Source organism: Schistocerca gregaria, chromosome X (genome assembly GCF_023897955.1).
Source record: "Schistocerca gregaria isolate iqSchGreg1 chromosome X, iqSchGreg1.2, whole genome shotgun sequence".
Classification (NCBI taxonomy): domain Eukaryota; kingdom Metazoa; phylum Arthropoda; class Insecta; order Orthoptera; family Acrididae; genus Schistocerca; species Schistocerca gregaria.
Genome location: NC_064931.1, coordinates 536,506,315 through 536,578,403, shown reverse-complemented (window position 1 = coordinate 536,578,403; position 72,089 = coordinate 536,506,315). Strand labels below are relative to the sequence as shown.

The window sequence follows — 72,089 nt, the reverse complement described above, 5'->3', positions numbered from 1 at the left end:
CTTTTTTTTCTGGCCAGTCACTTCAATCCACTGTCTCCTCCGCCCACTTGGTTTTTAATTCAGAAACTGTAATAACGGACGAAATTTGTCACACAAGAGAGGGAAAATGCAGTAGTAAGAACAAGGTTTTTGTGTACCAAGCACGTATTGCGTGCTGAGCATAATAGGCTTACAGCAAATTTAGATAAAACTTGGGTTTCACAAAACCTTTCGAACAAATATTTTGCTCGACTTCTGTGAAAATATTGGCTTCAAAATAACTACAATTACTTTTGTGCAGCGTGTATTGGCGTTTTGACTGATGGATGCAATTACGAAGGATATGTATTAGCAGCCAGTAAAATATTTTCGGGAAGTAGGGAATTTTCTCGGTCATATTAAAGCGAGCCGTCCCAACAAAACTCTTGGCGACGGCTTTCAATGACTCAAGCACAGCTGCGCACCGAACATCGCGGAAGTAATTTGCCTCTGTACGTGATACGATACAATAATGATGTCTGAAATATTACCAAAAATAAAATTTTAACAACTTTCTTGCGGGAAGTTTCTTCGCAGTCCTACAGAACTAAAATTCATCAGCGACTACATTTTTCGCCACGCATTCGACACAGTTTCGCATCTTTTATAATATTTTATTTTTTAACTCTGAATACTTTTAAGTTTCCGAAATAAAAGACGCAGCATATGCGTCTGTAAATTTTGAGGATGTTCATTTTTTTCAGTCCAATTACATAAGTGATTCTGTTACTGTCACAGTTTGAAGTAAAAAATTATTTTCCTCCAAAATTTCTTGTAAAGCTAGTCTTCATCTTTTTTCCTAGCAGCTAGTGAAAATTTTCTTTTGGAAAGTACTGTATCATATTCTAGACTAAAAATAGAGTTGCCTAATTTTTTAAAATTTTTATGAACATTTGAAAGTATCACTATAAAAAAACTGGCAATGCCGTAAAACGGCGAGATGACCCTGAAGCCCTATATTCCTGCCGGTCACTATAGCAACCATACGCACTTGTGACTTCCAACTGATGCTAAGATAAACTTCTAGTTTAGATACGTACCTTAAAATTAGCCCAAAGTTTCTGTCTTTATTGAAGTAGAATACTCGGATATAGTCTTCTGCAGCCGGATGAATGTTTTTGAAAGACATTGTAGTTGAAGCGGCGTCTTCTGCCTGCTTTGCAACAGTTCATGCTTCCAGCCACCTGCTTCCCTTGTCTGCCATGCTACTGTGTGATTGTAACGGCAATGAAGCTACTCAGGTGGTGCAATGTGGGCTGTAATTATCATATGGCAGAGAAACTTGGTATATATGATAATGCGTTAAAGTGGAACCGATTTACATTGGAAAGAAGTTAGTTCCAATTTTCACCGCCAGGTGCTAATCTGGCGCTGTACAGCTTCTCGTCGATGTGTCTGGTGCTCATACTGAACAAGCTGTGTAAGCAGCGGTTAATATTGAAGTCAACTTTATGCGTTTCTCATTTGTTTGACCTTCTCTGACCATTTTTCTTCCCTAATCCATTACGTAGGAAAACATTTCTATATGTCTTTCTTGCATTTACAAGTGCTAGACTTTCACCTGGTTGCCAAAATTGGAACCAATGTTTTGCAGTGTAAAAAGGTTCCACATTAACGCGTTAGAATATCTCCCAAGTTTTGCTACCATACGATAATTATAGCCCACATTGAACCTCTGTGAGTAGCTGCACTTTAACCATAACCACCTGGTACATATCCTTGCCCAGAAGTGGATCCAAGTGGGGTCAGGGTTCATGGGATCAATGGGGCTATACCCTCTCCCAAGACAACATTCTGCTAAAAGCGGTTTTCTTACATATATTAATTTCCAATTTTTTTCATCTACTTTTTGGGAAGTGCAGTATAGTGAGATCTAAGTGTCCAGAAAATGGCAGTAAACTCTAAAAAATCAGAAGGTGCATTTAACAGAAAATACTTTCCAGTAACGTTCCTGAGGTTTAGCTCACATAGATTTCTTTGCAAAGCAACTACTGGGCTGTAGAAAAAATCCCAGCCAGGAAAATGCCCATACTCACGTGTTGATATACATTGAGCCACGAAAACCTGGCACAGTTCGTGAGTCTCACATCGAAACGACACACTACAGGTAGATGAGGAAAAGCAAGACAGAAGGAGGAACATGCCCCACTAGTATGAAAATAAGAACTTTTTACCCGAACGTAGGGGGAAACAGCAGAAAGATACAACGTTCCTCCCATTTATATTCTCACATAGCCGTAATGTGCAGCTCTCAGTTCACAACCTTAGATATAAGAGAAGTACTGAAATGCTGACTGCACACTTTATACCGAATAAATAATGAAGCGCTCGAAGTTATGAAAGTTTGGTGCCATTATAGATACATCAAAAAAAGATTTGCATCACCTCGGTTCCGAGAGTGCCGGAACTATACAGAACATTGGAACAGAGATCAACTTAAACATCATTTCTGCCCTTTTTATTGATCAAGAAAACCACACATTGCATGTTGTACCAACATACAGCGAGACCTTCAGAGGTGGTGGTCCAGATTGCTGTATACCCCGGTACCTCTAATACCCAGTAGCACGTCCTCTTGCATTGATGCATGCTTGTGTTCGTCGTGGCATACTACCCACAAGTTCATCAAAGCACTGTTGGTCCAGATTGTCCCACTCCTCAATGGCGATTCGGCGTAGCTCCTTCAAAGTGGTTGGTGGACCACGTCGTCCATAAACAGCCCTTTTCAATCCATCCCAGACGTGTTCGATAGGGTTCATGTCTGCAGAACTTGCTGGCCACTCTAGTCGAGCGATGTCATTATCCTGAAGGAAGTCATTCATTAGATGTGCACGATGGGGGCGCTAACTGTCGTCCATGAAGACGAATTCCTCGCCAATATGTTGCCGATATGGTTGCAATATCTGTCGGAGGATGGCACTCACATATCGTACAGCCGTTACGGCGCCTTCCATGACCACCAGCCCCACTTAATGCCACCCCAAAACAGCAGGGAACATCTACCTTGCTACACTCACTGGACAGTATATCTAAGGCGTTCAGCCTGACCAGGTTGCCTCCAAACACGTCTCGACGATTGTCTGTTTGAAGTCATATGCGGCACTCATCGGTGAAGAAAACATGATGCCAATCCTGAGCGGTCCATTCGCCATGTTGTTGGGCCCATCTATATCGCGCTGCATGGTATCGTGGTTGCAAATATGGACCTTGCCATGGACGTCGGGAGTGAAGTTACGCATCATGCAGCCTATTTCACACAGTTTGAGTTGCAACACGAGGTCCTGTGGCTGCACGAAAAGCATTATTCAAAATGTTGGCGTTGCTGTCAGGGTTCCTCCGAGCCATATTCCGTAGGTAGCGGTCATCCACTGCAGTAGTAGCACTTGGGCGGCCTGAGCGAGGCATGTCATCGACAGTTCCTGTCTCTCTGTCTCTCCCCCATGTCCGAACAACATCGCTTTGGCTCACTCCGAGACGCCTGGACACTTCCCTTGTTGAAAGCCCTTCGGGGCACAAAGTAACAATGCGGACGCGATCGATCCACGATATTGACCGTCTAGGCATGGTTGAACTACAGACAACACGAGCCGTGTACCTCCTTCCTGGTGGAATGACTGGAACTGATCGGCTGTCGGACCCCTTCCGTCTAATACGTGCTGCTCATGCATGGTTGTTTACATCTTTGGGCAGATTTAGTGACGTCTCTGAACGGTCAAAGGGACTGTTTCTGTGATACAATATCCACAGTCAACAGTTCCTGTCTCTCTGTCTCTCCCCCAGGAGTTTTTGGAACCGGAATGATGCAAAACTATTTTATGTGTGTAGGTCTTAAAACAACTGTGCAGCACAGGTACTTCTCAAATTTTTAGACAAAAGCATCTCAGATGATGTTTTTATCTGAACTGTAATTTCTTTGAAGTTGCGCTGAAGCGAAGTACACTCTAAGGCAAAAAAAAAAAAAAAAAGAGAGAGGCACAACGAATGAGATGAGACGAAAATCGGTAGATGCCATGTACATATACGGACAAACAAATGATTACAATTTCAGAAAAACTGGGTGATTTATTCAGGAGAGAGAGCTTTACAAACTGAGCAAGTCAAGAACACATTCGTCCCTCTTGAGCCCTTGTGCAAACAATTATCCCCTTTTGCGTTGATTGAAGAGTTATTGAATGTCCTCCTGAGGGATATCTTGCCAAATTTTGTTCAAAAAAATGGCTCTGAGCACTATGGGACTTAACATCTATGGTCATTAGTCCCCTAGAACTTCGAACTACTTAAACCTAACTAACCTAAGGACATCACACAGATCCATGCCCGAGGCAGGATTCGAACCTGCGACCGTAGCGGTCGCACGGTTCCGGACTGAGCGCCTAGAACCGCTAGACCACCGCGGCCGGCAAATTTTGTTCAATTGATGCGCCAGATTTATTTATTGTCTTTGTTTATTCTTCATTCTTCTTTATGTCCTGGAATTGACGTGTCCAATATTTAACATCCTATCCAGCTGCGCGATGAAATAACACAGCAACTTCACACATTCATCCATCAGCGGCAAAGATTACAATTTTGCATTTTACGTAGATACCTGTGTGAATATTAGTTTGACCAACGTGCATCACTCCTTTATGGTTGTACTAAGGACTTGTGTAAAAAAATTATACAATAAAATGTAATACAATAATAATTATTATTGTTGTGTCCTCCAAAATAGACGAGACACAGCCATACACAGAGAGGGCGCCAACAGCAAGACTAGTTTCCAGATAGGGACAACACAGCCATGGTCGGGTACCACAGAGGGTGCCTTACATGGCACTAAAATTTCCCAAATGAAAATCTATCCACTAAACGCAGATACAAACGGACATACAACTCCGCTTAGACAGCGTTATCAACAGTTGCATCGACAATATCAACACTGTGCCTCAAAACAGCATTAGGACTATCTACAGTTGCAGCCTACAAGAGCCCAATTGGATATTCTCCTACTTGCATCAGTCATCGTTCACTGGATTAAGGACTAGACCAGAGTTCGAAGACTGATCAGTACAAGTGAGCAGTTAACTACGTTGCCACGCATCCTCTTCACTCTTGTTAAGTAATGTATACTATCATTCAATAAATTATGGTAAACTGTTGCTAATCTGTGTTGCCATCGTTTTTGCGTAGATGTTGCCCAAGATTTATGGCCCTGTGACAGGGCTGAACAATTGCTGCGTACTGACTGTGTGTTCAGTCTTGCCTAAAGCCAAAATAAATAATAATTAATTAAAAAATAAAAAGCGAGTTACCTCAGTAACAGCAAATGCTTTCGGTCGTAGGGGGTTCTCTCTCTGCCTCATTTCTGTTTGACGCACAGTGCAACTGGTGATTACAAGTAATACACTCCTGGAAATGGAAAAAAAGAACACATTGACACCGGTGTGTCACACCCACCATACTTGCTCCGGACACTGCGAGAGGGCTGTACAAGCAATGATCACACGCACGGCACAGCGGACACACCAGGAACCGCGGTGTTGGCCGTCGAATGGCCCTAGGTGCGTAGCATTTGTGCACCGCCGCCGTCAGTGTCAGCCAGTTTGCCGTGGCATACGGAGCTCCATCGCAGTCTTTAACACTGGTAGCATGCCGCGACAGCGTGGACGTGAACCGTATGTGCAGTTGACGGACTTTGAGCGAGGGCGTATAGTGGGCATGCGGGAGGCCGGGTGGACGTACCGCCGAATTGCTCAACACGTGGGGCGTGAGGTCTCCACAGTACATCGATGTTGTCGCCAGTGGTCGGCGGAAGGTGCACGTGCCCGTCGACCTGGGACCTGACCGCAGCGACGCACGGATGCACGCCAAGACCGTAGGATCCTACGCAGTGCCGTAGGGGACCGCACCGCCACTTCCCAGCAAATTAGGGACACTGTTGCTCCTGGGGTATCGGCGAGGACCATTCGCAACCGTCTCCATGAAGCTGGGCTACGGTCCCGCACACCGTTAGGCCGTCTTCCGCTCACGCCCCAACATCGTGCAGCCCGCCTCCAGTGGTGTCGCGACAGGCGTGAATGGAGGGACGAATGGAGACGTGTCGTCTTCAGCGATGAGAGTCGCTTCTGCCTTGGTGCCAATGATGGTCGTATGCGTGTTTGGCGCCGTGTAGGTGAGCGCCACAATCAGGACTGCATACGACCGAGGCACACAGGGCCAACAGCCAGCATCATGGTGTGGGGAGCGATCTCCTACACTGGCCGTACACCTCTGGTGATCGTCGAGGGGACACTGAATAGTGCACGGTACATCCAAACCGTCATCGAACCCATCGTTCTACCATTCCTAGACCGGCAAGGGAACTTGCTGTTCCAACAGGACAATGCACGTCCGCATGTATCCCGTGCCACCCAACGTGCTCTAGAAGGTGTAAGTCAACAACCCTGGCCAGCAAGATCTCCGGATCTGTCCCCCATTGAGCATGTTTGGGACTGGATGAAGCGTCGTCTCACGCGGTCTGCACGTCCAGCACGAACGCTGGTCCAACTGAGGCGCCAAGTGGAAATGGCATGGCAAGCCGTTCCACTGGACTACATCCAGCATCTCTATGATCGTCTCCATGGGATAATAGCAGCCTGCATTGCTGCGAAAGGTGGATATACACTGTACTAGTGCCGACATTGTGCATGCTCTGTTGCCTGTGTCTATGTGCCTGTGGTTCTGTCAGTGTGATCATGTGATGTATCTGACCCCAGGAATGTGTCAATAAAGTTTCCCCTTCCTGGGACAATGAATTCAAGGTGTTCTTATTTCAATTTCCAGGAGTGTATATTGTTATTTTATAAATCTTTTACATCGCTCGCTCGTTAAAAGCGAGGGTGATGGCATGCTATACTTGTAAATAATGCAGTAACAAACTGATCCCCCTCACAGCACCCTTTACACTACTTCAAGAGTCACTTAGCATTGACTACAGAAATGTGTGGCTTATGAGGAATTGCTCGACTATTTTACCCCATTCTGTTTAACTCCCTACGCACAGTCACTGTCCTAGCTGGGCTACAGCTAGAATTTTGGCTCTCACGAGTGATTCCTTCCGCTGATTTCATGCGAGTTTGTACGACCACCCTCGACAAAGCTCGATGGTCCCTGGCCGCCAGATTACCACATGAAATCTATCTGATCTGGGTTTAGCTGTCGCTGTTCCTTCGCGTTTCCACTTCGCAGTCACATCAACATCACTCGTCTTGGACAGCTTTAGAAGCGTGGAAATGTTTTAGTGGATTTGTTACTCAGGTGACATCCAGTGACCGCCGTGCCTTTCGTGACATCTAGTGGTCAGTTCCGCATTACAAAATGGTATCCGGATACTTTTCATCAGATGGTGTATAAAAATACGTAGTACTCAGCCTCACACTTACTGCCCCGCTACCATGTTAAGTTAGTCAAACGTCTGTGTAACAGAGACTGCATTTGCTTGTCTGCCAATCAATTAAACGTCGTTCCCTTTCAAAGGGGAGAGACTGACTGTGGCCTTTGTCCTATCAATTGCCGAAAGTGATTTCAGAAAATTACAGAAAGAGTAAATCAGGATGGCCTGACGATTGCTAGTCCTTCCTTAAGCTTTTTTAACTACTTCGAAACATCGCTCAGTCAGTGTTCATGACCTTTTGTCAAAATGGAACACAACTTGCGATGATATGTTTCAAAGAGACATCCATATGTATCACTGTATAAAAAAATTAAAAAAATACATTGATTCTCGTATATCTTTGCCTTTCCAAAAACAAACAATTTGGATCCTTATAACTGTTCGGTTAATTACTTTACATAAAACTTTAGTTGTTAGTCATCCCCACCATCCTGTTTATCTAGGAGCTACGCTAGCTTCACTACGAACCTAACAATCGAGATCGCTATTGACTACATTGATCAGACTATCGGTGACTGGCAAATGAGTGTTCTGCTCTCATTTTAACGAATTCTGAACAGGCTCCATATTTCATACGACCGGAAAGTACCAAGAAGAAAATTACAACACAAAAATATCAAACGCCCTCTTCTCCATCCAAATATGCATGATATTTCAAGCCTATAGGATGAAAATTATGTAGACTATGGAGGACACTAAAACAGGGAATTTTGAGATAAGAAATCATATATAACATTTCACTTCTGGATTCAACACTTGATCAACTTCTTGGTCCTTTAAGACACAAGAACCAACTTGTGGCACCCAGAAGATACATATAGGCTTTGTCCAGCTAGAGCTGATGGGTTGGTCTTCCCACTAATGGGCCGTACAGGGTGTGGTCACGGTTTACTAGGCGCACGTAAAGGCTAGTGACATTCCCAAGAAGGAAATTGACTTGTTGGAAATAAAATTACTAAGTGCCTTGGCAGCAAGCAACACTTTCCACAATAGTCCATTAGCAGAAAAATAATATGACCAATGAGAGCACTGCAGTTTGCTCATAAGAGTGATTAACTGAAAGGTTGCGACTTTTAAAACTTCCCCTGGGTGTTTTGAGGACCTCGCGAAATCGAGGAGTCAGTTAGCAGCCCTCCCATAAACAATCTGATGAAAAGTATCCGGACAGCTCTATATAACTCGGAACTGACCACTAGATGTCAAGAGAGGCGGACCTCCAGAATAAAAGGAGGATTGTCAGTAGAGAAGCAGTTACAGCAGTATGGGTCTGTCAAGAGAGCTCAGTGACTTCGAATGTCGACTAGCCATTGGATATCACATCAGTAACAAATCCATCGGGACATTTCTGCCCTCCTAACGTTGGCAAAGTCGACTGTTGATAATGTTACTGTGAAGTGGAAATGAGATGGAAAACTACAGCTAAACCAAGACCAGGCAGGCCTCGCGTACTGGTGGACAAGTATTATCGAACACTGAAGATGGTGGTTGAAATCAGAAGGAATCACACGTGAATTCCAAAGTGCTACCAGCAATCCAGCTAGCACAACGACTGTGTGTATCGAGTTAAAAACGATGGGGTACAATGGTCGAACATAACCTCATCGTCCATACATTTCTGCAGTCGGTTTTAAGCGACTTTTGAGGTGGTATAAACAGCGAATCCACTGGACGACTGGAAACGAGTGATTTGGAGTGATGGTTCACGCTGTACCCTGTGGCAAACCGATTGAATCTTTTAGTTTGGGGAATGCGTGGATGACGTTACCTACCATATGTTTAGTGCCAACAAAAGAGTGCAGCACAGAGGAAGCGATGTTACAGTTTGGGGGTATTTCTCGTTACCAGTGTGTAGTCCCCTTGTGCTTAAGAAAACGCTAAATATGCAAGTATGTAAACTCATTTTACAGCAGTGTATATTGAGTACAGTAGAGAAACAGTTCAAAGGCAATAACTGTTTGCATCAGAATGGCAATGCACCCTGTCATAAAGTAACATCCGTCAAGCGATGGTTTGTGGACAATAACATTCCTGAAAAGGATTAGCTTGCTCAGAGTCCCCTCCTGGACCCAAGTGGAACACCTTTGGAAAGAGTTAGAACGTCGACTTCGCTCAAGACCCCAGCATCCAGTATCACTACGTTTTCCAGCTTCGGCTCTTGAGAAAAAAAGGGATTCCATTCCTCCACAGATATTGGAACGCCTCACTGAAAGTGTTCCCACCAGAGTTCAAGCTGTCACAAAGGCAAAGGGTGGACACGCCCTTTGTTAGTGTCCGCTAATAGTTGTCCGGATACTTTGGATCACATAGTGAAGCAAATTTCTTAAGTCGGCGGTTATTGATCCTTTATGGTCAAAAAAGTTATCTTTTCGACACAAAAATCTTACAGGACTTCGAAAGCGCTTTCCTGTGCGCGGGCGCCGACTTGATGTGTAGTCGTTTTCTGGTTTTCTAGACGAACTTAGTGAGTGGCCGCATGCTCAAAAGGACCATTCCTCTTATGTGTGTCTTTTGAATTATTGACTTTGAACGATTATCCTGTTGTATTTTGATGGAGAAGTTGCTAGGGAACAGCCGGAGGCTATGTATTGACAGTTGACGGAGTTAGTTTTCCAGAACGCTGGACGAATCTCAGATTCTTGCTGAATGCTGTTAGATAGCTACAGGACATTAATAATTGGTTTTGGAGTTTTTTAGGAGTAACAATTTTAGCCGCGTCTCGCGGGTCAGAGCGAGACACGCAGCCTTCATTTAGACTGGTTCAAAAATGGTTCAAATGGCTCCAAACACTATGGGACTTAACATCTGAGGTCATCAGTCCCCTAGACCTAGAACTACTTAAACCTAACTAACCTAAGGCCATCACACACATCCATACCCGAGGCAAGATTCGAACCTGCGACAGTAGCAGCAGCGCTGTTCCGGACTGAAGCGCCTAGACCCGCTCGGCCACAGCTACCGGCATTTAGACGGGTTCCAGTAGTGTGGCAATATACAAAATTAATTCGCGCCTTCCAATAAAGATTTCCTAGTAAATCTTGGGATTAACACATCGTGTAATTTTCTCGCATGCCACACATTGCTGCTAACTTTGGGTAGAAACTTGTGACAAACTTCCTAGAGCATGGCTCCTGGTTTTCTGTGCTCACAAGTTTATACGCACCTCAAGAAAGAGGCTTTTCGCCGTGGCCACGAGTGGTTCTTCGCGCGATGCCACGATCTCTCCCAGAACGATATGAAAGGAACATTTCAGATAATCCAAAATGGACAAATATGAGATTTGTATTAGTGATAAACCCCTAGTTGACTGTGCTTGAAAATGGCAGAAACGTGTAAACTGCAACAGCGTACAACTGAAATGAGACAACTATAAGCGGAACAAGACGTTCTCTTTAACAAATTACAAACTTAACGGCACCATCTGTAGGCCTACTCTTTCCATAATAACTTATCGGATGAGCTGACAGTGGTCTGAATCATTGTTCTGCTGCAAAAAGAAGAAAAGAATCTAAATGGAAAATGACTTCCTGAAGAGAAATTCCACCTTATTCATGACACCGTCTGTAAATTTTTGCTTTATCCAAACAAGTTTCAGCACTTTCTTTGCTATCTTTAGCTTTTTTTGTTTATTGTTCCGCTGTACATGAGGATAGCAGTTTTTTGTGCTGGTACCATACATTCTGCAGTCTTCCTTGGTTGGCTTACCGTTGTTTTATATGTTAAAATACATTTCAAGGTACCTGCCGTCAGCTCCCGTGTTATTGTAGCGTTATAGTAGTGAAACATTTCTAGGTAAAGCAAAAATAAACAAACTATGTCTTTTATAAGACGGAAAGCTCTCCCCAATTGTTATTTGTAATCATGGTGAGTGAAAAGAGTTAAAACATCCGAAGGAGAAAAATTACTTGCAGGTGCTAATCATTTAAATGTAACTCATAAACTTCAGAGTTTTGGACGATTTCGTAAATCAAAGAGCTCATGGTTTCCTACCTAACTGTTGCCTTTCCTCTTACTGTCAAGGAAGAAGGGGCTTCACCAGTTTAGAAATGTCATATTCATCTTCCATATCTTATTCATGGTTATGGGGAGTACCTACCTGATAGCACGTCGTTCCTGTTATTTGCTAAGCTTTATCGTTATCGGCTTTCATATTTTATCGGTCCCTAACACTACACCGGCCAGACGGAGCGATGCGCCAGACATACGAGGCGCTGCTGTTTGAAAGTTATTCTGGCAACCTGCAGCTCTCACTTTTTTTCGTTGTCGATATTGTCTAGTTTACAGAGTAGATAATTCATACATAGAAAACTGTAACAAAATATGGAGTTACGCGCAATGACCTAGAGCAGCCTTTGTTCTTGAGACAATGTATTAAATTAACTATTTATTTTTTATATATGCACGCTTTAGATGATATCATTCACCATATTAAATTTTATGCAGACGAAGCTGTCTCCCGGCCGTCAGATAATTACATATAACCGAGTTTGTCCACATTGCATCACTGTAAATGAATGATTACAGAAACCAGAGACAAGAAATTTACATTACAAGTAATAGTGTCACGAATAAATCAATTAAACTTCAGACCTACACAATCATGTTATTAAACCAAAATTAGAGCTTTCTTCCAAGCAGCTGAAAACTGCAACAAGAGTTTCTGCACACTTTGGAGACAAACATATTGGCGATGTTTTTTGGGTGTAGCGCCTGCCGTGGTGGCCGAGCGGTTCTAGGTGCTACAGTCTGGAATCGCGCGACCGCTCGGGCATGGGTGTGTGTGATGTCCTTAGGTTAGTTAGGGGACTAATGACCTCAGAAGTTATGTCCCATAGTGATCAGAGCCATTTGACCCATTTGGGTATAGCTTGCTCGATTAATTCATAACCTACAGTCCGTAAACGCTGAAGTGACCATGTCGTGTACACATATAACTTACGATACATCTCAGGAATCTGTAAGCCAGAGAAGAAGCAAAATCTGTACGATCAACTGCAGTTTAATGACTGTTCTGAAATAAAGACACAACTTCAGACTGCGTAGTTTACCTGATGTTGTGGTAGATATTGAGAATATCCACAATTCTCATTAGGTGAGGTTGCATACCATAGCTGTTTTTTTTACCTATAAGGTGCACGACAGAGGGTACGTTTTCTTGACATCATGCAAAAAGTCTTCTTACCTTTATGCAGGGTGTAATAATAGCTACGGCCAAACTTTCGGAACATATTGCTCACAAGAAGAAGAAAGTATATTACGAAGCATGGACCGCGAAATGCTTGATTTCTATGTCAGAACATATACTCCAAAGCTCTTCATCGCGCATTAATCATCGGAAGTAAACAAGAAAAGAAAGCAGCAAAATGCTAAAGGAAACTCTGTCTTGCGTGAAATGGTCAAAATATTCTCCGTTAGCATTGATGTGTGCACTAGCTCGTCATCGCACTGTTTCCCAGATGCACTGATGTATCTCTGGAATATTGCGTGTAGTTTCGCAGCCTTGCATAATACGAGCAAAGAGACCTTTTGGATATTGTATCCGAATTCAGTGGTCAACAACTTTAAAATGGCCCGCCAATAAAACCGTAGTGGGTTCAGATCCAGAAAACGTTATACTGGTATTTACGTACTGGCGCCGTAAGGAGGTGCGAGTTATGTGCATTATTTCGAGGTGTGTGGCTAGCGGATACTTTCACCAGCAGCAATTCACAAGTATAAGTTCTCACCTTCATAGGTATCAATGTAACAGTCTAAATTGATTGATATATTAGCTTTCCTTTGAACAGAGTGATTTTTTCCTCTTCTTTCTTGAAGAAGAAAATAGAAAATGTAGCATCTAGCTTCCTGATAAAAAAAAAGTAGTATAATACAGTCATAAATAATGTCGCCGTGTGTTCCGAAATTTGCAGGTTACAGTGTCTTTCTTTCTTTTGCTACCGCCTTTATCCCGCAGTGTGCGCAGGGTCGGCAGGATTAAGTACGGATTTGGCATGCTTAATTTTAAGGGGTGGCCAGATGCTCTTCCTGCCGCCACCCGTACCCCCCGGGATGGAATTAGTGTACCCCAGCTGTCTGTGTCTAGTGTAAATCGTGTGAAAATGTTTCAGATGTCTGCTAGTCGTGTAACTGAGGTGGGACGTGGGGACCATGCCAGTATTCACCTAGTAGGATGTGGAAAACCGCCTGAAAACCACATCCAGGCTGGCTGGCACACCGGCCCTCGTCGTTAAACCTCTGGGCGGATTCGATCTGGTGCCAGCGCGCCTACCCGAGTCCAGGAAGCAGTGCGTTAGCGCTCTCAGCTATCCTGGCGGGTCGTTGCGGGTTACAGTGTATCCTGGTATTATTTTCAGGATGAAGAAATTCATAAATGATGGAAACTGTCTTCCTTTCCAAAAGATATTTTGTAAAATCTTTTACACAAATATATATTGGTGTCTGACAGACAAGCAGTATCACGGGCGGGAAGAGACAGATACTTGAAGCGGGGAAAATTTGATATCGGCGTAATGACACATTAGAATACAAATATGGGTTCATCTTTCTTTTCGTTGATTCTTTTTGGGGCTGGCATGTTTATATTGCGTCTTTGCTGCGCACAGTGTTCCGATACATATTAAATGACATATATTTTACAGCTAAACCAAAATAAAGTCTATCACAGCGTGCAAGTTATAGTTTGTTCATCACGAATTCAACCGCAATGTAAACCAATACCAGTTCATTACACTCAGTACACCTACACCAGATATTGTGACCATTGGAAATAAACGCTATTTAAGCATTAATTATTTCGTTGCTGTTCTGGCATGAAAGACACAACGAGGCACGCTAACACATTCAAAGTCTTTACTATTTTTGTCGATCACTGTGTTAAATGTATAGCTCTTGTTTCAAAACTCCTACACAGTCGCTTTCTCTATTCGCCAGTCGTTTCCAAGTACACTTGCTGTTCCTATGTGCTGTGAAAAGGTGTGAAAGCTGCTTCATGTTTTGTAGTGAGACATAGGCACGTAAAATCCAAAACAGCAAGAAAGAGATTGTACTTAATGTCTTGAGGTTATTTATAGAAGAAAGTCTTCAGAAAAAAATCCGTCCCTACCGATATAGCAAATTTCAGAAATAACAGCTGAGTTTACCGGAGTTTCTGACGGTTGTATTAGGTGTGCGGAAAGAAAGGTAAGTATTTAGTTGCAAAATGTGGAAGTGTTGTGCAGTCAATGTGCATGTATTGGAATTGGATGGCTTCATGGATGCTGTTGTTGATCGGTTCCTGATCAATACAGCAGATACAGCAGTCTTTGTCCACAGATAAACGATTAACTACTGTCACGATTCCGTTGTGCAGAAGGAGGCACCCTTCTTGAGGACATGGAGGAGAGATTATGAGCACCTACAGGTATACTGCTTCCATGTTTATGATGCACTGGGAATCCTTGCGCCTGGGTGCTGGACCACTACCTTCCTACACGTCAACAACGGATGTGTCAAGATTGAGTGATAAAAGACTGGAGATACAATTGAAATTCTGTTCTGTTTGAAAATACTATTGTTACGTAAGTCACAGTCATGCTCATTAGATTTGCACTTCAGTGGATTCACCGACAATAGTTCCTGTAAATATATGAGAATTTCGTCATAAATTCCGGAAGATTCCTATGGCTTCAACAGGACCAAAAAGCAGATCTATGCGAGAACGAAAAAGCTCGAGGATCAATAAGAGGGGCAAAAATTTTCAGTTTCTGGCAGCTCCTGGGATACCTGTTTTTATTCAACAATGTCTCCATCCATTCCTAAACAGATTTGTCAAGTAGCTTATTTCAATTTAATTTATATGTTTACGGTTTGATTTGCCACAAACCAGCATCAAAATTAGGATTCATGTAATTCTGGGATGAACATGTCAAGATCCCCAAGAAATTTGTGCCTATTTAGTAAAATACAACAAAACAAGAGTGCCATCCACAAAATGTGTTGCAATGTACAGTGGTGCCTTTACAGGGCGACAGAGGAATTGGAAAATAGCCACAACATTAATGAAACTTGTTTTAAATGAAAAGAATAACACTGAAATCATGGACCCAAAGTTCATGAAAAGTGACTATTCATATCTCCCCAATTATGGTGATTTTTCTTCAGTAGCAAACTGCAGTCACAATAAGTGGTACAATATTATTGCCAGATGCAGGGAATAATTTCTTTATATAACTATAATGACAATGGCTCCTTCTCTGTGGAAATCTTGCTGCAGTCAGTCAACAAAAAGAAAGCTGATACTTAAAAAATCCATTGTCATGACTATAGATGCAGTGGATTCAGTACCAAACGAGTGAACGACTCACAATCTGTTTGCAGGAAAATATTTCAGTGGATATGAAATTTTACAAGTCAAACTTCAGCCAGGGATCTAAAACTGGATGCTAAGGTTCTATGACTCAAATACCTCAGCTATACACAGGACAATAGGCTGTTACAAAAGAGAAAACAAAGAACATGGGAGACCCTTTGCCCCTCATCTCGCCCATTTATCACCTCTACTTTCAAAGCCTTCTTCCTTCTGGCAATGCTGAAGACATTGGGGCTCCTCATGGAAATTATAGTATTGATTATAGTTAGCAAAGTTTATCTAAAATTGAGGTGTTGGTGACTGCCATGTATATTTCTGTAGTAAATAAATTGCTTTACATGTTTGTACAAGTGGTCTAACTTGATTTGAGCCCTCAGATCAAGTCTATGACTACATAAAATTTATTGAAATTGCTAATTTCAAGTAGAATAAGCCATTCAGATATCATATATTGTAAAAAAGCAATTAAAAAAGGTACTGTTGACTTACGTATAATAATCCTCAAAATCCATTAAACATCTCAAAACAAGAATAATGTGAGTTACATCACTTGGGCTTTAAGAGGCTCACTTATAAACAGAACTGACAGTATCGTTAGTGCCTCATTCAAGGTCAGTTCACACTAGACTTCAACAGAATGAGACTAAACGTCAGGCAACTTAAATGTCAATGGTGGAGTGTTCAAATTAGATGTAATATCACTACAAGATCAATGTCGTAGCCTACTATTCAACAGTGAAAGGGAGATTATGACATAGAATTAAGGAACTACGAAAGACAGAGTTTATTGATGGCCAAAGCAACTTCATAATGGATCTTCTTGAGGAATTTTGTATGGTAAACTGCTTAGATGTGAAATGACATTTCAAAATATCACCATTTATTTGCTAGTGAAAATATACACAACTCATACAATCACTTCAAACAGTATTTACAAGGGAATACATATAGTCTGTTTTCCTTATCCATTGTGTTTTCTTCTTATATGTAACAAATAACATCCAAAACAACTGTATTTCTCTCCATAAATAGAGGTAAATTTTTCAGTTAAAAAATGTTTTAATTAAAATAGCTTTATCAATTTACGTTCTTGTTTCTACACTGTATAGCGCTCAGCTCTGTTCAGTAGCTGTAAAATATAAATAATTTATCACTTTCAGACACCTGGGATCTCTTCTGGAACAACACACAATGTAAAAAATATTCAGGTCGACACTATAATACACCTTCCAGTCACATAACTAAAAAAGCATGCCAAATTTAAAAGAACGCTAAATCCACAAGATTGGTAAAGTTTTACAGAAGTTCGAAATATGGCGTGTACTTCAATGCAAGATGTTTTAATAATTTCTACAACAAAATTCTGTCTCGAAATCTGGCAGAAAACCCAAAGAGATTCTGGTCATACATAAAGCACACCAGTGGCAAGACCCAATCAATACCTTCACTGAGTGGTAACAACGGTGAAGTCACTGATGACAGTGCCACTAAAGCAGTTTTTAAACACGGATTTCCGGTCTCCTTCACCAAAGAAGACAAATCAAACATTCCTGAATTCCAGTCAGGAACAACTGCCAATTTGATAAACATAGAAGTAGATACCCTCAGAGTAACGAAGCAGCTTAAATCACTTAATAAAGCCAAGCCCTCTGGTCCAGATTGTATACCAGTCAGGTTCCTCTCAGAGTATGCTGATAAAATAGCTCCATATTTAGTAATTATATACAACCACTCGCTCACAGAAAGATCTGTAGCTATATACTGGAAAATTGCTCAGATCACACCAATACCCAAAAAGGAATGTAGGAGTAATCTGCTGAATTACAGGCCTATATCACAAACGTGGATTTGCAGTAGAGTTTTCAAGCATATACTGTAGTTGAACGTTATGAAGTACCTCAAAGAAAACGATTTATTGACACATTGTCAGCACGGTTTCAGAAAATATCGTTCTTGTGAAACACAACTAGCTCTTTATATTTATGAAGTAATAAGTGCTATCGACAAGGGAAGTCAAACTGATTCCGTATTTTGAGATTTCCAGTAGGTTTTTGACACTGTTCCTCACAAGCATCTTCTAACCAAACTGCGTGCCTATGGAGTACCGCCTCTGTGATTTCTTGTCAGAAAGGTCACAGCTCGTAGTAATAGACAGAAAGTCATCGAGTAAAACAGAAGTAATATCTGGCGTTCCCCAAGGAAGTGTTATAGGCTCTCTACTGTTCCTCGTCTATATTAACGACATGGGAGACAATCTGAGTAACCGTCTTAGATTTTTTGCAGATGATGCTGTCATTTACCATCTTGTAAAGTCATCAGATGATCAAAACGACTTGCAAAATGATTTAGATAAGATATCTGTATGGTGCAAAAAGTGGCCATTGACCCTGAATAAGGAAAAGTGTGAAGTTATTCACATGAGTACTAAAATAAATCAGCTAAATTTCGATTACGCGATAAGTCACACAAATCTAAAGGCTGTAAATTCAACTAAATACATAGGGAATACAATTACAAATAGCCTAAATTGGAAGGAGCACATAGATAATATTGTGGGTAGAGCAAACCAAGGAATGCAAATCATTGGCAGAACACTTCGAAGATGCAACAGGTCTACTAAAGAGACTGCTTACACCACGCTTGTTCGCCCTGTTCTGGAGTATTGCTGTGTGGTGTGGGATCCGCATCAGGTGGGACTGACAGATGACATTGAAAAAAGTACAAAGAACGGCAGCTCGTTTTGTATTATCGCGAAATAAAGGGAGAAAGTGTCACAGACGTGATACATGAATTGGAGTGGCAATCATTAGAAGAAAGGCATTTTTCGATGCAACAGAATCTTCTCATGAAATTTCAATTGCCAGTTTTCTCCTCCGATTGCGAAAGCATTCTGTTGGCATCCACTTACATAGGGAGAAATGATCTTCACGATAAAATAAGAGAAATCAGGGCTGGCACAGAAAAATTTAAGTGCTCGTTTTTCCGGCGTGCTGTTCGAGAGCGGAATGGTAGAGAGACAGCCTGAAGGTGGTTCATTGGACCCTCTGCCAGGCACTTGCGAATAGCAGAGTAATCACATGTAGACCACCGCCTATGTTCGACGTAATAGCCACTCGCAGACGGCAGATTGCAGCACTAGCAGTGGAGAGGATGTAAAAAGTGTCAGAAGGATCAGGAAAACAGTGCAGTTATTGTTGTAGTGCAGAAACGGAGCCATTTATGTGCCATCAGAAAGATCATAATCATTCGCTTTTAGGCCAAGGGTGGAAGCATTTCGGAAAGGGCTGAATTTGTAAACTGTTTTCATCCCACTGTTGTTAAAGCATACTGTGCATGGCAAAACAGCGCTATCCAAAATGGGCCCTGAGGCAACTGTGGTGCACCTTGGGCCATAGATAACAGGGGTGAACAACTGCTGTGGGGATGAATACGAGCGAATAAACATGCAGCTGTTGAGGAACTGACCAGCCAGATGAACGAAGGGGCTACCAAAAGTGTCTCCACAACCAACATTCAGTGAACGTTACTCCCCTTATGCTGACTGTTGTTCATCAGTGAAGAAAGCTAGACTTTGCAAGCCACTATCGCAACCGGACGTCTGTCGAGTGGTGACAGATGGCCTTTTCAAATGAATCGCATTGTATGCTCCATCTAACAGATGATCTTTGGTGTGTACAGCCCAGCAACAACCGCTGGAAGGCTGGAGGAGGGAGCGTTATGGTCTGGGAAATCATAAATTCTGGAAGGCACACTGGATCAACAGAAGTTTTTACATATCCTCTGGGACTATGTCCTCCCCTTCATACAGTTTGTTTTCTCTCTGCAAGGTGACATCTACCGCCGGCCGCGGTGGTCTCGCGGTTCCAGCGCTCGCAGTCCGAAACCGCGCGACTGCTACGGTCACAGGTTCGAATCTTGCCTCGGGCAGGGATGTGTGTGATGTCCTTAGGTTAGTTAGGTTTAAGTAGTTCTAAGTTCTAGGGGACTGATGACCACAGATGTTAAGTCCCATAGTGCTCAGAGCCATTTGAACCATTTTTGACATCTACCAACAGGACAGTGCAACATGCCCCACAGCTCTCAGTGTACCTGCGTGGTTTGAAGAGCACCACGAAGAGCCATCAGTCGCCCTCCTATCAGGTTACACCCAATCTAGAATCTATGCGACCATCTCAGTCAGGCTGCTTGCACCATGGCCCATTAAGTGTGAAACGTAGCACAGTTGGCCAAGGCCCCGGAACCGTCGTGGCTCCACGCCCCTGTTGATACCTTTCAGAATGTCACTGACTCCCTTTCTGCACGTTTGCGCTACAGGAGCTGATTATCCATGCCTTTGAGAGGTAGTCACATTAACGTGACTGGACAGTGTAAAAAGAAAGACTTAGAAGACTCAAAAGCACAATATCCACTACCATAACATAAGTGAGCGCAATGGAAATAGGTAGACTCCCGATGACTGCAGAGGATGACGCCGTTATCACACACGAATGTAAATGGCTAAATTTTCTTCCTGAGAATCCTCGACCTTTACGTTCCTTTCTGTGCAGTCTCATTAAGTTGCATTGATGTCATCTAAAAGTGCCTCCATTTAAAATGCATTGTGGGATGTTTTCATATTCCGTGCCGATCCTTTAAGTGTGAATCAACCTTCACACTTAATGGGATGAAAAGGGACGGAACGGAATGTTAAAACATTTCCCAGTGGATGTATAACAGTGGCATTCTCGCAGGGCATCAAAGGAAGGGGGCATCAAAGACAAAGTCTCACGAGAATAAAATCTGCTAACATCGGAAGTAAACGTATTTTGGCTCACTCGCTCTTGATGTAGTAGTGGTTTGGCGTTCTCTTAGTCTTTATTTTATTATTTTGAGCTGTTTTAGCTACCTATTGGAAGCGTTTCATACCGAATTGAATTTTTTTGTATTTGATGTTGTACAATAAGAGATGCTAAATGTTTAAAAATGATAAATTATTTATAATATTTAGATCTACTGAAGGAGAAAAATGTACTTATTTCCAACGTTGTTTGTGACATAGGGAAAAAAGGTAATATCTAAGTTTATCATTATCTATGAATTCCTTTGTGAATATTGTTTTATGTAATTGTGTGTAGTGTACCACATATATTTTCACTAGTAAATAAATGTCGATGTTTTTAAATGTCGTTTCACTTGGCAACAGACCATACAAAATTAATCAAGATCGTCTGTGACGAAGTTTGCTTTGACCAATAATAAATTTTATTGTCGTTAGTCCCTTAATTCTGATACTATATTCTGACTTTTTATCACGAATGTTATCTCGTAATCACTCTCCCCCTTAAGCTACTGGCCTAACTGAACTGACATCGTTTTGACGGTCCGCCTAGTGTGAACACTTCACCATGTGACTATGATGTTTCGTTCCATTCCGTTGACGTCTGTTTTGGATCGGCCTCGAATCGACCTGTATCTCATACATTTACAGTCGTTCATCACTGTACACTTTGTGAATCGACACATCATATCGCACCGCTAGAAATGTCATGTAACATATTTCAGCGAGAATTGTACTGATTCATTTATAAAAGACGTTATTTATCCATAATAGTAGATGCTGTAGGATAGTTTGAATTATTTGTTTCCTGTGGTCTGTTTAGTACGTACATTATATAATGGAGTTTAGGGGAATCCCCGTTATATATCAACAAAGAGTCATTGAGCAACACGCTCATAGGGTCTCTGGATTCAGTTAAGGAGGAAACGGGAAGGGAGTCAGTCAGCCACAAGCTCAGTCGGTGTGAGGATGGTGTTCGTGCGATGTGTTGTGTTGTATTCTCTTGTGGGAATGCTGTTGTTGTTCGGTAGATTTACCGAACAGCTAAGGTGAGATAATCATCAATACATATTTACGTTATTCTGGTTTTGGTTCTCCTCTTTAGCGCAGAAAATAACTAACAGGTAAATTTGTGCTATGTTTAGCTTTCAAAAGTACCGAAGTTAATTAATCACAGTACAATAACTTATTCATGTAATATTTTACAACCCCTCGGCATATCGTTGCTAGGTTACCTGTAGACCAATTTACCATAATTAGCCTACAGGTTTTACTTACAGCCGGTTCATTTCAGGGGGGGGGGGGGGGGGGGGCGGGAGTAAAAAAGAGTGTACAGATTGTAGGCTGTAACTTCACACCAAGCTGCTGTACACTGAAATCTAAATGAGATTTCAAAAATCACTTCTCAGCTAAGACCTGGACACTGCCAACAATACGCGATACTTTTGCATCCATAGTTGAGTAATAAATAAACATAAATAATACTAACATGTAGGAGTGGAGTGGCATAACAGAAGTCCTGGAGCTTAGAGTTCACTGATTGAATACAAACACTTATTTACTAAGAAAGCTTTTAACTCACTATGGGACAGCTTTACTTTGCAATTTTCAAAGGTATGTGACAAGTTTCTGAGCCATATCTGCTATCAAGGACTTTTGTCTGTTGTTTTTAATTTTGACCTCAGCCTGAAGTAGTTACCTATACTTCTGGTGTTATAATTACGCGTGTCACTGTCCTCACTTACTGTGTTTTTGCTGTTCATAATCATGTAAACAGTTTATACAAATATAAGGAATATATAGTTAAATATTTATGTTGGGCAAAGGATCCACAACAGGACTCACTGGAACTTAGACCATGCATTTACCTAATTGCTCTTTTCTGTATCCCAATACCAATAGTCTATGCAGGTGTAGATCTGCCATGCCATAGAGCCCCACAATTCAGTACCATGATTAGGAATGGGCAATAGTCTATGCAAGTGCATGTCTGCCATGCCATAGAACCCCACAGTTCAGTACCATAATTAAGAAATGTGTAAGTTGTTCCATAGTAGATTACAGAGTAATACTATTGCTCTTACATAACATGGAATAAATAATAATTTTCTTTCTAGCATACCTCTCAAGAGGATGAAATCACCCCTACACATGATGATGGAAGTTGGGACTGATTTTGAACAAGTTGAAGAGCTAGAGAGAGCAATGTGGAACAAGCCACCAAAGCCCAAATATAATGATTCTGTTGCCTTGTTTAAATACCTTGATGTAAGTGTTTCATAAGTGTATCTGTCACATTAACAATTTGTGTTGCATGGTATGTTGTGTGGTATTGCTCAGAACTGCCACAAGATTTACATGCGGTGTTAATAATGCCACTTCAAGTTGCAGTTGGAGCTTAAGTTGAGTTTCTACTTTGAAAACTTGAAATGCACACCTCCACCACAAAAATTCTTACTGACATTATGTTGGACATTCTGTCAAGACAGTAGAACAAATATTAAAGGATGTTTCATGGTCTGGTATCATGTCATTTCTCTCATCACTGACCAGGAACTATTACTGCTGTCAGTTAGTACTGTCAGGTGAAAATTCATTCATTCTCCTTCCACATGTTCACATGCACAGTACTTGATTAATTTAAGTCTGCTTAAGTAGTTTGTGTTAGGACAAGGGAGTGGCTTCATCTGTAACTACATGTTTGTTATGAGCGTCTTTGGTATTAGTCGAGAGAGTTTTATGGCAATAGATATTCAAAGAAGAGGGAATTACAAGAGGATGTAAGGAAATTTTTTTAAAGACTGAACATAAGATCTCAGTCTCTGTCCTATTATGTTACTGCTCCTATGTCATCTACATTAAATGTGTATTATACAGAACTGAATACAGTAATTCTAATGTCAAAATGTACAGTTATTTAGTTGTGTGAGTGTGGCTCATTCTAGAATTTGACAATTCCTTTTTCATAATGTATTAGTTTTAATGAAACATCATTTGCTATACCCCCCTTACTAAGCTCTGTATGGGCTTACAAATGACCATGTGATTGTAAAGCTGTACCAGTTTTTTTTAAAAGCACTATGAATTCACCACAATAACTGTGGCTACTTAATATAAATGTTATAATGAAGTAGCGATAACATATTTAATTTTTCTCTGAGTTTGGCTTCACAGTCACCTGAATGCACATTTTCATTTGTACACCAAGCATTGAAAGGGATTCAAATTGTTTCTTCTTCATTCAACAATGATTTGCAAGCTACTTTTTGTCAAATTGTATATAATTCTTTAATTGATGTATACATTTACCCTTGGTAGTTTCTGTTAGAAGTTCTCTCTGTGTCCATTTCAGTTTTATTAACACTACTCAAAATTGTGGAGCTCTAATCATCAGTACTTCCACTGATGTGTGTTCATGAAATGTCGGAACAGTAGTTGGTGTTTAAAGCTGTTGGTGGGGATTGTGAATGTGCAGGAATTCATTGCATTTGGAAATCCAGCTTCATTCTTGTTTTAGCGGTCTCAAAGTGGAAGTATATTCCTAAATACTAAAATATTCTTGGGAATAATACAGATCACATACTGCCAGTGTTTCCTGTAAAAGTGTTTCTCCTTGCAGTAAGAAACCTTTCTTCAGAGGACATCACATCCCATTTCCTTGTTCCACAAATGACAGTATTATGTACCACCTTGCTTGTGTTGTTAGCTGTTGTATACTTGAATATAAACAGATGACAGATATTCATAAGCCTGAGAAGTGCCCTTTTTTGTGTTTCTTCTTCTTCTTCTTTTTAAGGGAAAAACCTGTGCTTAGGAGATGGTACATTCCAAGTGAAATGCCAAAAGTTCAGTTTGTGCCTTCAGTGTAAAAGCCTGAAATACATTATAAAAACTCGACTCAGTAAAAGACAACTATTTATCACTTGGTTCTGAAGTATTCTTCACTATTCTTTTGAGATATATTTGATACAAAATAACAATAGATTCCATAACAATTCAGACACTTATTTTCATTTCTATTTCCTTTATTTATTTCATTGTGATTCTTACTACCTACTGAGATCAAAGGTGTGATCTATATGCCTTGTGTGGCAAGAATAGAAGAAATGCTGAATTTTTTAACCATTGTTCAGATATTAACAAGCACTTTTTCATCTCCAGACTGTCATATTAATCACCAAACCATTAGATCAGTTGCATGAAGTTTTTGTTAGCATTTTAGGTTTTTACTCAGTAGACTGCAGATTATGAACTGTCAGAAAACACTTGAATTGTGTATCATTTCTGGAGCAGTTATAGTAATATCTTGTCATTTTCATTTGAGGTTTTCACTAATTTTTGAGCCCAGTAGTGCCAGGGATGTTGCACAAGCATGTAACGACTCACCATCCTAGCATTTTCTTCATGAGCATTTTTGACACCTCTCGCCAGTAGTTCATAATTTCCCTGACTGAACACAGTTGATTAATAATTTGCTATTAATTCTTCAATGGAATGTATCTATGATTTCATGAACCGTGTTTTCCATGAAATCTGCAAAACATTCCCGTCTGTGAAGTCACCAACCTCGTAGCGCTGTGCAGTGATAAGCCATCGTCTGTTTTCTGGAACAACTGTGGTTCCAATCTCCCTTCAAGATTTAGGTGTCCCCCATGATTCCATAAATGAATTAAGGCAAATTCTGGGATGGTTCTGCAAGGGTCCAGCCAATTTCTTTCCACAGTTGGAGCTTGTGCTCTATTTCTGATGATGTCTTCATTGATGGGACATTAAACACTATCTACCTTCATTACATAATACCTCAGCCCCATCCTTGCTATGCCACATGTCAAAAAAAAATTTTCTTCTTTTCTTTACTTTGTCTTTCGGCTGAAGTTTGATATTCATTTTACATTCATTGGTCGTTTAGTGTAGTCTTCACCCTAGAGATTGGTTTAAATTCAATAACAATTTGCTGCGTTTCGTCATGAACCTCATAACAATGCATGTACACTTGCTAACTGTGCAGCTCATGGACTACTTGAAAGCCACCCCAGAACTAAACCTGTTTCTTCTTCTTTAAAATAAATAAATGCTAACCCTTTCTTCCATCATAGTTTTCAGACTGAACAGGCTCAAAAATTTTCATACTATTGTAGTTGGAATTAAAGTAGATTAAGGAAACACCTATGTTTAAAGAATTCTGACGTGACACAGTGATACAAAATTTCTGTGAGCTCAGCCCCCACCCCCGCCCCCAAATAAAAAAATCCTGGATTTGACTCTGGTACACACTTATACACAAACATACATCTATACAACTACAATGTCCTGCCTAAATACTTTTTACGGGCACTGTAGCTCATCTTCGTGGTCAGTGTAGTGAACCAGGACACTCTCTCTCTCTCTCTCTCTCTCTCTCTCTCTCTCTCTCTCTCTCTCTCTCTCTCTCTCTGTGTGTGGGGGGGGGGGGGTATATAGAACATTTTGGGAATGTATGAATGAAAAGTAAGAATGATTTCTATTCTTGTTTTTCACAAGATTAAGCACTGAACAAGTAAATCATGTATGTACACTAACCCATGTGCAAAAGTTGAACGATATTTGATATCTATGAAAAATCATTGTGACACTGTGCAGGAAGTGGGAAACAGATAAGAAATACGCCAGTATAAGACCACATAACTGTTCCTGTGTGCAGAGGTCTTGTATTAGTTATAATTGCATGTTACTGGAAGTTGGCAAGCAGTATTTGAATTACAGGGAATATGATGTTACATGTGACTGGATAATTGACAGATTAAAGGCCAGCCATTCACAGTAACCACAAGGTGGACTGAGTTGAATGTTACCTGTGGCACCATTTCAAGATTGTGGAGATGATTCCAAGGAAAAGGAAACACTAAGTGGCCCTATGGGCAAGGACTGCCGCATATTAAAGCCCAGTATTAGACTCGTTATGCTTCCTTAACTGCCCAAGGATGTCCAGTTAGTGCAGCAGATGTCCTGCCTGTAGACCTAACTGCAAATTCTGCATCATTTATATACCTTCAGATTGTGTTTCATCAGCTTGAAGAGGCTGCACAGTGACCCACCAGATTCATTCTCCTTGTAGAAAGATACTGTGCACCTCACCATTAAGCTATCCAAGCTCAACTCACGGCCAGACCCAAATTTCCATATGGCGACAACCATGTGTCTACATCCTGTACTCGTTCGTTCATTATGTGTCACATCCCCCCATATGAGAGAGATATTTTATTTGAAAGTCACTTGCCCGGCATTGGCACATAAATAAAATATTGCAGGCTCTGTATTATTTTGAATTACAATGTAAAGTTACTTTGGACATGCATACATGTCTGAAGGAACTTTATAATACATGCACCGCTATATCATAAAATGTCATTGGCAAACCTTTCAGTTTTTATTTCTTCTCCTAATTTAAGGAGATGGGACCTGGATAAACTGAAAGAACCAAAGGTTGTAGAGAGTTTCAGGGAGAGCATAAGGGAACAATTGACAGGAATGGAGGAAAGAAATACAGTAGAAGAAGAATGGGTAGCTCTGAGGGATGAAGTAGTGAAGGCAGCAGAAGATAAAGTAGGTAAAAAGACGAGGGCTAATAGAAATCCGTGGGTAACAGAAGAAATATTGAATTTAATTGATGAAAGGAGAAAATATAAAAATGCAGTAAATGAAGCAGGCAAAAAGGAATACAAACGTCTAAAAAATGAGATTGACAGGAAGTGCAAAATGGCTAAGCAGGGATGGCTAGAGGACAAATGTAAGGATGTAGAGGCCTATCTCATTAGGGGTAAGATAGATACTGCCTACAGGAAAATTAAAGAGATCTTTGGAGAAAAGAGAGACACTTGTATGAATATCAAGAGCTCAGATGGAAACCCAGTTCTAAGCAAAGAAGGGAAGGCAGAAAGGTGGAAGGAGTATATAGAAGGTTTATACAAGGGTGATGTACTGGAAATGGAAGAGGATGCAGATGAAGATGAAATGGGAGATACAATACTGCGGGAAGAGTTTGACAGAGCACTGAAAGACCTGAGTCGAAACAAGGCCCCGGGAGTAGACAACATTCCATTAGAACTACTGACGGCCTTGGGAGAGCCAGTCATGACAAAACTCTACCATCTGGTGAGCAAGATTTATGAGACAGGTGAAATACCCTCAGACTTCAAGAAGAATATAATAATTCCAATCCCAAAGAAAGCAGCTGTTGACAGATGTGAAAATTACCGAACTATCAGTTTAATAAGTCACAGCTGCAAAACACTAACATGAATTCTCTACAGACGAATGGAAAAACTGGTAGAAGCGGACCTTCGGAAGATCAGTTTGGATTCTGCAGAAATGTTGGAACACGTGAGGCAATACTAACCTTACGACTTATCTTAGAAGAAAGATTAAGAAAAGGCAAACCTACATTTCTAGCATCTGTAGACTTAGAGAAAGCTTTTGACAATGTTGACTGGAATACTCTCTTTCAAATTCTAAAGGTGGCAGGGGTAAAATACAGGGATCGTAAGGCAATTTACAATTTGTACAGAAACCAGATGGCAGTTATAAGAGTCGAGGGACATGAAAGGGAAGCAGTGGTTGGGAAGGGAGTGAGACAGGGTTGTAGCCTCTCCCCGATGTTATTCAATCTGTATATTGAGCAAGCAGTAAAGGAAACAAAAGAAAAATTTGGAGTAGGTATTAAAATTCACGGAGAAGAAATAAAAACTTTGAGGTTCGCCGATGACATTGTAATTCTGTCAGAGACAGCAAAGGACTTGGAAGAGCAGTTGAACGGAATGGACAGTGTCTTGAAAGGGGGGTATAAGATGAACATCAACAAAAGCAAAACGAGGATAATGGAATGTAGTCAAATTAAATCGGGTGATGCTGAGGGAATTAGATTAGGAAATGAGACACTTAAAGTAGTAAAGGAGTTTTGCTATTTAGGGAGTAAAATAACTGATGAAGGTCGAAGTAGAGAGGATATAAAATATAGACTGGCAATGGCAAGGAAAGCGTTTCTGAAGAAGAGAAATTTGTTAACATCGAGTATAGATTTAATGGTCAGGAAGTCGTTTCTGAAAGTATTTGTATGGAGTGTAGCCATGTATGGAAGTGAAACATGGACAATAACTAGTTTGGACAAGAAGAAAATAGAAGCTTTCGAAATGTGGTGCTACAGAAGAATGCTGAAGATTAGATGGATAGATCACATAAGTAATGAGGAGGTATTGAATAGAATTGGGGAGAAGAGGAGTTTGTGGCACAACTTGACAAAAAGAAGGGACATGTTTTGAGGCATCAAGGGATCACAAATTTAGCATTGGAGGGCAGCGTGGAGGGTAAAAATCGTAGAGGGAGACCAAGAGATGAATACACTAAGCAGATTCAGAAGGATGTAGGTTGCAGCAAGTACTGGGAGATGAAGAAGCTTGCACCGAATGGAGTAGCATGGAGAGCTGGATCAAACCAGTCTCAGGACTGAAGACCACAACAACAACAACTCTGTACTTTAATTCCTACTCCATATTTTCCTTTTTTTCATTTATTTCTTTGTAACTGTACAGATTGATTAACATCAGGGATAGGCTACGACCCTGTCTTTATCCCTTCTCAACCACTGTTTCCATTTCAAGCCCCTCAACCCGGTTTCTGTACAACCTGTAAACAGTTTTTTGCTTCCTATATTTTATCCCTGCAACCTTCATAATTTCAAAGACAGTTATCCAATCACCATTGACAAAAGCTTTCTGTAAGTCTACAAATGTTATAAAGATACATTTGCCTTTCCTTAACCCATCTTCTAAGATAAGTCATAGGGTCAGTATTGCCTTGCATCTTCCTACATTTTTCCATAATTCAAACTGGGATAGGCTACGCCATCCCATGTGGGGTTTCTGGACACCCTCAGGCACCTCCCCAACACTGATATTAGAATATAAGGAAAACTCAGTTATGAACTTCAAATAGAAGTCACTACATCTACAGCTACATACATACTCGGCAAGCCACCACATGGTGCATGGCAGAGGGTACATTGTACCATTACTAGACATTACTTTCCATGTTCCGCTCACAAATGGAATGAGGGGCAAACTACTACCTATACACCTCCATATGATTTCTAATTTCTCTTGTCTTGTCTTGTGGTCTTTACGCAAAACGTGTGTTTGTGGCAATAGAACCTTACCATAGTCAGCCACAAATGCCAGTTTTTTGAATTTTCTCTACATTGTTTCATGAAAAGAACATAGTCTTCTCCCCACAGATCCTCATTTGAGATCACAAAGCATCTTTGTAATATTCACATGTTGATTGAAACTACTGGTAACAATTCTAGCAGATTACATTCGAATTGTTTTGCCACCTTCCTTTAATCTGAGTTGGTGCAGCTCCCAAACACTCTGGCTGTCCACAAGGAAGGTCATACTAGTGTTCTACATGCCATCTGCTCTGTGGATGAACTACATATTCCTCAAATTCTCCCAGTAAGCCTAAATTAACCATTCACTTTCCCTATTCCCAACCTCACGTGCTTATTCCTTTTCATATTTAATTGACATGACTGTGTCAAGCAGCATTCCACTAATACTGTATTTGACCATAAAGGTTTGTTTTTCCCACTCATCCATGTTAATTACCATTTTTCTACATTTAGAGTAAGCTGCCACTTCGCATACCAAATAGATATTTGAAATTGTTTGCATATGCAAAAGATTGGGAATAAATAACTGGCAAGAGGCAGCACAAGACAGGAGCATCTGGAGGAATCATGTGAGATCGGCATGGGAGCTTAGAGTCCCTTTGAAGCCTACTACTGCTACTGCTACTGCTACTAATACTACTAATAGATATTTTGTGTAAGTCATCCTGTACCCTAAAGTCACTGACTGGCATCACTTTCTCATACACTATAGCATCATCAGCAAAGAGTTGTAGATTGCTGCTCACCCTACCCAGATTGTCGATGCATACATAGAACAAGCAGTCCTATCACACTTCCTTGGGGCACTCCTGATGATACTCTACTTTTTTATGAATGTGCACTGTCGAGAAAACATATTGGGTTCAATTACTTAAGAAGTCTTCATGCCATTCATATATCTGTGAATCTATTTCGTATGCTCAAACCTTCGTTAATTGTCTGGAGTGGGGCACAGATTCTGCCTGTTGCCCTCTATGCTAGTTCACAAGACATTGTGTGAGAAAAGAACGAGCTGAATTTTGCAGGAACAATGCTTTCTAAATCAATGATGATTAGCAGACAGAAGCATTTCTATCTGTAGGGCTACATGTTAGCTAAAGATGCTAGTATAAAATAAGGTATTACATATTACTGGGGAGCCAAATATATTTATTCCAGTCTGTTTCAATCAGTGAAGAACTGACAATGCCAAAGTTGCAAATCTGGGAAAATGAACACTATTACTTCTCATGTGGCATTCCCTGTATGCCTTAATAGTAGGCACGAGACACTGTATGTTACTGATAGGATGTGTGAGCCAGGATGAACTGCTTCTTCCATTTAGAATGGGACCAGTATCCCTACAAGATGTGAGAAGGCATGAAAGGGAGAAGGTGTTGTTAATTATAGGGAGCACCATCATTGTCCATTAAACAACTTGGTGCAATGGCTAAGGTGCTTGACTCTTTATTTGGGAGGACTGTAGGCTCAAATCCAAATCTCACCATACAAATTTAAGCTTTCCAAGGTTTCCTTAAATCACTGAAGTTGACTTCTGGAATGATTTCTTTGAAAAGGACATAGCCAGTTTCTTTTCTGAAATCTGATCCAGTGTTTTGCTTCCAGTGATAATCATTGATGGAATGCTAAACTGGAACCTTCCTTCATGAGCGAGGTAATGAAGCCACAAAAAATAGCTACTGTCCTGTAAATTCAGCATATGTGTAGTATGTTTGCTGAGGGGTTTTGCACAAGATATTAATATAATTTAGCAGTGTTTCACTGACTATACCTTTCACCTCAATTCAGAGACTATCCTCAGCCACTTCTGAAATATGTTCAGAGTTATGACTGCCACTAATCTTTCTTGTATCATGAAAGCAAGAATCATAATTTGCAGCATTGTTCCCAGGGCTTATCATGGTCTTATGTTTTGGAATGGGATGGGGCCCCTAAACCAGAGGCTCTGTCAACCGTGTGACAACTTTGGATTTAGCTTTCTGTAACTGCAGTATTTGGACGGAAAGCCACTAGGCTCCCCTGACTAGGTCAAGCATACATTACTCTGGTAAGAAATTGCATGCAGCACTCATATGATCAGAGTTATACTAAGTTTGACACATTGAGCACCAACTTGTAGACTCTCCCAGGGCAGTAAACTGATCTCATTCACCATAGCAGAGGAGGAAAATACTTCCTTATAGGCCAGTCATAGAAAATAGACCTCATTGACTCAACACAGCTGTCAGAGCATCCAAGGTTAAGTTCAAGCATTATTCACAAGAACAGTATTAATTTACACATAGTGCTGCAAACAGAAATCTAGCTACAACCAGATGTATGCTATAGTGAAATTCTTCTGTTGTGAATCGATCATAGGTAAGCTATATAGCTAAACTGGATGCCAGTGTAGATTGTATGTTAACTACCATCAAACCTCTGTTAAATTAGTTTTATATATGATCAAAAATGTTAAGTGGATGACTCTGTTGCCTCAACTGTCAAAAGTGGTGGAATGCATCAAAGAAAATCTGAAGGTTATTGCATGTATAGTTCTTTTTTGTGCCATAGTAATGGGAGGTAATTTCAATCTCTCAAAGGCTGATAGGAATGCACACATTTAGTATATAAAAAATGCAATACAAAGCAAAAATGTTAACTAAGTTGTTAGGTGAGGAACAAAAAGATTATTTTTTCAAGATCTTGGTGGTTAGACAGTTTTAAAACATTTGAGATGCTAATGCTCTGGACGTCCTGTCAATGAACAGGCCTGAACTCATGCATTTCATTTGCGTAGAGGAAGGAGTAAACACCTGCAAGGCTATTATAGCATCAGTCTAGATTAAAAAAGCATTTACATTTATACTCCACAAGCCACCCAATGGTGTGTGGTGGAGGGCACTTTACGTGCCACTGTCATTACCTCCCTTTCCTGTTCCAGTTGCGTATGGTTCGCGGGGAGAACGACTGCCAGAAAGCCTCCGTGAGCACTCGAATCTCTCTAATTTTTACATTCGTAATCTCCTCAGGAGGTATAAGTAGGGGGAAGCAATATACTCGATACCTCATCCAGAAACGCACCCTCTCGAAATCTGGACTGCAAGCTACACCGCGATGCAGAGTGCCTCTCTTGCAGAGTCTGCCACTTAAGTTTGCTAAACATCTCCGTAATGCTATCACGCTTACCAAATAACCCTGTGACAAAACGTGCCACTCGTCTTTAGATCTTCTCTATCTCCTCTATCAACCCGACCTGGTATGGATCCCACACTGATGAGCAGTACTCAAGTATAGGTCAAACATTTTCTAAGGACTCTCCCAATGAATCTCAACCTGGCACCCGGCTTACCAACAATTAATTTTATATGATCGTTCCACTTCAAATCATTCTGTACGCATACTTCCAGATATTTTACTGAAGTAACTGCTACCAGTGTTTGTTCCACTATCATATAATCATACAATAAAGGATCCATCTTTCTATGTATTCGCAATAAATTAAATTTGTCTATGTTATGGGTCAGTTGCCACTCCCTGCACCAAGTGCCTATCCACTGCAGATCTTCCTGCATTTCGCTGCAATTTTCTAATGCTGCAACTTCTCTGTATACTACAGCATCATCCGCGAAAAGCCACATGGAACTTCTGACACTATCTACATTAAGAGAGACAGGGAAATAATATTGACAATAAATTACAGAATGGAACTGTGTGCTAATTTCTGTTGCTGTCAACAGCATACTTTCAGTTATGGGGTGGAAATATGAATGATGTATGGCAAAAATTAAAGTATACTGTAGGAACTGCACTAGAAAAGTACAGTAAAACTCCAGTTAACCTAACTTAGGTCAGCTGAAACCTGCATCACCCAAAATGCCTCCAAAATTGACAAAACCAAAAATCAGTATTGTACTGCACGGAAATAATTTGAGGATGAGAATGTTATGGAGGGGTGGGCGCCCGACCTTGAGTTGCTTCCCCAGCCACTAACTCACCAGTCTAAGTATAGCTACACTGCTAACAATGATGAATCCAAGTGGTGGTTTTCTTCTGTTGCATGTGTATTTTTATGCTATGGCAACTAAGTGGAAGTGTTTTACGATTACTTTCACTGATAAATTAGTTGCTATCAAAGAAGTTGGGAAAGAAAGTTTACTGAAAACTGTTGTGGATAATCACAGAGTTGATGTTTCTATTGTTTTGGAGTGGGGGAAGTCTAAGTTTCTAGAGCAAGCTGTGATAAATCTTTGCAAGAAACACTGAAAATGTCTGAATCTGAAAAAGTAGGGGGAGCTCTTTATCTTTGGTTCGCCCAAAAACAAGAAAAAGGCATGCCTGTCAGTGGCCAGATAATGCAATAAAAAGCTAAAATGTTTACTAACTTGTTTTCAAGCTCTGGGAGGTTAGACAGGCTTACAAACAGAGCATTCAGCAATGTATTGTATGTGGGGGAAAGTTATTAGCAGACCCTGATCGAGTTGACATTTTGGAAACAGAATTTTAAGATTACAGTCGATGTTAGACTAAGGGCCATATTTACAATGCTAATAAAATGGTTGTTAACTTTAAGATATTAACTGCAGCATCACTAGCTTTCTTGAAAGGAAGGTCTACCTCAGGACAAAAAATGAAAAAAAGAATGGAAAACAGATCTTTAGGCATCAGACATTTATGGCACACATAGACTGCCCCCAATATGTTATCAGGAAGTTAAAAAACCTCAAGCATTGAAAGATGTTCCCAAAATACAGTATCAGATTTTTATAGAGCCCAGAAAACTTCTTGGGCATCTAGTGAACTCTTTGCCGAATGTTTTAGCAATCATTTGTACCAAAAGTTGAAAAGTTTTTAACTAAAAAAAGGCTTCTCTAAAGTACTGAAATTAAAAAGTGTGAATTTGTTATGTTTTTCCTTCCCCAAAAAATAGCAGTATAATTCAGCCAGTGGATCAGAGCTTAATAGCAGCATTTAAATGCCACTGCTGTGGGCTATTTGTGAAAACCATCCTGCAAGGTAGTGACACACGAAACAGAAACATGAATTAAATGATGAATTGATTGTCGTGGATCATTCACAAAAAGTCATGAACCAAGGAAGTGTAGAAACAGCCTTCCAAAAATATGTACTAATTACGAAACAAACTACTGCAGTGCTTATTAGATATTCATAGCTTAACCAAAAAAATTTATATCTGAAATGGCTTACCCCCTTTAGTTTGGTTAACTGGGGTTGTACTGTGATACAGGATGGCAGGTTGGCATAAGTAGGTCTTCATATATTCAGCAATCAAATAAAAGCATTGTTGGAACAGTATGCTGGTGATATTCTTCCTGAATAAGTTCTTATCGTTTCTGACTTAGCAAGACAATCTGTTATAAAGTATGCTTTCTATATCCCTCTGTCTCCATCTTTTCAGATGAATGTTAGTAGTCCCAGAAGTACCCTCCACCACATACCGTTAGGTGACTTGTGGAGTATGATGTAGATGTACCGCTAGTGCAAGCATAGTGATTGTGTACATCCTTTTTTTCCTCCATATCACTGTAGATTTTATTCAGAAATGAACGTTACTAAGACATATATAGGCAGTATTCCCTGTTCTCTGGAATTTAAAGACTGTTGGTTCTACATATGCTGTACAATTATTTGATGGGCAGAACATCATATGAGCTGTTTTATCCTTATTAAGCAAGAAATTGTTGTCATAGAGCCATTACAAGGACCTGTCACTGCTGCCAGCTACGTTAACTCCCACCTGCTCTGGAGAAATGTTGAGAGAGTGGAGGCTCATATCATTGGTGATTAATATGTGTGCTGTTCATGAATATTGTTACTGTTGATTGTAGGTTTTCTGGGTGCTCATTAATAAGAATAAAGAGGATTGATCATAGGGTTTGAGCTTTTTGGGACACCTGAAGTGACTGATATTATCTGTGAATGAGTTGTTCTTTTGTCCTGTGATGTTACTGCTACTGGCTGTCCACTTTTTGATAGGTATGACTGAAACTACTCATTGCAGACTCATCAAATGCCTTTGAAGGTTAATGAAAAGCCAAGAAGCATCACGTGTTTCATTAAGTGTATATACGCTATGTGATTAGAAGTATCCGGACACCTGTCTGAAAATGACTTAGAAGTTTGTGGCGCCCTCCATCGGTAATGCTGGAATTCAATATGGTGTAGGCCTACCCTTAGCTTTGAGGACAGCTTCCACTCTCGCAGGCATATGTTCAATCAGGAGCTGGAAGGTTTCCTGGGGAATAGCAGCCCATTCTTCATGGATTGCTGCACTGAGGAGAATTATTGATGTCAGTCGGTGAGGACTGGCACAAAGTCGGCATTCCAAAACATCCCAAAGGTATTCTGTAGGACTCATGTGAGGACTCTGTGCAGGCCAGTCCATTACAGGGATATTATTGTTGTGTAACCACTCTGCCACAGGCTGTGCATTATGAACAGATGCTTGATTGTGTTGAAAGATGCATTTGCCATCCCTGAATTGCTCTTCAACAGTGGGAAACAAGAAGCTGCTTAAAACATCAATGTAGACCTGTGCCGTGATAGTACCATGGAAAAAAAACAAGGGGTGCAACCCCCTCCATGAAAAACAATACCACACCATAACACCACCACCTCCGGATTTTACTGCTGGCACTACATACACTGGCAGATGACGTTCACCAGGCATTTGCCATACCAATACCCTGCCATTGGATCGCCACATTGTGTACCGTGATTCATCACTCCGCACAAAATTTTTCCAGTGTTCATTCATCCAATGTTTATGCTCCTTACACCAAGCAAGGCGTCATTTGGCATTTACCGGTGTGATGTGTGATGTATGAGCAGCGACTTGACCATGAAATCCAGGTTTTCTCACCTCCCACCTTGCTGTCGTAGTACTTACAGTTGATTCTGATGCAGTTTGGAATTCCTGCGTAATGGTCTGGATAGATGTCTGACTATTACTCGTTACAACCTCCTTCAACTGTCTGCGGTCTCTGTCAGTCAACAGATGAGGTTGGCCTGTACGCTTTTGTACTTTACTTGCCACTTCACTGTCACATTGGAACCAGTAGATCTAGGGATGTTTATGAGTGTGGAAATCTCACATACAGACATATGACACAAGTGACACCCAATCACCTGACCACATTCGAAGTCCATGAGTTCTGTGGAATGCCCCATTCTGCTCTCTCGCGATGTCTAATGACTACTGAAGTCGCTGATATGGAGTACCTGGCAATGGGTGGCAGCACAATGCATCTAAAATGGAAAAAGTGTGTTTTTCGGGGGTGTCTGGATACTTTTGATCATTTAGGGTACTATCAGGTCAATTTCATGAAAAGTGGGCTTCATTTGTGGCTTTATTTCTCCAAAAGCCAAATAGCTGTGCTGTTAGTGAGGAGTTACTTTCAAGAAGGTTCATTACTTGCCGAGGGAACTATGAGAGAAACAGCCAGTGGATGTGAAACCAAATCTCTCTCTATAATATTGTTAAAATTGGTTTTGAGAGAGAAAGATAGATTTAAGTCTCATTTAAAAATCAATTATGTGATGAAACCAACTGTACAACAGTTCTCGAATGTACAGGTACCGGTACCAAATAGGATAACGATGTAATGAAAGCTGTTAATCTGAATCATAGAGGCACAGATAAGTGACTACAGACTTCATGAGTAGTCACTCAGTAATGGTAAGAGTGATGGACCAGCTGGTATACCTATTAGATGCTATATAAGTGACACAGCATAATTAATCTCTCTTCTAGCAGCTCCTTATTGGAAGTTCCCATTATTAAACTGCCAGCATAGATTCTCAGAGCTGCACTTATGCAGAACTCATCTTGCCTTTTTCATTCACGAGACTAGAAAAGCTATAGACCCAGGCTCCAGGTTAACACTAAATTTCTTGACTTCTGGATACCTTTAAATAAAGTTTCACAATGTTATTGTATAAACAAAGTATGTGGTTACAAAATATCAAAATGCTCATGCAACTATACTTAATAAGCTCATAGCATATAGAACTGCATTTCCTGTCCTCAATGAAGAGAAATCAATAGAAGTAGCACTGTGTTCATTTCAGGATAGTGTAAAAGAGTGTTAATGTTCATGAAACATATAAACAACTTAATGTTAGCTGTTTGTGACTGTTCATGGGTGAAATTTGTATGTGTTGGAAATTTGTATCAGCAGAAAATAGTTGCAAGATGCAGAAAAGTAGACAGTACTATCAGTAGTTAGTTCAAAGATTGGCTTGCTACAAGAACATGTTAATTTCAATAAGTGTGAACACATGACAAGTTCCTGTATTATTGAGTTATACATTGTTCGTCATTAATGTCAGCTACAATGGGCAATTATCTTCCATCTACATTACTGAAGATGGAAAATTACATAACTCTAGTTCCCAGAAAGGAAGATGTTGGGCAGTTTCATTGGAATAATCTGATAAAATCGAACTTATCTGTGATTGAAGCTTCTGGCAAAACTCTGTATTCAAATCAGTTATTGTGCACAGTTTACCTGTCTGGGATTCTTACAAAAAAATGGTAAATAGCAGGGAAGTAGCAGGAGATGGACAGACAGAGAGAGAAAGGGGGAGGGGGGAGAGAGAGACCCTTATGGCTTGTGTAGTTTGTGGATGCAATGTTACTTCTATTCTTGCTGAGTTTTTTGTTGCCAAAGGAACTGAATAAACACATGACCCATTATAGTATGTCAGTGGCATGGAGTGCATGAAAACTGTGCAACGAACTTTTCTCTCTTTTTGGAAGATTACTTTATTAGTTTAAAATATGCAACATACGTCAACTCCCACTTGATATTCTATATCATATAAACAGACAATAAGTACATTAATTTTATTTTTTAGTCCTGTAACATTTCGATTTGTCATAGTAACCTTATTTGAATAAGTTTCTGGAAGAATTCAGTATGTGTCAAAAAAAAAATCATAGTAATTCTTGTAATCCCATGAGACATATTGATGGATGATGCCATATTATCAATACGTCTCACTACACTTACTTCCAGAAGGGTCATTGTAAGTGGTGAGTAGGTTGGCAGGTCACATGGGACCATCAGCCAGTCTTTTTAAGGCCAAGTGAGCACAGGCCCATTCCCACTTTTGTTCGATAGCAAATGTGTTCCTCTCTGTAACCAGCTGAAATATCAATGATGACTGCACTACAGTCATTATACCTAGATATTATATTTGGACTGATTGTGCTATTTTTTCATGACAACTGGACCTGCTTGGGATCTGATTATAATGATATCTCCGTCTGTGTAGTACTATTAAGTTCTACTTTGTTAGACTGTGATATTGATTTAACCAAGTGATTGGTTTGAGCTTCACTTTAGAGTGGTTTCCATCACAATAATCGATGTTGTATTAATTGAGATTGTTTTCAGTTGTGGTCATGGAAAATTCTTAGGATCAATAACTCCTATGAACTATACGTCATTTATTTTGTGTTACAGCATGTTCAGAAAAGTGTTAATTTATTTATTTTGTGATACAAACTAGGACTACAAAATCAGTTCCTAAAAGATACAAACCTGTTCTTACACTTAAACACTTTCTGGAGCTACCACATTTATAGTGCTTGAAGTAGTCTTGTCAGATCACACAGAAATTTGAAGCCATCTGGAAATTTAGTGAATTTGATTGAACCTTACTGATCTTTAACTACAGTTTTTCTGGAAGTTTTGTTTACTTTTGGTGTTGTTTCTTACTTTTCAGAAGTGTGCCCTTTCATATTATGTGGAAGGCTATGTTTGTCTTAAACATAAATCGTGTTCCAATGTTAATTATATTTTTGTAGCTTGATGAATCAATGACTGGCTTAAAATATGTGGTGACCAAAAACAGCAGAATGTACACCTCTGTTTTTACCAAGTAAACTACTTAAAATCAAAAATGCCATCTACAAGTGATGAGTCTGATTAAAGTTCGTAAGTTGAGCTGGAAATAGTAGTATGAAATTATGCAGCTAGCACAATAAATAACCAATTTAACATGACTGGTTGCAATCCCCTTTCCATCTGTCCTGTTTTACATATCTCTTAATTCTCTTTTTTAAGCCTATTTCTGTATCTGTTTGAACATATTATGTATCCTCCCACAAACAGATTCATGGATTTCTCTCTCTCTCTCTCTCTCTCTCTCTCTCTCTCTCTCTCTCTCTCTCTCTCACACACACACACACACACACACACACACACACACACACACACACACGTGCAGAGAGAGAGAGTAAGAGAGTTTTACTGGATATACATACATGTGTCATGTGTTGTTCTTCTTTGCAGAATGAATTTTATGGTGAAATTGGCCTTGGACACCCTGCTCAAAAACTCAAAATGATCTTCGACACAGCTTGGGCAAATACATATGTAGCCTCAGAAAAATGCTCTTATTTTAATATTGCTTGCAGTAAGTAAATGGTGTACTATATTTTATAACACAATATTTAAAGAATTGGAATTAATATCAGACTGTGTAATTTATTTGCTTTAGGGCTACACAACAGATATGACGCAAAAAAGTCTACAACTTACGTGAAAGATGGAACACCTTTTAATGTTGACTTGGGTTCAAGTAATCTTACAGGTTTTCTGTCAACTGACAGGTTGAATGTAAGTTATTACTCAAATTATGAAATTATGTAAATAAGAAGACTGAACTTGTTCACAATATGAAGTATTATGACAAGCATTTAGATGTGAGCTGATTTCAAAACTGCAACATGTAGTGAAATGTAATACCATCTTTGAATTATTACAAAGTTTTTTCGTTAGTGTACATACTTTTTTTTAAGAATGGTAGCTTATATTGATAGAGCAGAACAAAACAATTAAGGCCACATTTATAATTAGTATAGAGGTAGAGACAGCAGTTGACAACTCCTTACATCTGCGTCAAATTTAAACTAGAAAATTAATCATCTTGGAAATAAGTAAAAAATTAAAGGCAATTTGCAGATGAAGTTCATTTGTAATAACATTTTTTACTAAAGGAGGAAGGGCAAGTATTACTCCTAATAGTTTTTACAATTCACCAAACCCCTCTTCCGGGTGCTCACCACTCTTTGGTGAGTTCATGCTTGGCTACTGTGGGGCCCCAGCCTTTGCAGCACCCCTTCCTTTCTCATTCTGCATGTCTATTCTCCTGCTATTCTTTTTTTTCCTCTCTTGGGGAACATGTCTTGGATAGTTTCGATAGTCTGCCATCAGGATCGGCCCTCATCTGTTTTTTCTTCCTTTCTTCATTCTCCATCTCCTCCCCTTCCTCCACTTCAGCATTTGAGGTTTCTCTTTGTTTCTTTTTCCTCCCTGTGCTCTCACGGAGGCCAGCCCATGCATTTGACACATAACAGGTGACTGGTAATGCTTAAATCCCAGCTCCAGGTCAACAAGTAGGGTTTGCACTTACCCCCTGGTATAGGCCAGGCCCAGGGAGGGTTGATTGCCTGAGCTTTTACCATCCTAATTGCCAATTGTGTCCCTCTGTCAGGAATTAAGGAGGTTTGATGTGAGGTGTGAAGTGTCACCTAAGATGAGTGAGCCCCCAGTTGGAAGGAGCATACCATTGGAGTTGCTGGCAGTCCTAGGGGATTTTTTTTTGCAATGAGCCAATCACAATCTCAGTCTACATCTACTAAACGTAAATGGAATGAGGCTAAAGATTCAAAGACTTCCAGCTTTACCTCGATTCCTCAGTGGTATCACATACCAAAGAAGGTCAGTCCTTTGCTACAATCAATCCATTTGTTATTCAGAAAGATCTCGATGCAGTTGCAGGCTCTGTGAAATCCTGCTCTCATTTACGTAATAGGACTTTGCTTCTGGAGACCAATTGCACTTTTCAAGCCCAATAACTGCTTACAGCTTCACTTTTCCACACCTGACCTGTTCATGTCAAGACCAATTGTACACTGAATTGTTCATGTGGTGTTATTTACACTCAGCTGCCTGATGGTCTGACTGAGAGGGAGAAATCCAAACTTCTCTCTCTGATTGAGGTGTCACTGTGGTCCATAGAGTTAGGAAAATGGTTGATTCAAGCATGGTGCCTACACGCACTCGTTTTCTCACATTTGATCAAGAAGTGCTTTCATCGAAGATTAAGGCAGACTATGAAATCATCATGGTCTGACTACATTCCAAACCTGATGCGTTGCTACCAGTGTCAACGTTATAATTGCACTCACGTGTCCTGTCAAAAAATGCCCAAATGTGTCACTTATGGTAGAGGTGCTCAAGAGGGTGATTGCCTGCCTCCTCCCTGCAGTATTAATATTAATGATGACTGTGCCACCTCATCCTGTGTATCTTGATGAGGGGGCCATCCAGAAGATATGTATGAAGGAAAAAGTACCCTACCCTGTGACTCATAAGTTTTCGGCTAGTCAAAATCCCTGCATTGTACCATCTGGCATGTGTAGTGTTCTTGCTACACCTCACTCCAAGAAGGACATGCCCATGCAGACTTGTGACCTCCAATTCAGTGGTGCAGTTGTGAAATCACCCAGTATCACAGTAGCACTCCCATCTCCTTTTCTTACATCTGTGCAACAAGCCACCAAATCTTTATCGCTGGTGGCAAAATCACCTGCTACACAACCAGCAGGCTGGAAAGAACAAAAGGAGTACTCCCACAAGTACTTTTTATGTCACTCCAGCCAACAAACATCAGTCTTTGTCTGCCAATCATAAACACTCTAAGAAATCAAACAAAGGCAAATGGTCTTCTCCTTCACTGACTCCAAGATCCTCTTCAGCGGTGACGTCGCCTGCTACCCTCACCTGGCCAACCTCACTTTCGTCAGTGCACACTGTGTACCATTTTTCTGTCCTGGGATCCCCATGCCAACCCATGGAAATGTCAACATCTCTATAGATCTCTTCAGACAGAATCCTCGGGCCCTGCGCCCTATAGCAGTAAGTTTTCAAAGGCTGTCATGCGGCACCCACCACAGCGACTGTTCTTCATTTGTTCCCTTCTCCCAATTCCCCGTTATGACTCTTCTTTAATGGAATATTTCTGGCATTAGACCCAACAAGGTGGAATAACAGCCGCTATTGTAATTGCAGTGTTCATTGTTTTCTCCCTCCAGGAAATGAAATTGTGTCCTCATGACCGTTTTGACCTCTCGCATTTTCTTCTGGTGCGCTTTGATCCCACCTCCCTCCCCAAGGATGGCATTCCATCTCATAAGAGTGTCATGCTGCTCATCCGGCTCGATGTTCATAGCCAGGCCATCTCATTGAACACCTGGCTGCAAGCTGTTGCAGTCCGCATATTCCTTCCTTGTTTCACCATTTTTCTTTGCAAAGTCTACATCCCTTTGTCATTCTCTGTCTCTAGGGCAGACTTACTCCAGCTTATTGGTCAGCTCCCTCACCCCTTTTTTGCTGCTGGGCAACTTTTATCACCCATCATCCCCTTTGGGGCTCTTTGAGACCCTTCCTAAAGGTTCCCTTTTGACTAACCCTTTGAATCAGCTCCATCTCATCTGCCTTAACACTGGAGCACCCATGTTCCTTTCAGACTGCATGCACACCTATTCCCATTTGGTCCTCTTGTACTGCCCAGCTTGTCCATTATCTCATGTGGTCCATTCTTTGTGACGCACACTCTAGTGACCATTTCCACTGTGCTATCCATTTGCTGACCCTTACTCGACCTAAGTGGTCTGACTGATGGTCAGCCTACCCAATTGGCAGCTTTCTAAGGTCGACTGGAGGCTTAATTCCTTCCTGGCAGCCTTTGATGAACAGCATTTCTGCAGTTGTGATGACCAGGTAGAGTATCTTACAGATGTTATCATTATCGCCACAGAATGTTCCATACCTCGCATTTTATCTTTACTGTGCCATGTCCAGTCTCGTGGTGGACTCAGGCATGCCATGACGTTATTCGCACACTGAGTCATGCACTCCACATTTTTTACCGCCAATCCTACTATGGCAAACTGTATTCATTGTAAACCGTTGCATGCACAGTGTCATTGCATTCTTCGGGACACCAAAAAAGATATCTGGATTTCATTTACTAGTTCTTTGAATAGTTTCACTCCCTCTTCTGTCACGTGGGGCAAGCTCCGTTGGCTCTCTGGGACCAAGGTGCATTCCCCGATTTCCGGTCTGACCATTGTGGAGCCTGTTGCTATCTCCAACATCTTGGGTCACTATTTTACGGGGATTTTGAGCTCCACTCCCTATCACCCTACCATCTCCCCTCGCAAATGAGTGGAGGAGGCTCGGGTAATATCCTTTCCATCTCAGAATCATGACTGTTACAATGCTGCCTTTACTATGAGGCAGTTAGGCCATGCTTTCACTTCAACCAGATCTTCCACCCCAGGGCTGGGCAATGTTCACATTCAGATGTTGCAGCACCTCTGTCTTGCAGCTAAGCAATTTCTCTCTGGTACGTGCAATTGCATTTGGGCACTGGTGTGAAACCACTGTCATACCTGTACCCAAGCTCAGTAAGGACAAACAGCTTTCTTCTAGCCACTGCCTCATTCCTCTCACCAGATGTGTTTGCATGCTCGTAGAACATATGATTCATGGCTGGCTGGTATGATGGCTCGAGTCTCACTACCTACTAGTCACTGCACAGTGTGGATTTCGAACGCACCGTTCTGTGGTCGCTTTGTCAACCCATGTCATGAACAGTTTTGTGCAGAAATACCAGCTGGAGGATTGTATCCTCCATACTCTAAACATGTGCGGCTTCCGAGGCCTCCTGCCTCATTTCCTTCAAGAATTTATTAACAGACGGAGTTTTCAATGTATCTGTGGGTTTTGCCTTCTCGGACTACTTTATTCAGGCGAATGTGGTGCTTCAAGGCTCCGTCCTGAGCACCATCCTCTTTGCTATAGCCATTAACCCTATTATGGACTGTCCCCCACCAGGCATCTGTGATTCTATTTTGTCAATGACTTCATCATCTGTTGTGTTTCTCCATGGACTTGCCTCCTTGAGAGGTGTCTTCAGTGATGTCTCGATCGTCTTTTGCTCGTGGAGTGTCAACAATGGCTTGAGCTTTTCCACAGAAAAAAACTTTGCATGAATTTATGGTGATGCAATGGGTTTCTTCCACAGTCTTTACATCTTGGGCCTGTTGCTCTCCTATTTGCTGAAACTATGATATTCCTGGGGCACATGCTGACTGGAGACTTTCTTGATCCTCCCACGTGTGTTACTTGTCCACATACTATCCCTGATCCCTCAGTGTCCTGTGTGTCACTTCATGCAGAGTGGATCGAACCACCCTCCTCCATATGTAGCGATTTCTTGTCTGTCTAAAACTGGACTATGGGTGTTTCATTTATTCCTCTGCATGCACATCCATCTTGCACCAACTTAACACAGTCAACCACCATGGAATATCCAGAATAAGATTTTCACTCTGCAGCAGAGTGTGCGCTGATATGAAACTTCCTGGCAGATTAAAACTGTGTGCCGGGCTGAGACTCGAAGTCGGGACCTATGCCTTTTGTGGGCAAGTGCTCTACCAACTGAGGTACCCAAGCACGACTCGCCCCGTCCTCACAGCTTCACTTCTGCCAGTACCTCATCTCCTACTTTCCAAAATTTACAGCACTTGCCGACGAAAGGCATAGGTCCCGAGTTCGAGTCTCGGCCTGGCACAAAGTTTTAATCTGCCGGGAAGTTTCACCATGGAATATGTTTGGCCACTGGTGCCTTGTACACTAGCCTGGTTGAGACTCTAAGCAGAAGCTGCCGAACTACTACTGTCATACCGGTGTGATGTCCTCCTCAATAGATATGTATGCCATTTGTCTGCCATGCCCAGCCACCCATACTATGCCCACTTTTTTGATGACTCCCTTGACTTCTAGGATGGGGTGCACCTTTCTTCTATGTTACCTCCTGAAGCTTGTTTTTGTCTACTGCTCCAGCAACTTAATTTCACACTACGTGCCACATTCCCGATGGTCGTGAATCGTTCTCCGCTTTGACGGTGTGGCGGCCCACATTCATCTTGGACTTCATTTGCTTCCCAAGGACACTATTCCAAATTTAATCTATTGCTGTAAGTTTCTTGACCTTCACACAATAGCGCCTTTGTGTACACTGATGGCTCTAAGACTGACTGTGGTTTTGGGTGTGTCTTCAACATTGGTACTGACCATTTTCAGTATCGGCTTCTAGAACACTGCTTGATTTTTAAAGCAGAGCTTTTCGCCATCTATCAGGCTACACAGTACAACCGGTGACACAAGCTTTCTAATTGTGTTGTATGCTCTGATTCTCTCAGTGCCCTTCAGAGCCTCTGTGTGTTGTACACAGACCACCCCTTATTGCAATGGGCCCAAGGAAGCTTCAGCTTGTTTACTGTTTAGGAGCAATTGTGATGTTTTTATGGGTTCCAGGTCACATTGATGTGATGGGGAATAAGGCTGCTGACGCTGCTGCCAAGGTTGCAGTCCTCCTACCTCAGCCTGCTATCTCTTTCATTCCTTCGGATGATCTCCATGTTGCTGGCTATCAGCAGATGGTGTCACTGGTCTTCCCTGCATGGAAACAAGCTCCGGAGAATTAAATCTGTGCCAGCAGCTTGGGCAACCTCCTCGTAGCCCTCTTGTTGCAAGATCTTTTTATCTAGATTGTGTATTGGACACTTGGACACTGTCATTTTAGCCATCGCCATTTGTTAAGTGGTGACCCCCATCACCTCATGCTCATTGACAGTTTCTGACCGAATACCCTTCTTTCTTTCTTTCTCTCTCTCTCTCTCTCTCTCTCTCTCTCTCTCTCTCTCTCTCTCTCTCTCTCTCTCTCTATTTTTTTTTAATGCAGTGTGTGTTTGCCATCTCAGTTATCGGCCATTTTAGCGAATGACGCAATGACGCACGAGCTGTAAACCACGCTTTACTTTCTATCTGTCATAGCAATATGGCAAAGGACATTTAATCTTCGGTTCGGGGCGTCTGCTGTGCCTGTGGCATATTTTGTGGTTCTTTCTCCAAGGGGAAACCCATGTTTTTAGCTCTCTTTCCTCCCATTGATTGGGATTAACATTTAGTTACTTTTAACTTCTTGTACTTATTAGTGTTCTAAGGCTATGACATGGGTGATTAAGACCACAGTTGTTCAGTTGTTTTTGCACTATGCACCCCCCACTCCGCAAAGAAAAAGAAGAAGGAATTACCAAAAGAATAAATATTGAGGAAGTCAGTAGAAACTATGTTATTAAGACATAAAATACTAAAAGTTTCAGGAACTGAAAATGCCTTGTAATAAAATTGTTTATTGTGGAAACCAAAAGGTAAATAGACTAATTATTCACATTAGAAGTGATAAGTCGAAGAAGAGAGAGGTATATTAATAGCAAGAAAGCCTCAACGTTCTTTCATTAAAACAGTGAAAAACATTCAGTATTTTTTGTGACACGGTGATGAATAAATGCAGTGGAACTAGTTGATATTTTTATAAGTTCTCTATTTATTAAAATTTGATAAGGGTTTCAGAATAAGTTCAATTTGAAACAGGTGACCCATCTCATTCAAAGATATTATGTGCCCTTATAAAACAAATCACACCGCCAATTTTTCACCTGAAAATTTGAAATCAGGGTGCAAGACCATGCTTTGAATTGGCATCTGTCATCCCCCCCTCCTGCCTCTTCATTGTTTTCGTGTTTACAAGTATCATCTTCCCAGTACCATTTTAATTCATTCATTATTAGTTACAGTTGGCACCCAGTAGTTAGCACTAATTTTCTGAGACAAGCATCATAAACTAATCATTTGCTTAATTTTGTAGAATAAGTTATAACTATGTCTTCCTTTCTTGGCATCATCTCTGCAGTCTTACCAAATAAAAGATCTAGTTCTTTACTTCTTTATGTGTATGACTTTTGTGTGACATTCTGGGCTAACAAGGAGAGATCCCCAGCAGTGGTATAGATATTTTGAAACAATCTATGTGCTGATGGAGGTTAGATCCAAGGAATTACACCCTGCAGCCTTGATCCTGATGGGCCCTCATTGTGAATAATCGCTATTGTTATGCAATTAATTGGTGTACACACAATTTCTTTTATTTGTATTCCTTGGTCACATCATTTTAATCAACATTTTAATTTCTTCAATGGCTCTTATTATTTCTTGCTATCATTCTATTTCCACTTGCAATCTTCGTGCATGTGAATTTAACCATTTTTATTTATCTGTCTTAATGTTTAAACATCTGAAAGTACCAATCTGTCAGTAAAAAAGAAAAAAAGATGAAATAATCTTTTATATTGACTGTACATTGGTGTCAAGAATGTATTTGTTGTTAAAAGGCGTATGTCTTTTTGAGTGGCAAGCATCATGCAAACATTTAAAGCATAAATTGTTATTGCACTATGCACAAAATAAAATGGATAATGATTTAAATAAAAGCAGGGATTATAAGTGAAATGAAATTCAAGCAGAATGGGAAATAGAAATAATGAATGCAAAAACATGGACGCCAAAAATGTAAGATGATGTAATATAAGCAATTAAGTCAAAGTTAGTACATAACAATAATGAAAATCACACGAAGAAGGGTTCCCAGTGGACAAAGACTGAATAGGAAGAAAAATGAGAGCAGACGATTAATTTTATATGACATGACAAAGGAATGGAAAAAATCACATTTAAACCAATTAATTGAATTAAAATAGTCATTGAAGTCATTTTGATAACGATTTAAAATAAAATTCCAAGCACCTGGCAAGATTCAAACCCTCAGCCTTTCGCCTGACAAGGGCCCACCAGGATGAATGGCTGCAGAGTATGGTTTCTTGGGTCTTAAACCAACAACACCATATACAGTGAAACCCTGCTTTTACACTTTTCAAGGAACTTCAAACAAAAAGGTGTAAAATGTGGGAAACAACATTTTAAGCTGTAAAAGTTATGTATAGGATATCCCCTTGCATTTTCGCACTTTATGTATGTGCACATAATAGGCATCAAAATAGTCATGCCAGGGACTTGTTTATTACCTAATAAGGGTCTGTTATCTAATAAAACTGCTGATATAATGGGATCTGATTATAGGGAAGCAGAAACGTTTGACTCAGTTTCATATGTCATTATTGATGTTTTTGGAACGCCACAGCTGTCATTCATTATTTAAATAATGAAACATTGCATCAGTTACATATTTTTTCATGCTTAGCACAGTGCGTTATGCAAACTTTTTATCGATATCAAGTGCAAATATTAAATAAGTATTTTGTGTGGTGTTTGCATATGTGTTGTTCTGTGTCTCTTGAACTGTAGGCATCTTTCTGAGGTTATCTGGTGCTATGCTTCCTCAGTTATGTAGAAAACCACACACACACACACACACACACACACACACACACACACACACAAACTATCATTCACATTGCTTTTCTGTGTAACATCACAAAAAATACGAAGGTAAATATTGCACTTAACATCAAGAATAAATCCTTGAAACATGTTTTGCTCAGAATGGGAATATACGTAATTCACACCGTACTTAAACCAAAACAATTTGAGTAATGCAAACTGAATGAAGGTGTCAGCTGGCGCTACAAGTGGCCAAAAGATGAAAAACATTAAATATGGTTTGACACAGGTGTGACAACAGTTCTAACAATCACAAAATTGTGCATGCACTGTAGAGAGAGTTTGCAAATGATTGCGATTGATCATGATACCTTTATTTGTGTGAACCTAGTTACTTCTGTCATTCACCATGCAGAGTAGAGTTTGGCAGTGGCAGGAGATATGGCACGAATTGCTCCAACTTTAACATGTTTACTGGTTTATATCTGCTAATTAGAGCACCCTGGTGTCAAGAAACTTGACCACATGATATTCATAAACACTACTTGATTGTCAACATCATGCCAGCGTCATTTTACATCAGTTTTTATTCCATGAACATATTTTCATGAAGTGTAAATCACAGGAAAATTATAAATATGTTGACGCAAAATTGGGTGTGAATTAACATTGTGGACATACGAAATTTGATGGGAGTGATAAAAAATGTCGTAAACAGCGGGAAAATGTTAATTTTTTGATCGTAAAAGTGGAGTTATACTGTAGATTGTTTCACAAAGTCGATTCCACCACTGGGGACCTCTCCTTGTAAGTAACGTTATCTCTTCTTCACCCAGTACATAGCTGCTTCCTTACACCTTTTAAGGCAAGTGGTCATTCCCAGAACATCACCTGAAGTGTATCCGCTGGTATGGTACAAAACAGTCCAGAAAATTTTCGGAAGACTCTGTTGCACTCTGTTCATTGCTTATACCTGCATTAAAAGTAGCAGCTCAAAATTCCACACACTTAGTACTTCAACTTACACTATTGGGTACTGTGATGTTGAGTTTTTGCACATCACTTTGAAGAACCAGACCTTGGGTGTCAATTTACAAATTGGCTCATGTTGTTAAAACTTGAAACTGGAAGGAGAATAGTCGTTTGGTGCACTCAAAAAAGTGCTTTGTTCTCAGTTCTGTATACATTTCTGTTGCTTGTACAGAAATTATTTGAAGGAATACAACTGTATAGACTTCCACTACAAGCTGTTCTACTAATTTTGAGAAATAAAAAAACAAAAAAACAGGATATCATAATGTATTTTGCAAACTTCTGATGAAAAAATTGTAGTCAAATAGTCTTCGATGTAATTCTTGAGGTAAGTACTCAAAACGTTTATCATTTTTATACTCTGTCGCAACAAATATTTCAAATGATTTTCTGACAAAATCAGAATTTACATCAAAATAGGTATGATTTATTGTAGTTGTATTGACAGTTTAGGCTGCAAAAAAAATGATTTATTATACAATTTCTATCCGCAGTTGTTTAAATGTAACTTTTGAAGACATGAAATGAAAGTTCATTCCTACACTAGTAGGATTTCATCATTGCTTCTGGCACTGCATAGCTAGTCAGCAGTCTGAAATTTTAACTACTCGTACTTCACCTATTACTTACAAGTCTAGTAAAACACAATATTTCTAGGTCCACAGCTTCACCTACACCCCCTAGAATTTTAAGAAGTTTTTGGGTCCAGTGACAGCTGGCAGTCAGCAAATATAAAGGGACACATGTAATTGTACTCTGGGGGTATGCAACTAGTCGCACTCACAGAAGTACTTGGCTCTAAGCTTTATATTTATTTTCAGTGGGTACTCTAGAACAGGGATCAGGATTCCTAGAAGTTCTCAATTCTGACTCTGTCATCTCTGTACATGTACCCCCTCATAGTGTTTGTGGTTAATGATATGGACTTAAGGGAAACTGCAGCAGTCACTGTGTGAATACTGGACCCAAAAACAACTTGTATGTGAGTAACCTGTTTGTAATGATTGTGAAGAAAAGTGTGCACCATTCTACAGGTTCCGTTTTCAGGAAACTTCCAACAGAAATGATAAGTGAATGATAAACCTCAGGTTTTCAGGTCTGCATTACAGGAATTCCTTTGACACTTTCCTTCTATCCTTTACAGAAATTCCTAAATTCCTCACACACACACACACACACACACACACACACACACACACACACTGTTTATAAAACATCAGTTTCTGAAACTACTCCAGATAGTCTAACTGAATCATACTCATTAACTTTTTCACTCGGGTAATGGTGAAAGAAATATACATCTACATCTACATGACTACTCTGCAATTCACATTTAAGTGCTTGGCAGAGGGTTCATCGAACCACAATTATACTATCTCTCTACTATTCCACTCCCGAACAGCGAGCGGGAAAAACGAACACCTAAACCTTTCTGTTCGAGCTCTGATTTCTCTTCTTTTATTTTGATGATCATTCCTACCTATGTAGGTTGGGCTCAACAAAATATTTTCGCATTCGGAAGAGAAAGTTGGTGACTGAAATTTCGTAAAAAGGTCTCTCCGCGACGAAAAACGTCTATGCTTTAATGACTTCCATCCCAACTCGTGTATCATGTCTGCCACACTCTCTCCCCTATAACGTGATAATACAAAACGAGCTGCCCTTTTTTGCACCCTTTCGATGTCCTCCGTCAATCCCACCTGGTAAGGATCCCACACCACGCAGCAATATTCTAACAGAGGACGAACGAGTGTAGTGTAAGCTGTCTCTTTAGTGGACTTGTTGCATCTTCTAAGTGTCCTGCCAATGAAACGCAACCTTTGGCTCACCTTCCCCACAATATTATCTATGTGGTCCTTCCAACTGAAGTTGTTCGTAATTTTAACACCCAGGTACTTAGTTGAATTGACAGCCTTGAGAATTGTACTATTTATCGAGTAATCGAATTCCAATGGATTTCTTTTGGAACTCGTGTGGATCATCTCACACTTTTCGTTATTTAGTGTCAACTGCCACCTGACACACCATACAGCAATCTTTTCTAAATCGCTTTGCAACTGATACTGGTCTTCGGATGACCTTACTAGACGGTAAATTACAGCATCATCTGCGAACAGTCTAAGAGAACTGCTCAGATTGTCACCCAGGTCATTTATATAGATCAGGAACAGTAGAGGTCCCAGGACGCTTCCCTGGGGAACACCTGATATCACTTCAGTTTTACTCGATGATTTGCCATCTATTACTACGAACTGCGACCTTCCTGATAGGAAATCACGAATCCAGTCGCACAACTGAGACGATACCCCATAGCTCCGCAGCTTGATTAGAAGTCGCTTATGAGGAACGGTGTCAAAAGCTTTCCGGAAATCTAGAAATACGGAATCAACTTGAGATCCCCTGTCGATAGCGGCCATTACTTCGTGCGAATAAAGAGCTAGCTGCGTTGCACAAGAGCGATGTTTTCTGAAGCCATTCTGATTATGTGTCAATAGATCGTTCCCTTCGAGGTGATTCATAATGTTTGAATACAGTATATGCTCCAAAACCCTACTGCAAACCAACGTCAGTGATATAGGTCTGTAGTTAAATGTATTACTCCTACTACCCTTTTTGAACACTGGTGCGACCTGCGCAATTTTCCAATCTGTAGGTACAGATCTATCGGTGAGCGAGCGGTTGTATATAAGTGCTAAGTAGGGAGCTATAGTATCAGCGTAATCTGAAAGGAACCTAATCGGTATACAATCTGGACCTGAAGACTTACCCGTATCAAGCGATTTGAGTTGCTTCGCAACCCCTAAGGTATCTACTTCTAAGAAACTCATGCTAGCAGATGTTCGTGTTTCAAATTCTGGAATATTCCATTCGTCTTCCCTGGTGAAGGAATTTCGGAAAACTGCGTTCAATAACTCCGCTTTAGCGGCACAGTCATCGATAACAGTACCATCGGCACTGCGCAGTGAAGGTATTGACTGCGTCTTGCCGCTTGTGTACTTTACATACGACCAGAATTTCTTCAGATTTTCTACCAAATTTCGAGACGATGTTTCGTTGTGGAACCTATTAAAGGCATCTCGCATCGAAGTACGTGCCAAATTTCGCGCGTCTGTAAATTTTAGCCCATCTTCGGGATTTCGCGTTCATCTGAACATCGCATGCTTTTTCCGTTGCCTCTGCAACAGCGTTCGGACCTTTTTTGTGTACCACGGGGGTCCGTTCCATCTCTTACCAATTTATGAGGTATGAATATCTCAATTGCTGTTGCTACTATATCTTTGATTTTGAGCCACATCTTGTCTACATTCGCATAGTCAGTTCGGAAGGAATGGAAATTGTCTTTTAGGAAGGCTTATAGTGGCACTTTATCCACTTTTTTAAATAAAATTATTTTGCGTTTGTTTCTGATGGATTTGGAAGAAATGGTATTGAGCCTAGCTACAATGACCTTGTGATCACTAATCCCTGTATCAGTCATGATGCTCTCTATCAGCTCTGGATTGTTTGTGGCTAAGAGGTCAAGTGTGTTTTCGCAACCATTTACAATTCGCGTGGGTTCGTGGACTAACTGCTCGAAATAATTTTCGGAGAAAGCATTTAGGACAATCTCGGAAGACGTTTTCTGCCTACCACCGGTTTTGAACAAGTATTTTTGCCAACATACCGAGGGTAGGTTGAAGTCCCCACCAACTATAACCGTATGAGTGGGGTATTTATTTGTTACGAGACTCAAACTTTCTCTGAACTGTTCCGCAACTGTATCATCGGAGTCTGGGGGTCGGTAGAAGGAGCCAATTATTAACTTAATTCGGCTGTTAAGTATAACCTCCACCCACACCAATTCGCACGGAGTATGTACTTCGACTTCACTACAAGATAAACCACTACTGACAGACACAAACACTCCACCACCAATTCTGCCTAATCTATCTTTCCTGAACACCGTCTGAGACTTCGTAAAAATTTCTGCAGAACTTATTTCAGGCTTTAGCCAGCTTTCTGTACCTATAACGATATCAGCTTCTGTGCTTTCTATTAGCGCTTGAAGCTCAGGGACTTTTCCAGGGCAACTACAACAATTTACAACTATAATTCCGACTCTTCCTTGATCCAAGCACGTCCTGTAATTGCCAAGCACCCTTTGACATTGCAGCCCATCCCGCACTTTCCCGAGGCCTTCTAACCTAAAAAACCGCCCAGTCCACGCCACACAGCTCCGCTACCCGTGTAGCCGCCAGCTGAGTGTAGTGAACTCCTGACCTGACTTTGTTTTGCTTTTGTGGAGCTGATGCACAGACTATGCAACCATTGTTAGAATTAGGATCTTTCTACTGTAGAGGCACCACTGTTTAGGATAGGGAAAGTTAGTTTTGTGCAATATTCTGAGCACAAGTTATAGCCAGGGGCGGGCCAGATTGCAGTGAGTTACGCATACCAGCAGTTGCAAACTAGAATAGAGGCCACAGGGCCATCAAATTGCTGGAAGAGTATACGTGCATGTTACAAATCACAGGAAGAAGGGGCCCACTGGCCAACCTAGCGTGTTATGAGTACGTGACGCGAAGCGGCACATATGGCAAAACAGAGGTGCACAGCTGCATATAAATAGGTGCAGGTTTCTAACAAGATTTATTCAAGTGTGGCAGCTCCCCTGGACGGCAGGGTGTGCCACACCACCAGCTACACGCAGCAGCAAATGGGGTGCCAGCATTCCAGTCTATGGCAGGTTGCTGGTTCGACCCTCTGAGGCCGACGCGGGGTCCGTAGCCAGCCAGTGGTGGGCCACTCCACAGCTCACTACCGCGGGCAGTCATCCTGGCTTCCAACACACGCCGGAGGCATCCCGAGGCGAGGGCTGCAGATTCAGAGGCCGGATTGCGGGCGCTTGTTGTCGCCGGGGTCTCATTCACGCCAACGAAAAGCATGCAGCTGGCCGCCTGCGGCTCACACAAAGCGACACTGAGTCGGCAGGGATGCCTACCGCTGAGTCAATCGCCAGCGTCCTGATGACACCGCAACTACGCTGGCATACAAGGCCGACACACAGTGCATGCACGGGTTGCTGGGGCAGCGATTGCGCGCCAAGCCGTTTCGCAGACAGCGAAGTGGTGTCCTTCAGCATTGCGGGACCCAGTGACGCAGATCGAGAGGAATGGGGGCACTGTAGTTGGAAACAATAAACCACTTGGAAAGTTAAGATGAGTCTTAATACGGTGCCTTCTACCTCTTCCCACCTGTATATTTGGTCATCCTGATACATTCAGTGGCAGAAGTTCCCACTATACTACATCTGAGATATGATGCCTGTTCAAATTTCACACCAGTGGCATAAGAGTGGCACTAGTAGCACCACTATGAAGATGGAAATAGAATTTACTTTAAATACATACTATAATGGTATGGGCATTTCCCACCTTTGAGGTCGGAGGTGGTAAGTTGATGTAAGTCAAGAATGTCTTTAAGGTAAAAAAAAAATTAAAAAAAACTATTATCAGCACCTCATTTCTGCAGTACTGGAGACAGGCTTGGCAAGAATGTAGCCACTGTACATGATTGCTGGCAGCAGTGGTCATGAGAATGTAACGATGCAAGAAGACGGATTCCTGATGGCCACATGGCAGTACGGATAAGGAAGACCATTGTGTTCTGGGTATGGCTCTGGCTGCACTGTACTGCACCTGCAGTGGCAATTTTAGCTGCATTTGGCAACACAGTGACACAACAAACTGTTAAAAATTTGTTACTTCAAGGACAGCTCCAAGCCAGACACCCTGTAGTGTGCATTACACCGATCCCAACCAAATGCCGTATGTGACTTCAGTGGTGTCAAGTGAGAGTTCATTGGAGGGTATGGTGGAAGTCTGTTGTGTTTTCTTGTTTTCTAATGGAAACTAGTTCTGTCTTGGTGCCAGTGATGGCTGTATGTTGGTTAGGAGGCGGCCAAAGGGCCTGCAACCAACCTGTCTGCGTGCTAGACACACTGCAGCTACACCTGTGAATTATGCCCTGGGGTATGATTTCATATGACTGCAAGATCACTCTCAGGATTATGCCATGCACCCTGACTGCAAATTTTGTATGTCAGTCTGGTGATTTGACTTGTTGTGCTGCCATTCATAAACAGCATTCCAGGGAATATTTCTCAACAGGATAATGCTCTCTCACATACCGCTGTTGTAACCCAATAGCCTTTACAGTGTGTCTACATGTTGCCTTGGCATGCTTGATCACCAAATCTCTCTGCAATCAAGCACATCTGGAACATCATCGGACGACAACTCCAGCGTCATCTACAACCAGTAGTAACAGCTGTCTCTGTATTGACTGATCAGGTGGAACAGGCATGGAACTGCATCCCACAAATTGACGTTTGGCACCTGTACAACAAAATGCATGCACATTTGCATGCTTACATTCAACATTCTGGCAGTTACACTAGTTATTAATATACCAGCGTTTCACATTTGGAGTGGCTTATCTTGCACTTACATTAGCCTGCGATCTTGAAATGTTAATCATTTTGCTGGCCGCGGTGGTCTCGCGGTTCTAGGCGCGCAATCCGGAACCGTGCGACTGCTACAGCCGCAGGTTCGAATCCTGCCTTGGGCATGGATGTGTGTGATGTCCTTAGGTTAGTTAGGTTTAAGTAGTTCTAAGTTCTAGGGGACTAATGACCACAGCAGTTGAGTCCCATAGTGCTCAGAGCCATTTGAACCATTTTTTTGTTAATCATTTAAATATGTGACGTAGACAGATGTACTCCCTCTATTTCATTACTTTATGTTAAGAATTTTTTGATGTCGCAATTCTTTTTCCATCAGTGTAGTTGGAACTGTTGTGTTGATTGTTAACATACTACGTCATTTAACCAAACTGTACATCAACTCCTCCTGACTACACCATAATTACACAAAACATAAGATTGTTGATTTCAATTCATATGGGGAAGACGCCAAGACCTGAAATCTCACTTTATTCCAGTGATGTAATATTCTGTGTAACCTACATTAGATTGCCTCTTATGTTGTCTCACTTTAACCAGCCATATTTTTAGCAATGTGTCCTTTTATAAGTGGATGCCAAGTGTGTAAAAGAGTAATGATCACTAAATCAAGGAAGGGAGACCAGATTAATATATGATTGCATTCTTTCTGTTTATGTTAGTGTTTTTTCAAATTACATCTTCATGATTTAAAGTAAATATAAATTAGTATTTCAGCACACATGAAGCAGATGTGATTACTATGAAAGAAAAATTCACTCAAGGGAAAGATTACCAAAGTGGTATAAAATTTATTGGGCAAAGAAGTAGTCAATTTTCCACTAATACTAGCTGTGTCAAAGAGGGATAATTGATTGTTTTGTAGGGCAGGCAACCACAGCCAATCTTCGGCATTTTTCCAAAGAAAATTATACACTGACTGTATGAATGATTTTTATTAAATCTGCGACCGGATTCGCACCACTTTTTTCAGCATCGTATTTTATTTTTATTTTCTAGGTCATTGCCATTTCCATCATTTAAAAAATATTTTTAAATTTTAACTACTGATTTCACCAGATGACAGTATATTGGACGTGAATGGTGGGGAGTGGCTACAGGGCAGTGTTCAACATTACTATGTTATAAATAGTATATGTGAGTACTTTTCTTGTTTCATTAAAAAAAAATGGTTGTTTAAAAGTTTAATTTGTACCTCAGAATTGGGGGATCGAATAGTTTATATGAGCTCTTATTATATTATTTTTTGTACAGATTGCCTGAGAATGCACCAATAAGTGGTGCGAAACCGGTCACAGATTTAATAAAAATCATTCATACAGCCAGTGTGGAATTTTCTGTGGAAAAAAGGGATAATAGAGCCTTAGATCATAATTAAAATGAAAAACAGCAATTGTGGAGTTTGTATTTGTATTTAATAAACATCATATAAAAAAAGTGAACTAATTTATTCTCTCTAACCACTGGTCATAGAGTTCTTCTATAAATTAATAAGCTCTTTGGTAGTCTGGTGGAATTTACAATCCCATTGGCACCTATCACCACAGAATCTGTGTTATGTAATAAAATGAAAGTGAACTTTATAACAGAGTTAATACTGTAGGGCATACTTCTTTGGTATGACTAATAAATTTGTTTACTGTTATGCGTCACATAAACTTTTGTCACATGAACTCTATTATTCTGTTTCAGATTGGTCATCTTGTAGTTGAAAATCAGACTTTTGCCGAAATTGTGAAGCTGCCAATGATGTACTTATTTAGTATTGCAGATGGGGTAGTGGGACTGGCATATGACAGTCTTTCCATAGATAATGTTGTTCCAGTCTTTTACAATATAATGAAACAAAACCTGATCAAAGCCCCTCCAATATTCTCTTTCTATATAAACAGGTAAAATAAAATAAATTATTCTGCTTTTTAGAATAGGCAGAACTCCAAATAATAGAAATTAATTATCCTTATAGTGTAGACATGTCATTATATAAGATTTTCTTTGTCCCACAGAGACAGGACAACAGACAGAGGTGGCAATCTAATACTAGGAGCTTCAGAGAAAAAACATTACAATGGAAGCTTTACATATCTTCCAATAACAAAGAAGGAGTATTGGCAGTTCCATATGGATAAGTTAGTGTCAGAGAATTTATTTATTTATTTATTTATTTTTTTAATACTGTGAATATAGAAATACAAGATAGACTAATCAGAAAATGTTGATAAATTTGCTGTTGCAGCACCAGAGGACACCAGTGAAGCATTTCTTTATATGTAAACTGCAGATTGCATACTGAATTAAGTGCTCCTGCCCAACTTTCACCACTTATTCCATTTGTCTCTCCTCCCTCCCCCCCCCCCCCCCACTCTCTCTCTCTCTCTCCCCCCTCCCCCCCCCCCCCCTCTCTCTCTCTCTCTCTCTCTCTCTCTCTCTCTCTCTCTCTCTCTCTCTCTCTCTCTCTCTCTCTCCCCCTCTCCCCCCCCTCTGTCATATTAGAATTTTTTGTAGCATGTAACAGAATACCATGTATATCTACTTCAGTACATGATATGTTACTGTTTTGTTCCATTATCAACACATTGTTTTTGTCCAACTTTCTGTGCATTAGAATCTTTAAACTACCAAGTAACAAACTTACCATTAATCAGGGATTCAGAATAAAAACTGCAACAGAATAATATAAAGAGCTCATACAATTTCATTGAGTGGAAAGTACAGCTGAAATATCTAATCCCACCCTTTTCTGGTTATAGTGCAGTTTATCATTAATAACATGCAACTCTTGGCCTATCAACATCAATTTTGTTCACTTATGACAAAGTTGGAATTGAGGCACAAACAAACATGTAACTGTTAAATTTTGTTGTCTAACAGATTTGTCGGTTGCTAAGACAATGGAGTTGGTCCAAATATTTATGGAATAGGACTATCATTTTCATACGGGTCAGGCTTCAGTCATTTATGACAAGCACAGAGGCTGTTGCACAAACATTTGTACCTATGACAACAGTGTCACTGTTACCTAAATGGTCAAAGATTTTTAAAAAATTACACTGTAAATGAGAGTGAACTGTATGCTCAGGAGTATGAATTGTCAGCTTTGTCTCTGGAACAACTATTGTCTTTGAATGTGTTTTATGAGCTGGGAGATACGTTGTTTAGATGTCTCACGTAACCATGTGGAAGCCATAGTAGAAATGGCACTAAGTTCAGCATCATTGTACATGTCAATCTGAGGCATGGATGTAACAATATGAACAAGTGGATAATAAAAAAAATAATGTATTCACAACAAGAAAACAATGTCATGCAACATATCAGCCTATTTCACAGTTTTAATCTGTCAGGAAGTTTCATATCAGCCTATTTACTGCAATATACTCTTTATTTCAAGTTCACAGTGTTATTTACCTAGGTACCCACTGCTGCTACAACTATATTTCAGACATAGTCAGGTGTTGGATTGTATGAGAGACAAAAATAAAAACAGGATACAGTGTACAGACAAATTTTCCACCAGGAAACCAGCAGGATGGATTATTGTCTCTCAGAGGAAGACTCTTGCAATGGGACAAGTGACTATTGTATTAATTTTATGGGACATTACATTACATACAAAAGGTAGCCTGGCCAAAGTAGAGTCAAAGCAACAGATCTTTATGAGAATGCAGTATTGGGTATTGATGGTTATCTTCCCTTACTATAAAACATGTTGTCGAAGAATGTACATTCTAAGAAAGCAAACTGACAGAAAAGATTGAGCAAGGGTAAAGGAAGATAAATGGTTTTATAATGTGTTTGTGACTCCATCTTGAAGTACTGAGAAAATAGTCTATAGATGTGTTAAAAGTCATTTAAAAAGAAATGCAGTTTTCAAGAGTAGGTGTTAAAATTCAATTACCATATCTGTAGTGAATTATTTTGCTACTCACATATATCAGTGTCAGACAAATCAGAACTCGGGCCTGCTCAGACAGTTGTTTTTTCCAAGCTCCAGCTCTGGTAAGATTAGGAATACTTAATACTGGAGTCACTTACTGTCACATACTATACTGTGTGTATGTAATGGGCTATTAAGGCATGTCTAATGTTTCTCAATAAGACAGCTTTGAAGTTTTGTGCATGTTTCTTCCACCATCACTTTCAGTCATGTAGTAAATGCTTTGTACATTGAATGTTAAGATTTTTTTCAGTACATAATGCTATCCAAACATGCCAAGAATTTTGTAGAAGAAAGTAGTAAAAGTTCTTGTTTACTAAATTTCTTTATGATTCTACTTGTTTGTTGTCTTTGGAATTGAAGTGTTGGTTTCTCAACTGGAAAGGACGAGATGTATATCAAAAGAGTGGGTGTATGTCGAGTGCTTAAGAGCAGTGATCATGTTGTTATTTGTCAGGAAGGCACTAGTGTTCACTTAGCGTCGTTACAAACTCAGTATGCTTTTTCCAGCTGCAGAGAGGACAGTGAAAATTGCATATTTATTCCATATGTGACATTATTAGTCACTTACCAATCTCTGATATGACTTAGGTTCCTGTAAGACGGGTGCTGCAGCAGTCAACTGCTGTAAGAAAAGAAATATTAACTGTACTTGACTCTCGGCTTACTCTTCTGGAATTAACAGACGCTGATATAAGATGGTAATGTCAGTCTTATCTCATAATATTTAAAATTTTTCAAAGAAGATAGTTCAAAGGGGGAGTTTTAACATAGAGAGTGTTTCTTGCACCTTCTAAGATTGAAGCACTACTTTGCTTTCTCAAAGTTGATTTGAGACGTAGGTGGATAACTGCATGAAGCATACGTTATATTAGAATGTTGAAATTTATAGCAAACTTCTTCATGCCTGTTGATATATTAAACTTGTTGACATAACTGTTCTTTTCATTCATATGTACAGAATAGATGTCGACCTTGGAACAAAACTGATTCCATTTTGTGAAAAGGGTTGTGAAGCACTTATTGATACAAGTACCACAACAATAACTGGTCCGGCATCGGAAATTGAAAAAATTCATGAACTATTGCCAGTGTCACCATTTGTCCTGGGGCGGTATCGGGTAAGCACGGCTTTTCCTTCCTCACCGTGTAACGATATAAGGAGTGTTGCATTTATTTACTGGTGTACATGATAAATTTACATGTTAGGACATAGAGTAATTTTGATTAGGACACCACGTTTTGACTACATGTGCTTTTCTGGAGAGTCAGTAACTTTTATTAAAAAATTTTCAAGACATTCACATCCTGAGAGTAACTGTTATGAAAACTGTTTGTAGAAGTTGTCTTCTGACAGTAAACATGATCAAAATTTGCAGGTAAAAGGTGTCCTGATCTTTGTTCTTCTCATGTTTTATGTGCAGGAAGTTACTTATTTGTGTATCTAAGATTTCCCAAAATTGAAAATGCTGACAACAAACAGTCTGAATCAATGCAATAATTGAAGTTTTGAAAGTAATTGGCATGACAAGAGATCCTGCAAAGCAAAACTAAATGCCTTCTCTCAAAACCACTCATCATGAGAATTCATTCAATCTCATAACAACAAATAGATCTGATATATTTGAGGAATGTTATGCAACTTGAATGAGGAGTGGGAGGAAAAGGAAAGGTAAGGTAAGGAATTCATGACATCAGCTGCATTGGGACTTCGTGCAGAATCAGTGCAAACGAGTGTCAATTTTGTTCCAGATTAGTATTTGAACCCAGGCTCCTCTGCATAGTAGGAAGTTATGTTAACCATTGCACCACCCAGTCACAGTTTATCACAATTGCATCGACTATCTCAGTATGCCCCTAGGCTCACCAACATCCCCACCAACTGCACCTATCTCGTTTCCCCATCCATACACCCCCCCCCCCCCCTTGATCGCTACTTTGAGATTCTCACAGGAGGTCAAACGTGATTGTGCATATGCTCTGAAGGTGGCAGATTCATAGGCTATCGAGGCAAATCAGTTATATTAATGCATGATGTCTGTTCTTTTGGACATGCCCGAACATATTCTGACCTCAAATATAATGAGTTACCTTGAACACAAGGTCTTCTCCATCGAACCCATATGGATTCCAAAAACATTGGCCATGTTAAATGTAATTTGTGCCTTTTTTCACATGACACACTGAAATCCATGTATCAAGGCAGTTGTGTAGCTGCAGTATTTCCTGTCTTCTGAAAAGCTTTTTGAGTCTGTACCACACTGACATTTATTAACAAACGTGCATTCAGATTGGGTTTCAAACTAAATTTGTAGCTGGATTGGGTATTTGTTTGTAAGGAGGACACAACATGTTGTGGATGGCTAATCATCGACTGAGGTAGAAGTAACTTCAGATGTGCCCCAGGGAAATGTGTTGGTACTCTGTGTTTGCACTTATACAGATGGCAATAGTATCACACACACGAGGTATAAAAGGGCACTGCATTGGCAGAGCTGTCATTTGCACTCATGTAGATCATGTGAAAAGGGTTCCGACATGTTTATGGCTGCACAGTGGGAATTAGCAGACTTTGAACACGGAATGACATTTGGATCTAGATGCATGGGACAATCCATTTTGGAAGTCAGTATTTGAGATCCAGAGTGTCAAGAGTGTGCCGAGAATACCACATTTCAGGTATTATATCTCAGCACAGACAGTGCAGTGGCCGATGGCCTTCGCTTAATGAATGAGAGCAGCAGTGTTTGTGTAGAATTGTCAATGCTGTGTGAAATAACTGCAGAAATCAATGTGGGACAAATGATGAATGTCTCATCTAAGACAGTGCAGCAGAATTTGGCATTAATGGGCTATGGCAGTAGATGACTGCCAAGAGTGCCTTTGCCTACAGTACATCATCAGCTGCAGCAGCTCTCCAAGAATTGCAACCATACTAGTTGGATCCTAGATGACAAATGAATTCTAATTTCAGTTGGTAAGTTTTGCTGGTAGGGTTCGAGTGTGCTGCAGACCCCGTGAAGCCATGGACCCAAATTGTCAACAAGGCTGTATGCAAGCTAGTGGTGGCTCCATAATGGTGTGAGTTGTATTTACATGGAATGGGTTGGGTCCTCTGGTCCATTTGAACGAATCATTGACTGGAAATGGCTATGTTCGGCTGCTTCTTGAAGACCATTCAACCACTCATGGACTTCATGTTCCCGAATAATAATGTAAGTTTTATGGATTACGATACACCATGTTACCAGACCACAATGTTCACATTTGGTTTGAAGAACATTCTGGACACTTCGAGCTAACGATTTAGCCACCCAGATTGCCCAACATGAATCCCATCAAATGTCTATGGGACATAATTCAGGGGTCAGTTTGTGCACACAGTCCTGCATCGGCAACACTTTCACAGTTATGGATGACTGTAGAGGCAGCATAGCTCAGTACTTCTCCAGGGTCTCCTAATGACTTCGTGAGCCCATGCCATGTCAAGTTGCTGCACTACACCAGGCAAAAAGAGGTCCAACATGATATTATAAGGTATCCCATGATTTTTGTCACCTCAGTGTATTATTGTATTTTCAAATGTAGTCAAGTTTTATATAAGTCAGCCAAACATTAGCTGTGACCAGTGTATCATTGTATTTTCATATGTAGTCAAGTTTTGTATAAATCTGCCAAACAAACAAACTCCAAATAGTTTTCCATTATGAACTTATTAATTATGTGTTTATTTTTCCTTCAAAAAGGTTCCATGTAACAAGGTGATCAAACTCCCCGCTATTCATTTTGTCCTGCAGGGAAAAAATTTTACGCTCAAGGGTCCTGATTATGTACAAGAGGTAAGGTTCAATATGTAATAAATTACTTTTCCGTAGTATCTGTTTTTAATTAATGTAAAGGTTTGAATAAATGTTACCTTAGTCTGGATTATCTACAGTGGCTCTAATTTCCAAGAACGTTGTGTGAATTTTCACTCTATAATTTGTTGTTTCTCTTTCAGATGATATAGCTTTTCTGAAAGTAACTGTGTTATACATTTAGGTGCGCTAAAGGTTCTGAAAATAAGATGCAATATAATTTCATGTAGAGGGAAAGAAACTGCATGTTGACCACAGTGGAAACTAATATTTTTTAAAGTAAGCTGAAGTTATATGAAGCAACACTGTAGTAATGGAATCAGAAGTCAACTGGCTCACCACACTATCAACTAAAAACAGCAAAATAAGCTCACCCTCAAGAAATAACATATTACTTGCAGAAAGTATATTTTAATGCTATCAGCTTCGTTTTAGTAGCTGTTTTGTAGGTCACTATTGCAATACTGAATAGGTCAGACATTGCAAGAATAGTACATTCCATGATACATGAACATAAGTAATTACATGTAGATTTCAAAAACAAAGAAATAAATAAATGAGTGCCCTCAAGCTGTCTATCCTCTTACAGAAAACCCGGGCTGGTATTTATGGATGCCAAGCACATCATGTTTCATTATTTTCAGTGTGTTGCAACTGCCCGAAGGCTGACAGACACAATTTCAGAATAGGTACCAATTTTATTCAGTTTGTATGAAAGATTCAAACTAAATGAGGAGATGCCTGGGATTTCAGGCTTTCAAATGCAGTGAAGACAATAATATTGAATGTGATACGAAGAGTGGCTGTGACTCAATAAGTTACAGAATAACAACTGGCACTAGCAGAGATATTGATCAGCTGCTGATGTAGCATGCTGTGGACAATGAAAATAAAACTAGCATTCTATATAAATTCTACTCAAGGCAGGTGACACTTAAAAGGAATAACCACTGGAAATGCAGAGCACATGACATGATGTGTCTCTTTGGCTACAGAGATTAAAATGTGATCTACCTCATGGAAATGAGGAGAATGCCTTGACATGAGTTTTAAACCATTGTAGATCTAAATTTAAACTGTGATGCCAGTCGTATCACATGTAGCAGTAGGTGCAGTATAATGTGTAGGCTCTCACTTTTGCATCTGCATTGAACCTTTAATGGAAGGGTCACAAAGGCTGGTCCTATGGCTGGCAGTAAATTTCCACTTTAATGTCAAAATTGTTATTACCTGGCTAGAAAATGGGACTAGGTATCCGCATTGATGTGGCAGGATGTGTGTTTAAAATGAATGCAGTGATTGTAATAACACAATAACAATGCCTTAAACTGAAGTCATTCTGCTATGTGATGAGAAAAATCATCAAAAGGGCTTGTGGGTGATAACCAACTTGAAAGGAACTCTGTAGGTGGACACCAGGTGGCTCATGTGGTTTTCTCTGTTTGAGAAAAGCTATTTTAAGATGACTACTGGTTCTTTCAGGTGTGCAAAACAGGATGTGTACATCAATACTATAATTGTGCCTGCATCTGGGAGGAATCTTGAGATATTAATTAATGTTCCAAATCACAAATTTTATTTTGGCAATGCTACAAGGTATGGAGACTCAAAGGATGGCATTTAGTTGAGAAGTAATCAGCCATAGCTCCTATTTAATGAGAATATGTTTCAAATACTCTACCTCTGGCTTCCAGAACCTAGCTGTTCTGTCAGTTTCAGTATGGACTTGTCTGCACTAGTGGTGAGAGAATGTTTATATTGCAGATTATTGTATCCACCTGTAGCTCTGATGTCGGCTGCGTGGTTTACCTGGTGCTGCTACGACATTCTGATGTCATATAAAGGGGCATTTCAGTTAGGGCATTTTGATCTTGTGTTGTTTAGTACCTGGAGCAGCATGACAAATAACAGTGATGCTGGTGACCCATATGAGAATGGTGAAATTGAACTGGTTATTATGTAAATGGTATTTTCAGCTGCCTGCATAAAAATTACTACTGATCAACAATTTTGTGGACTTGTTAGAGTGAAGGACAATTCAGATTCAGCACTTTAACACATGACTTTAGGTCTATCACATTTGGTATAAGACAATGTTATTTGAGGCTGGCTATATATGAGACACATCATCCTGAGCTCGAGCAGAAAAAATGCCAACATCAACTTATGCCTTGTTGCTAAGTCCCTCATTGTGTGCTTAGCACACTGGACTTGTTACTGGGGGGAAAATGGTTCAAATTCATGTCTGACCATCCAGATTTAGATTTCCTGTAATTTCCCCATATCTCTCCAGGCAAATGCCAGCATAGTGCCTATGAAATAGCATGGGCTATTTTCTTCCCCATCCTTGAGACAATCTGAGCTTGTGCTCCGTCTTTAATGACCTCAATGGCAGTATTACATTAAACTCTTAATTTTTCTTCCTTCTTTCCTTCCATCCTTCCCATTACACACAAATGTGGCCCAGTGGCAATTCCTGCTGAAGACACAAAACCTCTCAAGACACTTGATTGTATGAGTTGTACTGCCATAAATGAAAAAGACTCCTCCTGAGGAGAAAACTTCTCCACCAGTGGAGTGAGTTCTTGAGCACACCAGGCTAGAAAGTAACGGCAGTAGCAGTATGTTCACAGCTGTTCCTCAGTGAAGATGCAATCTACATAACTTCAATCATAGATGAGTAATAATGTTAGACAAGTTTTTCCTAAAACATGTCACTACCGGCACAGTACACAAGGCAATTATGAGAATCTCTTCCGAGGCAGTAGGAAATGATGGAGTGAGCATTGGCATGATTAAGAACGTCGTAGACAGTATTATTCCAGTTATCACAGACATCTTCAACCTGTCTCTTGTCAGTAGTACATATCCTACGGAGTGGAAGCAAAGTTTAATTAAGCCTATACCCAAGACTGACAACCCTAAGTCGTCAGGTGACTACAGGCCAATCAGCATACTACCTGCAATTTCTAAAGCCCTAGAGCACATCGTCCATGAACAACTGACGGATTACCTCAAAACTCATAACATCCATGACGAATATCAGTCAGGCTTTCGAAAGCACCATAGTACAGCAACCGCATTAATCAAAGTAACTGATGACATTAAACATGCTATGGACAGACGTGAAGCTACTATCCTAACACTGCTTGACTTTAGCAAGGCTTTTGACACAGTTGACTTCGATATATTACTAATTAAAATGAAACAGCTGAATTTCTCAAACAGCGCAATACAATGGTTCGACAGCTACCTCAAAAACAGAAGTCAACAAGTCATTTGTGGGTCGGAAAAGTCATCATGGAAAAGCGTGCGCTCTGGAGTTCCCCAAGGCTCCGTCCTTGGTCCACTACTCTTCTCACTGTACATTAATGATATTTCTTCAGTGATTCACTCCTGCAACTACCATCTTTATGCCGACGACATCCAACTGTACATAAGTGCAAGCCCCAAGAACATTGCTGGCGCAGTAGCGAGTATGAACGCAGATCTTTGCTCTGTTTCTCGATGGGCACAGAACCTAGGTCTGAAACTAAACCCCAAGAAATCCCAGGTCATACTTATATCTCATCCAAAGTTAATCAGCCGGTACTTTCGCGAAACAGTCCCTCAAATACTCCTCAATGGTACCCAACTACCATACCAAAAAACAGTAAAAGACCTTGGAATAATCTTGGATGAACACCTAAACTGGGAAGAACAAACAGTCACAGCTTGCCGGAAATCGCTCTCATCCCTACATGCAATTCAAAAATTTAGAAAAATATTTCCAACCCATGTTAAACAAAAATTAGTCCAAACACTAGTCTTGCCTAATCTTTACTACTGCAATGTAGTTCAACACGGCACAAATAGTGAAAATTCTAGATGCCTCGAGCTAGTGATGAATGCTTGCGTTAGATACGTGTGCAATATTCGGTTGTATGATCATATCAGTCCTTCATACTCCCAGCTAGGTTGGATACGCCCACATACGGCACGCGATCTCCACACGATGTGCTTACTTCATCGATTTCTTAGCCACTGGTGCCCCCAATACTTATCTTCTCACATTAAACACCTATCATCATTCCACAATCACAACACCAGATCGGATACGTCTATCATCTTGACTGTACCTTTACATAACACAAAATCTTTCTCCGTGTCATTCTCCATCTCAGCCATACGACTATGGAACACGCTCCCCTGTGATCTGCGTCTTATCCAGAACTACTCAACATTCAAGAGGGAACTCAAAACATACATATTAGGGACGGTATAGCCACCATTCTTGTGCCCCTCCCATCTCTTTCTTTCTCCTCTCCATCACAGCTTCGAATTTTACCGTTCTATTTCTCTTCCTCTAACCTGTCTACCTCTTATATATCTCATTCACTCCATTCTATCGTCTCATGTCTGTGCTCGATGAGAATAACTCACAAGCTGCAAGAACATAATGAGAAAATTCCCAACTAACAATGTGACTGACATTCAGAAAAGAAAAGTATGTTTACTTTCATATACATAGTCATTATTATTATTATTATTACTATTATTATTACTATTATTATTATTACTATTATTATTATTATTATTATTATTATTGATTGTTATAATTATTTTTTATTGTTATAATTATCATTGTACTACTGTTATAATATCTATTTTTTTCTTTAACATCAATACTGCATAATAGGCTATATGTCCTTAATGTTAAGTAGAAACTGTAACTCGTTCAATCTGAGTATGCCTGGTTAGGTGTAAGAGAGGGCCTGAAGGCCCTAATCTTGCCAGGTAAAATAAATGCATAAATAAATAAATAAATGTTGTTATGCTCTAAAATCCTTGTAACCAATTTGTTGTGTCAATTTTATTCAGGTTCTACCAGAAGTTCAAGCCAAAGAAGTTGTTGCTTGGTATTTCAATTTAACTTAAGAGGGTAATCCAGAATAAAACTGTGAAAAAAATAGGTTTTGTTTCCAAGTTGGATTTAAAAGGTAAAGAGCAACAAATGACAGATGCTGAAATATGATTAGCAATGAAAGCTGATACCCTAATTGGGTGTAATGGATAAGTCCTAGAGTGGCAGTTGGCAGTAGCAAAATTGTGCAGGTGTTATGAAGACAATGTGGATAGAACTGGCACTTGATGTAAATTCACTATGTGCCGATGAGTGCTGGCTTAGAATCGTAGTGAAGAGGAATTAACTCTCAATAATGCAGACTACACATTGTAATGACCTATTAAGTTGATAACATCTCACAGTCTGCCAAGGGGCAATGGCAATAGAAGTCTGATACTGATAGATTGCTTTCCATTGAAGAATTCTGAAATGTGTAATTTATTCAAAAATGAGGTGGTCTATAGATATTTTTGTGCAATTTCTACTTTAGTTTTGTTTGAATATGATGAGACCATACCATGTAAAATTATCAAAAAGGCTGAAAATAAACAAGTGTTATATGATTCACGTGTCTGCTCCACGTTGTTTGTAAAATGCTGGATTTATCATACATCTAGGATGCTACAAGAAAGGCACTTTTCCTACAATAACAACCTCATATTAATTTCAAAGTTTATTCTTGTATGAGGGCAATTAGGTGACCCCCCCATCTTCTGACCACACCCTCCATCCACATGTTTGATCCAAGCACCACAGAGAGAGAATTGAAAAAATTACAATACTTACAATGTAACTCTGATTTTTTCCCTTGTACATTAGATGTGAATATGAAAAAGAGAAAGGCAAGTGGCACTGTAAAAGTTGCCCACAGCAGCACATTCAAAAGTTGCTTGTGTGTGGGGGGGACAGTAGTACTAACAAGGACAAGAAGAAAATATTTTGGCCTAGTTAAAAGATGGTACTGATATCAGTGAAATAAGCTTTATATTTTTTGGTATATGTTGCATAACAATGGAAGTAGAGAGGCAACTTGAGTTTTCCAAGTCTTGTATATATGTTTTATAGAAGCTCAATTGTGTATGCTATATTTAAATGGGCAAACTGGAACATGATGCAGTCATAAAATTCACTTGTCGTGAGTGGCTCATAATTGACATAAGTTTATCCAAAACTGGTGGAGGCTTATGTGCAGTTTTCATTTTCAACAGGTCAGAAATGGGTGGCTAAATTCAAACATTGCAATACTTTGCTTGAAAATTATCAGCTTGAAGGATATCACAGAGCTGTAATCATAGGTGAAAACATGGAAAGTACACTTTTCCTTGTAACTGTTGTGTCCTGATACAAAAGTAGTGTGCTTTTCGATATGTTGGAATCCATTTTTTGTAGGCTTCCTGAGAAAGTTTCTGTTGAGATACTAGTATAGTGATGGAAGCTAATATTGTTCTTCACATATGTGTTTATAAAATGTCAAGTATAATGCCACATTTGAATAACCATAGCTTTCAGTATCACATGCCTACTCATACGTAAAAGTGAAAGAGGTTATTTTACAATCATAAGATAAATGGGCATTATGATACATAAAAGTTTATTTTTCTTTCAGATTACAAAGTGGGGCTTCACTGTCTGCCTATCTGCACTGGTTGGAAATGAAGGAAGTAATATTTGGTCACTAGGAGCATCATTTATTGCACAGTATTACACAGAGTTTGACATGAATAGTGACCGTATCGGATTTGCAAAAGCTAATTTATAGCATAAAGTCGATGATAAACTTGTGGTCTCCTAATTTGTGTTCATTTCAATTATATCACTGTTCTTCTGGCTGAAACAGGCTGCTGTATTGTACAGACTGATTTACTATTCATTTGTTTGATAATTATGTGATTTATTATAAATAAAAATGCCATTTAAAAAAAATCCTCTGCAGCTATAGTCATTGTATATATATTTTTTTATTTTCTTCTTTTTTTTCTAATTGTTGTGTATGTTACAACATTGGTATCAGTGAAAGTAACAGCTGACTTTGTAAAGGAATTATTGAGCTGTCAGCTGGTATATACTGTAAGTTCATCATTGTAGCTCAGCTATTAAATCTGAATGGTTCTTTAGACCGTAGCATACAGACATAATACAACTATATTATCACAGCCTTTGAGCTGAAATGAGGTGATAAATACATCTATTTGATGGATGTGGAAGTGTTGAGGCTTTAGGTAGTGTGACGATAAGGAAAAGGAATGGACAGCAAGGAAGTAGACATGAATGTGGCGACAGAGGAAACTCATTCACATGCAAACAGGGAGAGTTTCAATTTCTACACGAGGAAATAGGTTGCAAAAGGGTTGGGAGAGGGGAGGGAGGAGAATGGTAGTTAAAGGAGCAGAGGTAAGTGGAGGATGGGGACTAATGAACTTGTAGCCCAGGAGAATTGAGAGTAGAAAGACTAAGGAACTGTTCCCAGTTGTATAGTTGTGAAAAGTTGGTAGAATGAAATTTTCACTCTACAGTGGAGTGTGCGCTGATATGAAACTTCCTGGCAGATTAAAACTGTGTGCCGGACCGAGATTCGATCTCAGGACCTTTGCCTTTTACGGGCAAGTGCTCTACCAACTGAGCTACCCAAGCATGACTCACGCCCCGTCCTCACAACTTTACACAGTTTTAATCTGCCAGGAAGTTTCATATCAGCGCACACTCTGCTGTAGAGTGAAAATTTCATTCTAGAAACATCCCCCAGGCTGTGGCTAAGCCATGTCT

At 40.2% G+C, this 72,089-nt stretch overlaps 1 protein-coding gene across 1 annotated transcript; it reads left to right on the top strand.

Annotated features, from left to right (window-relative positions):
• Positions 1-21,239: 21,239 nt before the first annotated feature.
• Positions 21,240-71,249, top strand: LOC126298572 (lysosomal aspartic protease-like). The gene is made up of 9 exons (XM_049989941.1): positions 21,240-21,641; positions 22,710-22,860; positions 40,093-40,216; positions 40,301-40,419; positions 58,340-58,539; positions 58,654-58,776; positions 61,546-61,705; positions 64,331-64,423; positions 70,933-71,249. The coding sequence occupies exons 1-9, from the start codon at positions 21,562-21,564 to the stop codon at positions 71,083-71,085; spliced, it is 1,203 nt and encodes a 400-aa protein (XP_049845898.1). The 5' UTR covers positions 21,240-21,561; the 3' UTR covers positions 71,086-71,249.
• The last annotated feature ends 840 nt before the right edge of the window (positions 71,250-72,089 follow it).

Coding starts and splice junctions, on each gene's coding strand:
- LOC126298572 (XM_049989941.1), top strand. CDS start 21,562: ATGGTGTTCGTGCGATGTGTTGTGTTGTATTCTCTTGTGGGAATGCTG. Junction 21,642..22,709: donor AGATTTACCGAACAGCTAAG/GTGAGATAATCA, acceptor TTTTCTTTCTAG/CATACCTCTCAAGAGGATGA. Junction 40,420..58,339: donor TGTCAACTGACAGGTTGAAT/GTAAGTTATTAC, acceptor ATTCTGTTTCAG/ATTGGTCATCTTGTAGTTGA.